This window comes from Rattus rattus, chromosome 14, assembly GCF_011064425.1.
Source record: "Rattus rattus isolate New Zealand chromosome 14, Rrattus_CSIRO_v1, whole genome shotgun sequence".
Lineage (NCBI taxonomy): Eukaryota > Metazoa > Chordata > Mammalia > Rodentia > Muridae > Rattus > Rattus rattus.
The window spans coordinates 46,623,325-46,695,413 of NC_046167.1; the positions used below are offsets into that span (position 1 = coordinate 46,623,325).

At 36.6% G+C, this 72,089-nt stretch overlaps 1 protein-coding gene, 1 non-coding gene and 1 pseudogene across 2 annotated transcripts; 1 reads left to right on the forward strand and 2 right to left on the reverse strand.

Annotated features, from left to right (window-relative positions):
- Positions 1-11,320: 11,320 nt before the first annotated feature.
- LOC116883959 lies at positions 11,321-25,292 on the reverse strand (annotated as a pseudogene).
- A 17,675-nt stretch (positions 25,293-42,967) lies between these two features.
- On the reverse strand, positions 42,968-52,681 carry LOC116884005 (prolactin-7B1). Its single transcript, XM_032885242.1, has 6 exons — positions 52,623-52,681; positions 49,105-49,280; positions 48,372-48,410; positions 44,368-44,475; positions 43,845-44,024; positions 42,968-43,308 (listed from the first exon to the last, which is right to left on the reverse strand). Exons 1-6 carry the CDS (start codon positions 52,651-52,653, stop codon positions 43,087-43,089), a joined length of 756 nt encoding a protein of 251 aa, XP_032741133.1. The 5' UTR covers positions 52,654-52,681; the 3' UTR covers positions 42,968-43,086.
- LOC116884112 lies at positions 45,164-45,271 on the forward strand. Its single transcript, XR_004385843.1, has one exon. It is a non-coding gene; the product is annotated as a U6 spliceosomal RNA (small nuclear RNA).
- Positions 52,682-72,089: the final 19,408 nt, after the last annotated feature.

The window sequence follows — 72,089 nt, forward strand, 5'->3', positions numbered from 1 at the left end:
AAATTTGGAGGAAATGTACACTCTTGTACACTAATGCCATGCACCAATAATTAAATCAGGAACACATAAACCATCTAGAAAACCAAATCGAAGAAATTATTAAAAGAAATCGAAGCATTTATTAAAAGTCTCCAACGAAAAGAGCTCAGGACCAAGGGGTTTAGTACAGAATTTTATCAAAGAATTCTGATAACTTCATAGAAGAACTCATGTCAATACTGTCAAAAATATTCCACAAAATAGAAACTGTCGAAGCACTACCAACTTTCTTCTATGAAGCAATAATTATGCTCATACCTAAACCTCACAAAGACCCAACATAGAAACAGAACTTCAGTCCAAGTTCCCTTATGAGTATTGATGCAAAAATACTCAATAATATTCTTGCAAACCAAATCCAAGAATACACCAAAATGATCATTTATTATGATCAAGTAAACTTCATTCCAGAGATGCCTTTCAATATACAGAAATCCATCAATGTAATCCACTACATAAACAAACTCAAAGAAAAAACCGACATGATCATTTCATTAGATGCTGAGAAATCATTTGACATAATTCAACATCCCTTTATCATAAATGTCCTGGAAAAATCAGGAATTTAAGACTCATAAATAAACATAGTAAAAGAAATATATATTAAACCAGTAGCTAACATTAAACTTAATGGAGAGAAACTTGAAGCAATCCCACTAAAATCAGGGACTACACAAGGATACCCACTCTCTTTCTATTTGAAAAAGATCTTGGTCAATACTACATCTAATAGAGGGCTAATATCCAAAATATGCAAAGAACTCAAGAAGTTCTATTAAAATATGGGGTACAGAGCTAAATGAAGAATTCTCAGCTGAGAATATCAAATGGCTGAGAAGCACCTAAAGAAATGTTCAACATCCTAAGTAATTAGGGAAATGCAAATCAAAACAACCCTGCGATTCTACCTCACACCAGTCAGAATGGCTAAGATCAAATACTCAGAGGACAGCAGATGCTGGCCAGGATGTAGATTAAGAGGAACACTCCTCCATTTTTGGTGGGATTGCGAACTGGTACAACCACTCAGAAAATTGGACATTGCACTCACTCAAGACCAAGCTATAGCTCTCCTGGGCACATACCAAAAACATGCTCAAAAATACAACAATGACAAATACTCCATTATGTTCATAGCAGCCTTGTCCATAATAGCCAGAAACTGGAAAGAACCCAGATGCCCTATGAGAGAGGAATGGATTCAGAAAATGTATACATACATACAGTGGAGTGCTACTTAGCTATCAAAAACAGTGACTGCATGAAATTCATAGACAACTGGATTAAATGTGAAAATATCATTTTGAGTGATTTAACCCAATCACAGAAAAACATACACGGTATGCAACCACCAATAAGTGAATATTAGCACAAATGCTCGAATTACCCAAGAAACAATCCACAGACCACATGAAGCTCAAGAAAAATGATGAACATATTGGGGGTACTTCACTCCTTCTTAAAAGGGGGAACAAATCTATATGATTGATGAAGCTAAAAAGTGCATGCTGAAAGGAACCAGATATAGATTTCTCCTGAGAGACACAGCCAGAGCATGTCAAATACAGAGGTGAATGTTACCAGCAAACCACTGGTCTGAGAACGGGACCCCCGTTGGCGAAATTAAAGAAAGTATTGAAAGGGTTGAAAGGACTTGCAACCCCATAACAACAATGGCAACTAACCAGACCTTCCAGGGACTAAACCACTACCCAAAGACTATACATGAACTGACCCATGGCTCCAACTGCATATGTAGCAGAGGATGGCCTCATTGGGCACAAATAGAAAGAGAAGCCCTTGGTCCTGCCAAGATTGTACCCCCAGTGTAAGAGAATGTGGGATCCATGGTAAGGAGGAGTGGATTTGGAGGGAAGCACCTTATAGAAGAAGGAGAGTGGGGTTACGGGACTCATGGACAGGAAACCAGGAAAGGGAACAACATTTGAAATGTGAATAAAAAGTATCCAATAAAAAAATGTTAAGGGTAAAATAAATGCTAACTCTTCTTTCCATAGCCAATCTGTTAGTCTATGTCTTTTTTGGGGAGTGGGGGGTTGAGTCCATTGATGTTAAGAGATATTAAGGAATATTGGTTGTTGTTTCCTGTTATTTATGTTGTTTGATGAGGAATTATGTTTGTTTGGCTCTCTAATTTTGTGTTTGTTTCTTGCTTATTCTAGAGTTTAGTTTCTCTTACTGTGTTCCAGATTTCCATCTATTATCCTTTGTAGGGTTGGATTTTTGGAAAGATATTGTGTAAGTTTAATTTTGTCTTGGAATATCTTGGCTTCTCCATCTACGTTAATTGAAAGTTTTTCTGGATATAGTAGCCTGGGTTGGCATTTGTGTTTCTTAGAGTCTGTTTGACATCTGCCAGGATCTTCTGGCTTTCATAGTCTCTAGTGAGAAGTCTGGTGTAATTCTAATAAGTCTGCCTTTATATGTTACTTTTTCTTTATCCCTTATGGCTTTTAATATTCTTTTTTGTTTGTTTGTTTGTGGGTTTGGTGTTTTAACTAGTATATGAGGGAAATGTTTTCTTTTCTGGTTCAATCTATTTGGAGTGATGTAGGTTTCTTTTACGTATATGGGCATTTCTTTCTTTAGGTTAGGGAAGTTTTTTTCCTATAATTTTGATGAAGATACTTACTCTCACTTTAAGCTGGGAATCTTTGCTTTCTTATATAACTATTATCCTTAGGTTTGATCCTCATTGTGTCCTGTATTTCCTGAATATTTTTGGTTAGGAGTGTTTTGCATTTTACATTTTCTCTGATGGTTGTGTCAACTTTTTCTATTGTATCTTCTGCACCAGAGGTTCTCTCTTCTATCTTTTGTATTCTCTTGCTTGCATCTATGACTTCCAATCTCTTTTCTAGGCTTTCTGTCTCCCTTTGTGATTTCTTTATTGTTCCTATTTCTACTTTTAGATCCTGGATGGTTTTGTTTGATTTGTTCACCTGTTTGCTTGTATTTTCCTGTAATTCCTTAATGGATATTTGTGTTTCCTCTTTAAAGGCTTCTACCTGTTTACCTGTGTTATGTATTTCTGTAAGGGAGTTGTTTATGTCCTTCATAAAGTCTCTATCATCATCATGAGATGTGATTTTAAATCTAAATCTTTCTTTTCCAGTGTATTGTGATATCCCATGTTTAGTTTCATGGGAGAACTTGGCTCTGAAGTTTTCAAGTAGTCATGGTTTCTGTTGCTTAGTTTTTTGCCCTCGCCACTTGCCATCTGGTTGTCACTGGGTGTGTCAGCACCCCTAGAGATCAGCTTTCTCCCAGTTGGATCTGGGTTCAGACAGCTGTGGGAACAGGTCAGCTCCACGCACTAGTAGAAACTGGAAGTGTCCTTTCCCAGATTGCTCCTGACTTTGTATGTCCTAACTGCTCCTGGCGGGTCCCTCACAGCAGAAGTGTTAGTTTTACCTCTGCTCTCAGGTGTATCAAAATTTCCTTTTTAATGAATATAGAATGACAAATTTGTGTGACTTTTTTATGAGAAGTCACTGATAATCTTAGACAAGACAAAAGGAGTGACACAACTCATAATAAAATATATACATATTTATTGCAAACAGAGACATGTTCTTAAATGCCCATTTTACTAAAGACTCATCCCTTTTTTTCTCTTCTTGACTTCATTTGCCCTTGATCAGATAACATATACCCATCAAGAAGATACTACCTATTTCTACCTTAACTTGATCTTTTATTGAATAAACTGGATCTAGTGACGTTTACACATTTGTCTTTTGAGAAAGTCAGTGCAGGTAAGGCTCCTACAAATTGCTATACATTTTTGAAGCAAGTTTATATTATGTATTCAGAAAATATGGCACTGTGCTCCAATAGTTCATGGAAAGAAACCTCTGAGCATCCATCTTCTGTATAACACTCTGAAGAGAGGCCACTATTCCCACAGCATCATGCTTAACACAATGATCAGCAAATGGCTCCTAGAAGCAGGAGTCACTAAGAAGGGATGATTCATTTAAGTAAGATCTCAAAACTCATCATGTGAGGGGAAGGGGGCAGCAATGTGTCCTTGCCTATATGAATCGCTTCAGTTAAGATAAATTTCATGCTTTCAATATATATTGATTGCATACAATATATATTCATAGATAAATTGCCTTCTTTACAATCTATAGTATTCTACATTCTAAGATAACATAAAGTAATTTTTTCATATTCTTCTTCATTAAATTAATTTAATCAGAAAGGAGTTTTTATTGAAAAATCACCTACAAAGAACAGTTTTCAGAAAACTACCTTTCTGCTTGAAATACTTTTGGCCTATGCTATACTCGCAAAACATACAACACAAATAAACTCTCACTGTATACTTAGACTTCAGAACATAAAGAATTCTGAGGCCTTTTCCAAAAAATCATAATATCTAAAATCCAGGAAATAAAAGCCAACAACTTCTGTTAGTATATGTGTACATAGATACCTTAATTCTTTTTAAGATTTATAAAATAATAAATATTAATTAGTGATTTTCATATATGTATTCCTGTATTAGGTAGAGATTTATATACATTGGAAAGATAGTTATAAAGAGTATGAAATTATATGTGGATGCTGGGGATTGAATCTGGCTCCTTTGGAAGAAAACCCAACGCTCTTAACTGCAAAGCCATCTCTCCAGTCTCAATACCATAATTCTTATATTTTCAGTAATGTATAATTTTGAATCTCAGCACCATTTTCTATCTGAAATTTGATGTGTGCACACATGTGAATGCTTATATAAATATAGTTATGTGTGTATATACTTATATGTATACGTATTACTGATTCTTTCCTTAGAATTGGACTTAAATCATATCAGAAATTTATTCACTGCACCACAAACAATTGTCCTACTCTACCCTGACTGACTATAACTCTGTAACTTGTTTATAAATATTGCTGGAAATAACAACTGGACTATAGGACCATTGCCGAAAATTCTACACAGACCAACCAAACCATGCTTCCAGACACTGAAACTCAATAAACATGAATATGTTTCCACTTCAATCCTAGCCAGATTTTCAATACTGTCTTCAGCACTGGGTTCCACCAGTTACTTCAAGTATACATCTAACAGTAGATGCAGTAGCATTAATAGTGACAGTGGCCTCAGAAATCCATCCTTCAAATAAGACTTAGGGATGTAATTTACTTCAAAAACTGGGATTATATTGAACAAACAAATAGCTTTCACAGGAATATGCTCCTTCATGTATGTACTATCTTACAAACTATTTTGCAATTATCTTTAGTATCCTTCCTGATGTCTCACCACATGAGGAAGCTGTGTAGAAGTTGCCTTTATTTAACAGAAGCTTTCTAGAGTTTCACTAGTTCTGTAGACTTATGGTTTTCAGTTCTATAACCAACACATTCACTTTTTGATTCTGCATCTGCAGGAACATCACTTAAATCTTAGCAATAATATTACATATCATGGGCAAGCCTCACACATGTTACAGTGATTTCATCCAAAGCAGACACATATATTGAGTAGCATGGATGGTATCCTTACTTCATTTTCAAGCCTATAGTCCACAGGCAGCTCTATGAACTGATTAGAATTCTTCATCTGAGCTCCCAATGTATGATTAGCAAGAGTTGGCATGCAGACAAGTAGCAAGAAGGAGCAGGGACCATTCAGATCTTTCAAACTTATTGCTTCTCCTGTTGTTTTCCAATTTTATTCACAATCCTTAGTATGGCACTGTGACCTAGAGTTGTCTATCTGTCAGCAAAGTTTTAGAAAGGGTCCTGGTTTGGTTGAATAATTTCTTCTGCATAGACTCCCCTTTGTCAACCATACAAGGTCAGCATGCAGTTTATCTCCTGGCGCAGGAAATTTGAAATGAATGTGCATCATGCCTCCATGTTACTTCACCTACTTCAAGCATTTCTATCTACTTGGGAGAATTATACACAGAGGACTCTCTGAGGTAACAATAATTGCCTATCCCAAAGGCAAGGAATATCCCTTTTATACTCAGTGATTCATCAACTCATTTGCCACTGTTGGCTTAGTATTCCATAACCCAAGGATTTAAGTATAGTGATGAATTCTAGTCGTGTTCACAAAAATAGATAAGAAACCAACAAACCCATTTTTTAAAATTAGGTCTTCATAGCATTTGTATCATCATTTGCAGGAAGGCAACATCAATAAACTTGTTGTTTCTAGTGGTGTGTATAGATTGATGTATATATGCAGATGAGGGCTGGCAAAAGTTAGGTCATGGCTATGATTGGACAGTAAGAAAGTAAGGCGGGGACAAAGTTTTTGTAAGGTGAGAGGGAAGGGAAAGTGGGAGAATCAAGATAGAGATGGACATGGATGACCTAGATCCAGGTGGATTTAAAGGACCCTAGGTAGTTATGCATATTTCTTAGAGGATGGATTTCTATAAGTCAATTTACTTTATCTAGGTGTGCAGTTTATGTCTTTAACATTTGGTTGTGAGTTTATTGAGTGGATGTACTACGAATTCAGAATTTAACATATAAATCTGAGTGTTGGGTTATAGTTGTTTGAGTCTTAAGTTTACTGGGTAGCTGGTGTAGAGAGTTGCCTTGAGATATCCTAACCAGAGATAAATAATGTTAAGTTTCAAATGGTGCTCCAGTGCTGGTACTACCTCTAGGCACTAGTGTGGCAAGGTGCCTCACTCGGATGGCTCTCAGACTGCCTGGGTCTGAGAATACCTGGAGGCAGCATTTAGCTGCTGGGATAAAGATACCCTGCAGTACCATGTGGTGCTACAGGTATTAGCAGTAGTGCAGGATAAAAGGCAAATTATTTTTTGTATTTACTGCAAGAAGTACCCTGTATTATAGGGAGTGCAGTAGGAACTACTGGCGCATCTTCTACCTAGTAGAGAACTGTTAGCAAATCTTTATAGCCTTTCAGAGGTTCATATCACCACACTTGCCATATTTTCAGCATTTTCATTGAAAAGTCTTAGTTGACAATGCATATATCTTACTACTTTTGCTTTCTAATGAGCCCTGGGCTTAACTCTTTCATTATCTAGGCTTGACTGCATTAGCACTTTGCAAATGATATTACAATCATGCATCAATCATCTAGATTCTAAATAGTCTTTTCGAATTTAAGCATTATCTTATGCAAATCCATAGCTAAAGAAGAGATTATGCAGGTAAAATATTGGCCATAATCTTTGCCAGTGAGACTCTCATATCTCCTGACATTTTTGATGTGATCTTTATGAATGCAAGAATTTAGAAGTAAATCTAACCTATAAGTGCAAAGGGATCTAATCTTGTCATGTTGAAACATGTATCTCTAGGAGTCTATTTATTCAGGCAGAACTTAATATTTTCTATCACATTCACATGACTATGACTCACTATGAACAGATTTCTTTCTAATTTTTTTATTTATTTTTACACTCTAGATTTTACTCCCATCATTGTCCATCCTCTGACAGTCCCACATCCTATACCTCCTCCCTGTTTCCTCCATGAGGATGTTCCCACTCCCACACCCCACCAGACCTCTAAACTTCCTGCTGCCTCCAGACTCTTAAGGTTTAGGTACATCTTCTCTGACTGAAAAAGACCTGAGAGTCCTCTGCTGTTATATGTGTTGGGAGCCTCACATCAGCTGGTGTATGCTGTCTGGTTGGTGATCCAGTGACTGAGAGATCTCAGAGATCCAGGTTAATTGAGACTGCTGGTCCTCCTACAGGATTTTCTTCCTCAGTTTCCTCCTGCTTTTCCCTAATTTAACAGAGGGGTCTGCAGCTTCTGTCCATTGGTTGGGTGTACATATCCGCATCTGATTCTTTCAGCTGCTTGTTGGCTCTTTTGGAGAGCAGCCATAATAGGCCACTTTTTGTGAGTGTCCTATATCCTCAGTAATCATATTAGATCATGGGGTCTCCCCTTGACGTGGATTCCACTTGGAGTCTGTTGTTGGACCTTATGTTCTCAGGCTCTTCTCTATTTCAATCCCTGCATTTCTTTCAGACAGGATGGATTATGAGTCACAGTTTTAATAACAACCCCATGCCTGACTTGAAGCCTTGTCTTTCTGCTTGAGGTTGGTTCAACAAGTTCCCTCTCCCCAGTATAAAGTATTTTACATGAAGTCCCCATTTTGAGGTCTGAGAGTATCTCATTTCCCCCGTCTCTGGTACATTTTGGAGGGTCCTCCCAACCTCCTCCACTCAGAGGTCTGTTGTTTCCATTCTTTCTGCTGGCTTTCAGGACTTCATTCCTTTTCCCCCACCAAATACCATATATTGTTTGGCTCTTCACCACTTTCCCTCCCCTCTTCCTTCCTCCCTTCCCATTGTGGTTGCTTTCTCCTCCCTCCCAAGTGGAACTGAGGAATCCTCACTTGGGCTTTTCAGCTTGTTCACCTTTATGAGTTCTGTGGATTGTACCTTGGTTATTCTGTACATTTTTGCCAATATATCCAGTTCTTAGTGAGAACATATCATGCATGTCTTTTTGGGTCTGAGTTACCCAACTCAGGATATTTTCTATTTCCATCCATTGGCCTGTAAAACTCAGGATATCTTCATTCTTAATAGCTGAGTAGTATTCCAATGTGTAAATGGACTATATTTTCTGCATCTGTTTTTTTTTTTTTTTGTGTGTGTGGTAGACATCTGTGTTATTTCTGGTTATCACAGATAAGGCTTCTATGATAACTATGAAGAGTGCTCCTGTGGCATTGTGGGTCATCTTTCGAGTATTTTCCCAAGAGTGGTATTTCTGGATCTTTAGCTAAGTCTATTTCCAATTTTCAGAGGAAACTCTAAATTGATTTCTAGAGTGGTTGTAGCAGTTTGCAATCCCACCATCAATGAAGCAGTGTTCCTCTTTCTGCACACCCTTGCCAATATGTGTTATCACCTGAGGTTTTGATCTTAAGCGTTTTGACTGGTGTAAAGTGGAATTTCATGGTCATTTTGATTTGCTCACTAAGGACTTTGAGCATTTCTTTAGGTACTTTTCAACCATTTCAAATTCTTTTGTTTTGAATTATTTTCTATACCCCAATTTTTGATTGGGTTGTTTAGTTTTCTGGTGGTTATCTTCTTGTGTTCTTTATACATTTGCATATTAGTCCTCTATTAGATGTGGGATTAATGAAGATGTTTTCCCAATCTGTAGAATGCCCATTTGTCTTATTGACTATGTCCTTTGCTTAACAGAAGCATCCCAGTTTCATGAGGTCACATTTATCAATTCCAGATCTTAGAATGTGGGGAATTGGAGTTCTGTTTAGGAAATTTACCCTGTGCTAATGAGTTCAAGGTACTTTCCCACTTTCTTTTCTATTAGAGTCAGTATATCTGATTTTATGTTGAGGTCCTTGATCTACTTGGAATTAAGCTTTGTGCATGATTACAAATATGGTTCTATTTTCATATTTCTACATACAGACAACCAGTTAGACCAGCACCATTGATTGAAGATGCTTTCTTTTTTCCATTGTTATTTTTTGGCTTCTTTGTCAAAGATCAAGTGTGCAAACTGGTTGGTTTTATTTCTGTGTCTTAAATTCTATTTCATTGATTAACCTGCCTATCTCTGTACCAACACCATGCAGTTTTATCACTATTGCTCTGTAGTAGAGCTTGAGGTCAGGGATGGTGATTCCCTCAGCCACTCTTTTATTGTTAAGAATTGTATTCGATATTCTGGGTTTTTTGTCTTTCCAGATGAATTTGAGAATTGTTCTTTCCATGTCTTTGAAGAATCGTGTTGGGATTTTGATAGGGATTTTTTTGAATCTGTTGATTGCCTTTGGCCTGGAGGCCATTTTTACTATGTTAATTCTGCCAATCCATGAGCATTGGAGATATCTCCATTTTTTGAGATCTTTGATTTCTTTCTTGAGAGACTTGAAGTTTTTATCATACAGCTCTATCACTTGTTTGGTTAGAGTTACCCCAAGATATTTTGTATTATCTATGGCTATTGTGAATGAAGTTGTTTCCCTACTTTCTTTGTTATTCTGATTATTATTAGTATAAACAAAGTTTCCTGATTTATTTGAGTTAATTTTATATCTGGCCACTTTGTTGAAGTTGTTTATCAGCTGATGATGATCTCTTGTAGAATTTTTGGGGTTGCCCATATATCATATCATATAGCAATCATATCATCTGCAAATAGTGATATATTTAATTATTCTTTGCTAATTAGTTTCCCCTTGGTATCTTTTTGTTGTCTTATTCTTCTAGCTAGCACTTTGAGTAATGCATTTAATAGATATAGGGAAGAGTGGGCATCCTTGTCTTGTTCCCAATTTTAGTGGGATTGTTTCAAGTATCTCTCCATTTAATTTGATATTGGCTGTTGGTTTGAGGTAAATTGATTTTATTATGTTTAGGTATCATCCTTGAATTTCTGATCTCTGCAATACTTTTACTATTAAGGTGTGTTGTAATTTGTCCAATGTATTTTTTTCTGCATAAAGCCTACTTGATCATGGTGACTCATGATTTTGACGTGTTCTTTGATTCAGTTTGCAAGATCTTTATTATTTTTTGCATCGATATTCATAAGCAAGATTTGTCTGTGGTTCTGCTTTTTGATAGGGTCCTTGTGTGGTTTAGGTATCAGAGTAATTTATGGCTTTTCATTCTTTTACTTATTTTTCTTCTCAAAGCCTCTTAGGTTTTTAGACTCTTATTTTGCCCTCTAGCTTTGTGATTTTTTTTTGTGGTACATTTTTCTCTCTGGATTTGTATGTTTAAAAACGAAGTCTAACTATTACAAACACTTGTGCATGTGCCCATCATCACAGAGAGATATTAAATACATGATGATGAAAATAAATACCTATCTTTGATAGGTAATAGGTAGAGATAAATGACATAAATAGATGCCAGTTGATAGATAGATGTTAAATAGATAGATGATACACAGACATATAGACAGATAGGTGATTGATAAACATAATACAGATATATGATAGATTGATAGACAGACAAACAGAAAGACAGATATGAAAAGAAGTGTCTTAATTGTCATTAAATGAATTTTATGTAAAACTTATTAAGAAACCTAACTTGACAGATATTTTATTCAATGAACAAAAATTAAATAGGTTTCTTAGACGTCAACATTTCTAAAGAGAATGTTTTTAGTTTTTTTTTTTTTTTAAAAATTCCATTATACACACACATGCTTTCAAAAGATACACAATTTAATAAAAGTTCTCAGGAATGGACTGCCAAGCACCATCTCCAAAGCAGACAGGATAGATGTACACTTAGCAATCTTTCTCAGTTATGCGACACTTCAATGTTCTGAGATGAAATTCAGTGTAGAATATATCCACACATAGGCCATGGGAGAGGTTAAACATTGCCAAATTTTGATTATCTTTGTCATTTGATTTTTTAGATGGAAGATGGTTTCATCTGGGAAAGTTTTCTTTCATCTTTGCTGTGGGATACACCTAAAAATCAAAATGATAGTCAGTTATTTGGTGATTATTGTTAGTGTTCCTTTCTCCTTTCATTTCTGTGTTGAGTCAGGAAATACATTGAGAAATATGCTGCTTCAGTCAAAGTCGTGGGTTTTCATTTATCATTTATCTAGGCCAAGAGAATCTCAAGCAGTTAGTCCAGTTAGTCTTTTAACATCTATGATCAAGTTTCATGTGCATTTCTTCTAATGTAGTTAATCATACAGAATCCCCTTTACATAGGTTAAGAAACACAGTCTAAGTGGAGGATTGTCCACAAAATCCAGTATCTATGTTTCACTATGGAAAGATGGTACATTTTAAAATGTTTCTTTTATGAAATTTACACAGCCCACATCTTCTATGAATGAGAATATGAGGAAAATTCTTACCTTCGTGAGTATCCCCCTAATGTCAGCCAGGAGTTCTCTGTTGTTCTCTTCAAACTCATTGGCATTTGAGAGTATAGTTTTAGACACATCATGCATGGTACTCCGTTCAATCATTAGGTGGTATAGTGGGCTGATCCAGGCACCCACAAAATAGATCAACATTTTTGAATACTTTTGGTATTCAAAATAGACCACAATAGAACAACTGAAATAAAATTATCTCAGCACAGCAAGTTTGTTGCATGTAATGTTCATATGAAAAAGCTGAACTGAAATATTTTTGATATGTACATGTGGTACATGTTACACAGATGTTTTATAGCACAGAAATGTAAAATTTTAAAAATTAGTCTATTTCCTACAGAATAAAACAATTTATCTTGCATATAAATTAACATTATCCCGTTAAGGTAAAGTTATCATGTTTTGTTCTCCTTCACATTTCTAACAACTTCCTTCTCAGTGAGATCTTTGTTATTTGGTTATTTGTTTATCAATTGGTAAAACAGGTCTTGCTGGGACTCAATAGGGGTCAATAATATACGATGCAGGAAAGATAGATCCTACCTGCTGGGGACAATTGGTTCAAATCATTTTCACTCATAGATTCATACACACCAATAAATTATGTTGTTCATTAAAATATAGATTTATGATTTCTAGGTGAATTTAAGAAATTACAACAAGGATACAATGAAAACAGCATGGTACTCATTAATGTGTTTTCTCCTTGCTTCTTACAGAGCAGAATATTGGTTGATATGTATGTTTGAATAATGGCATCACATCATAAAATAGATCTCCTATGATATGTAGATCTTTTCAGCATGAATTGAAGCATTGATGCATCCTAAGGAACATAGACTAGTACTATATAGTACTATTCTCTTCATCTGGCTCTTAGTTCAGGCATAAAGAATTATAAAGCCATGAAGAGAAGAAATAAAAATAGAACCACTATATATATAGATATATGTGTGTGTGTGTGTGTGTGTGTGTGTGTGTGTGTGTGAAGAATTGGGTGGTAAGGGGGTATAGTGTTCAGTAATATAGAATGCTACCATACAGAACCCATTAGCAACATAAAATAATGTAGCCACTTTGTCATCATTTATGTAGGAGTAAGCATATAACCATAGCCAATATACTTCAAAGCATCTTAAAAAATAGTATGTAAGCTGGAATCTCAGAGTCAGGTAACTCAGACTCAAAAATACATGCATGGTATGTTCTCACTAATAAGTGGATATTAGCAAAAGAAAGGTACAGAATACCAAAGATACAGTCTACAGAACTCAAAAGTTCAACAAGCTGAAGGGCCCAAGTAGGATGCCTCAGTCTCACTTGGGAGAAAGAAGAAAGCAACCACAAGTGCAGAGAGAGGGAGAAACCTGGAAGGAAAAGAGGACTGGAAGGAGAGGAGAACATGATCTGGCATGGTAGCAGGAAAAACTGAAGCCCTGAGGGGCCAGCAGAAAGAATGGAAACAGGTGACATCAGGAGATAGGAAGTTGGGAGGACCCTCCAGAATGTACCAGAGACCTTGGAAATAAGAGACTCTCAGGACTTAAAGGGAGGAGACATAGATAAAATGCTCTATGTTGAGGAGAGAGAACTTGTTGTACCCACTTCCAGAAGAAAGACAAGACATCAAGTCAGGGATGGGGTTGCTATCCTACTGTCAAATCTCTGACCCATAATCCCCCATGTCTGGGTGAAATGCTGGGATTAAAATGGAGAAGAGTTTGGGAAAATAAGGTCCAGCAACAGGCCCAAAGTTAGATTCGGGTCAAGGGGAGGCCCCTACAATTTAACATTGTTATTGAGGATATGGGGTGCTCACTAAAAGGAACCTATCATGGCTGCCTTCAAAAAAGGCAGCAAGGAGCTGAAAGAGTTAGATGCAGATATGTGCACCCAACCAATGAACAGATACCTCTGTCGAATTAAAGATAAACTGAAGAAAAATGAGGAGAAGGGCAATCCTGTAGAGGACTAGCAGTCTCAAATAATCTGGATCTCTGTGATCTCTGACACTGGGCCAAAAACCTGGAAGCTTACGTCACCTGATATGAGGCCCCCAGCACATATACAACAGAGAATTGCTGGGTTCGTGTTCATTCAGAGAAGATACAACTAACCCTCAGGAAACTTGAGGCCCCAAGAAGTTCAGAGTTCTGGTGGGTTGGGGAGGTGCAGGTTGAAGACAATCTTGTGGAAACAGGGGAGGGGGTGAGGGGAGGCATGGGATTTGGAAAATTTGGAGGGCAGATCCCCAGGAAAAAAAAAAAAAAAAAAAAAAAAAAAAAAAAAAAAAAAAAAAAAAAAAAAAAAAAGTCTGAGGTGGTGGGAAAAATAAATAAAATAAATAAAAATAAATAAATAAATAAATAAATAAATAAATAAATAGTAAAATTTCAGTGGAAAGTCATTCCAAAAACAAAAGTCTCTAAATAGTATTCCTAAGCATATGCTACAATTATTAGGTATTTAGTTATATTTACCACCAATATAATTTGATAGTTTTTTTATACTTTACCACCATTTTTTCTGTATCCATGATTATTGCATCATAATGCCTACCATAAATGACAGCACCACAAACACAATAGATTGCTTCTGGTGTTTTGTAAGAAACCCATGAAAGACACTCACTCTGATATTTATGTCTTCAGGTCCAATATCTGGGGGTTTGTGATACTAGAGTGACAGTATGTTCTGACTCTGAGAACAAGCTTATTCTCCCAAATCAATTGTAAATTCTGCACATAACAACAAAAATTCAGTTTGATATCAGAAATTGGATCAATAACATCATGACAAGAATATTAATGCATTTTGATGGTTTTGCAGTTTTTCAAAATAAATATTTTAAAAAACAGATATTGAGGTTCTATGAAAGTGCCCATCACCTAATTCAGTGTTCTTCTGTCTTCTCATCTTCCTAAAGTTAATATATGTAAGGCATATACTGAAAGGAGAGTTAATTAAGTACTAAGTGTTTCAGTTATCAACTTTCTTTAGTATATCAGCACAAAACCATAGCACTCATGAATTAGTCTTCCTATTTTTGTCAATAAATAGTACTTACCCAGTACTTACAATAAATAGTATTTATTGTCAATAAATATTTACTTACCCAGACAACAGAGTTATGAATTTAATATTTATAACACCAAATGCATATAGCCATGAACATTTATAATATTTTACAATAGAATTGTATATGTTGTGATAAAATAATTACAACATAGATTATTTTATAATAATCTCTACATAAACTGTACTTTAACAAAATAAAAAGTATAATTAATAATATGTATATTAGTAATTCTCTGTTTAATAAAAGATTCAATTTGCTAAAATATTTACTTTAGAATATCTTACTTATTTCAAATAACCAGCTAATTCTTGAAAAATAATGGGTTATTTTGAAGGTTAAGAAGTTGAAAAACTGTCAATTAAGAACTGGAAATAAAAATATTGTTCTCTTATCTAAATTGCAATCATTAACATGAGACTCCTTTTGAGAAGCAGCTGGAAAAAGGAAGGTACTTACAACATCTGCAAAACGTCTGGAAGAAAATTCATTGTGGAACTGAGTCATGTTAAGGGAAGAAAAGTAACATCTAGTGAATAAAAAAACCCAGCATGAAGACATATTTATTGCAAACAAAGACACATTCTCTTGATGCCCATCATACTGAAGGTTTGCCTATTTCTACAACTTCCTTTGTAACTCATGATTTTGAGAAATGATATGCAGCAATCTATAAGAAAGGATCAGATACACTTCTAATCCTTCCCTGATATTGGACAAACTCTATCAATGAAATCTTTAAACCACAATTCCTGGTATTTAGGGGTATCTTAGTTTAGCCCCCCTCCTCTCTTATTTCATGCTCCCTTCCTCCTTCCCTTCTTCTGTTTGCCTTTCTTCTGTCCTTCTTTCTTCTTTATTTTTTATTTCACCTTTTTCTTTCTTGCTTCCTCACATGGTTCAGTTTATCTCTGTTACAAATGTATAGTTTACTGTAATGCACATCTTCTACAGAGTGTACCTGCAGTGTGCTAAATGACCATGGCCAGTGGAAATTTGTGGTCTTGAATACAATAACAGGAAATGAGAACTCTTGGCCCGGGAAAATTTTAAAGGTCTATGTCATAATTTAAATAAAATAGAGAAAATATACAAATATAATTAGACACTATAAAATTCATGACACTGTCCAATTGGACTTGGCACTGTTTCAGAAGTTGGGGTAACCTTTACCTATGAAGGTATGTTTTCTGTTATCTGTGTCATGATGCCTAGTGTCTCAAGTTCTAGTGAAGTTTAAGCATTATTATGAAGGTTGAAATACTTACAAACTCTTGATGTATTTGCTCAGCAAGATTACAGATGGTTTCAGCTTGCTGGATGACATTGTTAAATGTTTCTAAAAGGGGTTCCATGCAGCGTCCCTCTTCTGTCTGACATACAGGAATTGATGCAGCTTTCTCCCACAGAAGCAGATTAGAAACCAACAGCAATAGGAATGTGCCTGCTACATAGAAACATGAGCCACTTAAAGACCATGACTAATCTAAGTTTTCCAAGACCCAACTGATTCAAGAGAATTTTATCTGTCCATTCTCTCTCTCTCTCTCTCTCTCTCCCTCTCTCCCTCCCTCCCTCCCCTTCCCTCCCTCCCTTCCTTCCTCCCTTCCTCCCTTCCTTCCCTTCCTTCCCTTCCTCCCTTCCTTCCCTTCCTACCTTCCTTCCTTCCTTCTTTCCTTCCTTCCTTCCTTTCTTTTCTGAAAGACTCCATTGAATATCTAATGGCAATTAAAAACTGTGATGACCTAGGTAATTGTATTTTTCTTTTTTTTTTTTATTAACTTGAGATTTCTTATATACATTTCAATGTTATTCCCTTTCCCAGTTTCCGGCAAACATCCCCTCCCCCCTCCCCTTCCTTATGGGTGTTCCTCCCAACCTCCCCCTTGCTGCCCTCTCCCCAACAGTCTAGTTCACTAGGGGTTCAGTCTTAGCAGGACCCAGGGCTTCCCTTCCACTGGTGCTCTTACATTAGGATATTCATTTTCCACGAGGTCAGAGTCCAGGGTCAGTCCATGTATAGTCTTTTGGGTAGTGGCTTAGTCCCTGGAAGCTCTGGTTGGTTGGCATTGTTGTACATATGGGGTCTCGAGCTCCTTCAAGCTCTTCCAGTTCTTTCTCTGATTCCTTCAACAGGGGTCGCGTTCTCAGTTCAGTGGTTTCCTGCTGGCATACGCTTCTGTATTTGCTGTATTCTGGCTGTGTCTCTCATGAGCGATCTGCACTCACATTTTGATCATCCGTCTTGAGTTTCATTTGTTCTAGGCATCTAGGGTAACTCAAGCATTTGGGCTAATAGCCACTTATCAATGAGTACATACCATGTATGTCTTTCTGTGATTGGGTTAGCTCACTCAGGATGATATTTTCCAGTTCCAACCATTTGCCTACGAATTTCATAAAGTCATTGTTTTTGATAGCTGAGTAATATTCCATTGTGTAGATGTACCACATTTTCTGTATCCATTCCTCTGTTGAAGGGCATCTGGGTTCTTTCCAGCTTCTGGCTATTATAAATAAGGCTGCGATGAACATAGTGGAGCACGTGTCTTTTTTATATGTTGGGGCATCTTTTGGGTATATGCCCAGGAGAGGTATAGCTGGATCCTCAGGCAGTTCAATGTCCAATTTTCTGAGGAACCTCCAGACTGATTTCCAGAATGGTTGTAGCAGTCTGCAACCCCACCAACAATGGAGGAGTGTTCCCTTTCTCCACATCCTCGCCAGCATTTGCTGTCACCTGAGTTTTTGATCTTAGCCATTCTCACTGGTGTGAGGTGAAATCTCAGGGTTGTTTTGATTTGCATTTCCTTTATGACTAACGTTGTTGATCATTTCTTTAGGTGTTTCTCAGCCATTCGGCATTCCTCAGCTGTGAATTCTCTGTTTAGCTCTGAACCCCATTTTTTAATAGGGTTATTTGTCTCCTTGCTGTCTAACTTCTTCAGTTCTTTGTATATTTTGGATATAAGCCTCTATCTGTTGTAGGATTGGTAAAGATCTTTTTCCCAATCTGTTGGTTGCCGTTTTGTCAACCACAGTGTCCTTTTGCCTTACAGAAGCTTTGCAGTTTTATGAGATCCCATTTGTCCATTCTTGATCTTAGAGCATAAGCCATTAGTGTTTTGTTCAGGAAATTTTTTCCAGTGCCCATGTGTTCCAGATGCTTCCCTAGTTTTTCTTCTATTAGTTTGAGTGTGTCTGGTTTGATATGGAGGTCCTTGATCCACTTGGACTTAAGCTTTGTACAGGGTGATAAGCATGGATCGATCTGCATTCTTCTACATGTTGACCTCCAGTTGAACCAGCACCATTTGCTGAAAATGCTATCTTTTTTTCCATTGGATGGATTTGGCCTTTGTCAAAAAAATCAAGTGACCATAGGTGTGGATTCATTTCTGGGTCTTCAATTCTGTTCCATTGGTCTATCTGTCTGTCTCTGTACCAATACCATGCAGTTTTTATCACTATTGCTCTGTAATACTGCTTGAGTTCAGGGATAGTGATTCCCTGAAGTCCTTTTTTATTGTTGAGGATAGTTTTAGCTATCCTGGGTTTTTTGTTATTCCAGATGAATTTGCAAATTGTTCTGTCTAACTCTTTGAAGAATTGGATTGGTATTTTGATGGGGATTGCATTGAATCTGTAGATCGCTTTTGGTAAAATGGCCATTTTTACTATATTAATCCTGCCAATCCATGAGCATGGGAGATCTTTCCACCTTCTGAGGTCTTCTTCAATTTCTTTCTTCAGTGTCTTGAAGTTCTTATTGTACAGATCTTTTTTACTTGCTTGGTTAAAGTCACAACCGAGGTATTTTATATTATTTGGGTCTATTATGAAGGGTGTCGTTTCCCTAATTTCTTTCTCGGCTTGTTTCTCTTTTGTGTAGAGGAAGGCTACTGATTTATTTGAGTTAATTTTATACCCAGCCACTTTGCTGAAGTTGTTTATCAGCTTTAGTAGTTCTCTGGTGGAACTTTTGGCATCACTTAAATATACTATCATATCATCTGCAAATAGTGATATTTTGACTTCTTCTTTTCCGATCTGTATCCCCTTGATCTCCTTTTGTTGTCTGATTGCTCTGGCTAGAACTTCAAGAACTATATTGAATAAGTAGGGAGAGAGAGGGCAGCCTTGTCTAGTCCCTGATTTTAGTGGGATTGCTTCAAGTTTCTCTCCATTTAGTTTAATGTTAGCAACTGGTTTGTTGTATATGGCTTTTACTATGTTTAGGTATGGGCCTTGTATTCCTATTCTTTCCAGGACTTTTATCATGAAGGGGTGTTGAATTTTGTCAAATGCTTTTCAGCATCTAATGAAATGATCATGTGGTTTTGTTCTTTCAGTTTGTTTATATAATGGATCACGTTGATGGTTTTCTCAGATATTAAACCATCCCTGCATGCCTGGGATGAAGCCTACTTGATCATGGTGGATGATTGTTTTGATGTGCTCTTGGATTCGGGTTTGCCAGAATTTTGTTGAGTATTTTTAAGGCCAATGTTCATAAGGGAAATTGGTCTGAAGTTCTTTTCTTTGTTGGGTCTTTGTGTGGTTTAGGTATAAGAGTAATTGTGGCTTCATAGAAGGAATTCGGGTAGTGCTCCATCTGTTTCAATTTTGTGGAATAGTTTGGATAATATTGGTATGAGGTCTTCTATGAAGGTCTGATAGAATTCTGCACTAAACCCTGCCTGGACCTGGGCTCTTTTTGGTTGGGAGACCTTTAATGACTGCTTCTATTTCCTTAGGAGTTATGGGGTTGTTTAACTGGTTTATCTGTTCCTGATTTAACTTCGGTACCTGGTATCTGTCTAGGAAATTGTCCATTTCTGTAGATTTTCAAGTTTTGTTGAATATAGGCTTTTATAGTAAGATCTAATGATTTTTTTTGAATTTCTCTGAATCTGTAGTTATGTCTCCCTTTTCATTTCTGATTTTGTTAATTTGGACACACTCTCTGTGTCCTCTCGTTAGTCTGGCTAGGGTTTATCTATCTTGTTGATTTTCTCAAAGAACCAACTTTTGGTTCTGTTGATTCTTTCTATGGTCCTTTTTGTTTCTACTTGGTTGATTTCAGCCCTGAGTTTGATTATTTCCTGCCTTCTACTCCTCCTGGGTGTATTTGCTTCTTTTTGTTCTAGAGCTTTTAGGTGTGCTGTCAAGCTGCTGACATATGCTCTTTCCTGTTTCTTTCTGCAGGCACTCAGCGCTATGAGTTTTCCTCTTAGCACAGCTTTCATTGTGTCCCATAAGTTTGGGTATGTTGTACCTTCATTTTCATTAAATTCTAAAAGTTTTTAATTTTCTTTATTTCTTCCTTGACCAGGTTATCATTGAGTAGAGCATTGTTCAGTTTCCACGATATGTGGGCATTCTTCCCTTATTGTTATTGAAGACCAGCTTTAGGCCGTGGTGGTCCGATAGCACGATGGGATTATTTCTATCTTTCTGTATCTGTTGAGGCCTGTTTTTTGACCAATTATATGGTCAATTTTGGAGAAAGTACCATGAGGAGCTGAGAAGAAGGTATATCCTTTTGCTTTTAGGGTAGAACGCTCTATAAATATCCGTTAAGTCCATTTGGCTCATGACTTTCTTAGTCTGTCTACGCCTCTGTTTAATTTTCTGTTTCCATGATCTGTCCATTGATGAGAGGGGTGTTGAAATCTCCTACTATTATTGTGTGAGGTGCAATGTGTGTTTTGAGCTTTTTAGTAAGGTTTCTTTTACGTATGTAGGTGCCCTTGTATTTGGGGCATAGATATTTAGGATTGAGAGTTCATCTTGGTGGATTTTTCCTTTGATGAATATAAAGTGTCCTTCCTTATCTTTTTTTGATGACTTTTAGTTGGAAATTGATTTTATTTGATATTAGAATGGCTACTCCAGCTTGCTTCTTCCGTCCATTTGCTTGGAAAGTTGTTTCCCAGCCTTTCACTCTGAGGTAGTGTCTGTCTTTGTCTCTGAGGTGTGTTTCCTGTAGGCAGCAGAATGCAGGGTCCTCGTTGCGTATCCAGTTTGTTAATCTATGTCTTTTTATTGGGGAGTTGAGGCCATTGATGTTGAGAGATATTAAGGAATAGTGATTATTGCTTCCTGTTATATTCATATTTGGATGTGAGGTTGTGTTTGTGTGCTTTTTCTTCTCTTTGTTTTGTTGCCAAGACGATTAGTTTCTTGCCTCTTCTTGGGTATAGCTTGCCTCCTTATGTTGGGCTTTACCATTTATTATCCTTTGTAGTGCTGGATTTGTAGAAAGATATTGTGTAAATTTGGTTTTGTCATGGAATATCTTGGTTTCTCCATCTATGTTAATTGAGAGTTTTGCAGGATACAGTAGCCTGGGCTGGCATTTGTGTTCTCTTAGGGTCTGTATGACATCAGTCCAGGATCTTCTGGCCTTCATAGTTTCTAAGTAGAAGTCTGGTGTGATTCTGATAGGTCTGCCTTTATATGTTACTTGACCTTTTTCCCTTACTGCTTTTAATATTTTTTCTTTATTTTGAGCGTTTAGTGTTTTGACTATTATGTGACGGAGGTGTTTTTTTCTGGTCCAATCTATTTGGAGTTCTGTAGGCTTTTGTATGCCTATGGGTATCTCTTTTTTTTTAGGTTAGGAAGTTTTTTCTATGATTTTGTTGAAGATATTTACTGGTCCTTTGAGCTGGGAGTCTTCACTCTCTTCTATACCTATTATCCTTAGGTTTGATCTTCTCATTGAGTCCTGGATTTCCTGTATGTTTTGGACCAGTAGCTTTTTTTCCGCTTTTACATTATCTTTGACAGTTGAGTCAATGATTTCTATGGAATCTTCTGCTCCTGAGATTCTCTTCCATCTCTTGTATTCTGTTGGTGAAGCTTGTATCTACAGCTCCTTGTCTCTTCTTTTGGTTTTCTATATCCAGGGTTATTTCCATGTGTTCTTTCTTGATTGCTTCTATTTCCCTTTTTAATTCCTTCAACTGTTTGATTGTGTTTTCCTGGAATTCTTTCAGGGATTTTTGTGATTCCTCTCTGTAAGCTTCTACTTGTTCTCTAAGGGAGTTCTTCACGTCTTTCTTGAAGTCCTCCAGCATCATGATCAAATCTGATTTTGAAACTAGATCTTGCTTTTCTGGTGTGTTTGGATATTCCATGTTTGTTTTGGTGGGAGAATTGGGCTCCGATGATGCCATGTAGTCTTGGTTTCTGTTGCTTGTGTTCCTGCGCTTGCCTCTCGCCATCAGATTATCTCTAGTGTTACTTTGTTCTGCTAATTCTGACAGTGGCTAGACTGTCCTATAAGCCTGTGTGTCAGGAGTGCTGTAGACCTGTTTTACTGTTTTTTTTCAGCCAGTTATGGGGACAGAGTGTTCTGCTTTTGTGTGTGTAGTTTTGTCCCTCTACAGGTCTTCAGCTGTTCCTGTGGGCCTGTGTCTTGAGTTCACCAGGCAGGTCACTTGCAGCAGAAAAGTTGGTCTTACCTGTGGTCCCGAGGCTCAAGTTCGCTCGCGGGGTGCTGCCCACGGGCTCTCTGCAGTGGCAGCAACCGGGAAGATCTGCGCTGCCTCTTCCGGGAGCCTCCAGGCACCAGGGTTCCAGATGGCCTCCGTGTTTTCCTCTGAATCAGCAATGTGTGTAGAGAGCAGTCTCTTCTGGTTTCAGGGGTGGTCTGCCCTCTCTGAAGGTTTAGCCTCCTTCCCACGGGATTTGGGGTGCAGAGAACTGTTTATCCGGGTCTGTTTCCTTCAGGTTCGGCGGTGTCTCAGGCAGGGCTCCTGTCTCACCTGGGCCCTCTCCCACGGGAGCCCAGAGGCCTTATACAGTTTCCTCTTGGGCCAGGGATGTGGGCAGGGGTGGGCAGTGTTGGTGGTCTCTTCTGCTCTGCAGCCTCAGGAGTGCCCACCTGACCAGGCGGTAAGGTATCTCTCCCACGGGTTCTGGGAGCAGAGAGCTGCTGGCCGGGATCCGAGGGGTGGGACTTCCGTAAACACAGGACGTGCCTGGTCCTAGAGGGATTCTGCCTCTGTTGTCCCGATTCCACCCGCAAGTCACTTGCAGCAGATAAGTTAGTCTTACCTTTGGTCCCGAGGCTCAAGTTCGCCAGTGGGTTCTGCCCACGGGTTTCCTCATGTGGCAGCGACCAGGAAGATCTGCGCCTTTCTTCCGGGAGCCTCCAGGCACCAGGGTTCCAGATGGCCTCCGTGTTTTCCTCTGAATCAGCAATGTGTGTAGAGAGCAGTCTCTTCTGGTTTCGCAGGCGTGTCTGCCTCTCTGAAGGTTTAGCTCTCCTTCCCACGGGATTTGGGTGCAGAGAACTGTTTATCCGGTCTGTTTCCTTCAGGTTCCGGCGGTGTCTCCTGTATTTTTCTTTTTAATAGTTTGAGAAGTAGCTGATTTACCATTGTATTGTTTCAGACTTAGTTCTGAATTTTTCAAATATCAGGAACTGAAATTAATTCTAAGCTTTTATGTTATATTATTTTTAGATGACTTAGTTTCCTTGGCATTTGAGCTCATTTTCAGTTTCCAAATTTATGAAGATTTGTAATTTTTAAGCTTCATGACTGAAATCAATGGTTTGGACACTGATGGGAAAGGATAGCAGAGTTTACCGATTTGCTTCTTCTACATGTTTTTCAATAAGCGAACAAATGATAATCACTAACACAGAAGGGGACAAGAATATTCTCCTGAAAAGGATATCATTTTATTTTTGCTAACTTATGCTCTACCAAATTTCATTTCATCAAAAACTTCAGATCATTTCCTTTAAAGTTGATCTGCATAGTAACTCTGTGAGGAGATTAGGTTTATATAATTTTAATCTAAATATATTCATAAGGAAAGGTCTTCCATTAAAAAAAATTCTTAATGGCTACTTACTGTTTAATGTAGAATTCAGAACCCCAACATAACTGCTTTGTCCCTCACACTGTCATAGAGATAATATTCCACACCTTTCTGGCAGATAACACAGTCACAATTCTGAGTCTTAGTTCTATCAGAGGTTATGGTCATTATTGGTAAAGCATAAACTTTGTCACTATAACATTATATCAGCCTTTGGTAGATTGAGTTGATCTACTGTTTTCTCTCTGAAGTACTCACTTTTAAAGTTGTGACAATGATTAGTTTCAACCTACAAATAGTAACACATTAGGCACCACAAGAGTAGCTTTACACTTAAGGCAGAGTAAAAAGTCATAGATTAAGGAGTGGAGGTCAAGAATGTTTACTGCAAGAATGTTTACTGCAAGAAAGTGGACTTTATGCGATTATTCAAAACCAAGTGGTCAGCACAGCACTAGAATCATACCAATATAATCAACATTAAATGAATTAAACAAGTTGTTTATATTTATCTATAAATGTAACAGTATTGATACTTTTTTAAAATCCCTGAGCTTGAAAGGGACCATGGAAATGGGTTGGTGAAGAACTGGATATGTGATATAATACAGTATTCACGCATAAAATTCTGAAAAAATATAGAAACATAAAAATGGCTTCCTATTTCATTTAAAATATTTTTAGTATCATATCCTTTCAAACAGCAAATATTACCTGTAAAGTATGGAACTTTTATAGCACCCCATTTTTCTTCCATTTTCTGAGGTCATTTGGTTTGTTCTAAACTAGAGAACATTGTAAGACATAATTTGACATCTTTGTCTACTTCAGGCTTCAGAACATAAAAACTCTTCGGATTTATTCCAGTGGGAAAACTCATATACAATACTCACAATCACAACTCTGGTTCTTCTGCCTTGAGATGACAGGAATTGGACACATGGACTTTATATCCTCCATTGTTCCACCTTCCCAAGCTCTAAAACATTGTCATTTTGAGCTGCATTATCGGTTCTGAGAGGTGCCCTATACATTGGAAGCTGCTTAATGATTCCCATCAATTCTACTCATTGGACAGCAGTAACACTTTCCTTCTACTCTCACTTCAATAGAAAAGACAACACAGACTTTCTTTGAACATTGCCACATGTCTCAAGTTAAAGGATCATGAGAACTTCTAGTCCAATTGTCTCCATTCCTTGTTTAGTTTATTTCATAAAAAGAAATTTCAGAAAAGTATTAAAAGATCTATGCTGAGTTTTTCTCCTGCTAATCTATGAACAAATATCTTTTCACACCAGATAGAACATCAAAGATTCCAAAGAAAGACTTACATTCAAACAAACTCAAAGAACCACTTAACTGGATACTTTAATTTAAAGACGCAGAGGGGTAGAGGGATTTACTTAAAGAAGTGAGGTTGACTCAATGGCAGCTCCATCTTTGAGGACTTCCTAAGTAGGATGAGTTTGACTGTGAAACTACATTCCATTAGTTTCCTGTTCGTATGTATTCTTATCTTGCAAATAAGCCAAAGGGCATGCACAACCATGAAACAAGAAGTCACGTACAGAATCACGTATTCATGCTCCATATCTTTCTATCTTCAGGCAATGATAATCATTTTATTACAACAGCCTTATGTGTGTCTGGATGATTCCTTCCTTCTATATGTTGATTATTGTCAAACTTATTTTTAAAATCTCTGAAGCCTTCTTAGCTGCCTCAAGAGAGAATGTCATATTAGGCCAGAAGGAATTTTTTTTTTATTTTTGTAATTGCTTCAACTTCTTTCACTCTAGAATTTTTCCATTATCTGTCTCATAATATTTATGAACAGATAGGGATTCCTTTTTGAGTATTTGAACACCATGGAATACAATTAGAAAAGACTACTTTTCTATGTACTAAGCTGACAGTTATAATTATCTTCATGCTTAATTTAGATATGTAGAAGATGTTTTGAAGATGTCAAATGTATTTAACAGAGAAACTTATTTAACTCTACTCTAGAACCTGAAACCTTTCAAAAATGACTGAGTTTGACTTAAAATGCCAAGAATTGATTAATTCCTTGCTAATGGTCTTAATCATATCAGAAGTTTGTTAATTGCACAAAAACAAATTATGCCACTATTGCACTAGTGAGTGTAGTTTTGTATACTTACTGTTAATGGTAGCCCTTGGACAATAATACCACCGTTGAAAAGTCTCTAAAAGCAAACTCCTGTAGATTTTTGTTTTGTTCATTTATTTGATATTTTATATTTACATTTCAAATGTTGTTCCCATTCCCACTTTTCTATCCCATCCCCTCCCCTTCTTCTATAAGGATGTTCCCCTCTCCCACCACCCCCACTTTCTTCATTTCTGCCATGACATCCCCAGTGTGGGCAGGAACAATGGCTACTTTTCCCATTAGTGCCCAACAAGGCCAACCTCTGCTACATATGCAGCAGGAGCCATGGGTCTGTCAATGTGTAACCTTTGGGTAGTGGTTTAGTCCTTGGGAGCTAAGTTAGGTTGGTATTGTTGGTTTTATGTGGATGCAAGCCCTTTCAACTCCTTCAATCCTTTCTATACTTCTTTCAACAGGGACCCTGTTCTCATTTGAATGGCTTGCTGCTAGCATTCAACTCTGTATTTGGCATGCTCTAGCTAAGCCTCTCAGGAAACAGCTTTGTCAGGACCCTGTCAACATGCACTTCTTGGCATCATCAATATTGTCTAATCATTGTATACATATATACAGGCTGGATCCTCAGGTGGTACAGGCACTGAATGGCTATTCCTTCAGTCTCTGCTCCAAACTTTGTCTCTATATCCTCTCCTATGTATATTTTTGTTTTTACTTTTAAGAAGGACTGAGGCATCAGCACTTTCATCATACTTCTTCAGGTGCATGTGGTGTGTGGTTTGTATCTTGGGTAATGCAAGCGTTTGGGCTACTATTCACTTATCAGTGAGAGCATACAATGTGTGTGTGTGTGTGTGTGTGTGTGTGTGTGTATGTATGTGTTTTGTGTGTGTCATTGGGTTACTTCATCCAGGATGATATTTTTTAGTTCTATTCACTTGCCTATGATTTTCATGATGTCATTGATTTTGATAGCTAAGTAGTACTCCATTGTGTAGATGTAACACATGTTCTGTATCCATTCCATTGTTGAAGGGCATGTGGGTACATTATAAATAAAACTGCTATGAACATAGTGGAGCAAGTGTCTTTGATGTATGTTGGAGCATAATTTGAATCCATACCTAGGAATGGCAGAGATGGGTCCTAAGGTTAATGTCCAATTTTCTGAGGAAACTCCAGACTGATTTCTAGAGTGGTTGTACCAGCTCACAATACCACCAACAGTGGAGGAGTGTTCCTCTTACTCTCCTACTTCACCAGCATCTCTTGTCACCTGAGTTTTTCATCTTAGCCATTCTGACTAGTGTGAAGTGGAATATCAGGATTGTTTTGATTTGTATTTCCCTGACGACTAAGGATGTTGAACATTAATTTTGGTACTTCTCAGCCATTTGCTATTGCTTAGCTGAGAATTCTTTGTTTATCTCTGTACCCCATTTATTGATAGGGTTATTTGGCTCTCTGGAGTCTAACTTCTAGAGTTCTTTGTATATATTGGATATTAGCCCTTTATGGGATGCAGGATTAGTAAAGATCCTAGACTGTTTTGTCCTGACAGTGTCTTTTACCTATTGTTTTGCAATTTTATAAAGTCCTATTTGCTGATTCTTTATTTTAAAGCATAAGCCATTGATGTTTTGTTTTGGAAAATTTCCCCAATGTCCATGTATTCAGGTATTTTCCCCACTTTTTCTTCTATTAGTCTGAGTGTATCTGGTTTTATTTGGAGTTCCTTGATCCACTTGGACTTGAACATTGTACAGTATAAAAATGGATTGATTTGTACTCTTCTACATGCAGATCTCCTGTTAAACCATCACCATTTGTTGAAAATACCACTTTTTCCACACTGGATGGTTTTAGCTCTTTTGTCAAAGATCAAGTAACCACAGGTATGTGGGTTCATTTCTGCATCTTCAATTCGATTCCATTGATCTACTTGTGTGCTTCTGTACCAATGCCATACAATTTTTACCACTGTTCCTCTCCATGAGGTCAGGGATGGTGATGTCCCCAGAAGTTCAGCTGTAGGAGTTCTCTGGTGAAATTTTGGAATCACTTAAATATATTGTCATCTGCAAATAGTGAAGATTTGACTTCTTTCCAGTTTGTATCCCTTTGACCTCCTTTTTTGTCTAATTTCTTAGGCAAGGAATTCAAGTACTGTACAGAAAAGGTAGGGAGAAAGTTGGCACCATTATCTAGACCTTGATTTTGGTGAAATTGCTTCAAGTCTCTCTCCATTTAGTTTGATGTTGTTTCTTGGTTTGCTGTCCATTGTTTTTACTATGTTTAGGTATGGGCCTTGAATCCCTGTTCTTTTCAAGACTTTTACCATGAAGGGATTTTGAATTCTGTCAAATGTTTTCTCGGTATCTAATGAGATGATTAGTTTGTTGTTTTATTTGAGTTTGTTTATATAGTGGATTACCTTGATGGATTTCCATATAGTGAACCAGGCCTACCAACCTAGAATGAAGCCTTTTTGATGAATGACCATTATGATGTGGTCTTGATTTTTGTTTGCAAGAAGTTTAATAAGTATCTTTGTATTGGTATTCATGAGCAAAATTAATTTAAATTTCTCTTTCTTTGTTGAGGCTTGGTATGGTTTAGCTATATGTACAATTGTGGCTTCAGAAAATAAATTAGGTAGAGTTAGTTCTGTTTCTATTTTGTGGAATAGTTTGAAAATTACTGATATTAAGTCTTCTTTGAAAGTTTGATAAAATTCTGCACTAAACCCATCTGCTCCTGGCCTTTATGGTTAGGAGACGTTTAAGGATTGCTTCTATAACTTTAGGGGTTATGGGATGTAGTAGGTAATTTATCTGATCTTGGATTAACTGTGGTACCTGGTGTCTGTCTAGAAAATTGTATGTTTCATCCAGATATTCCAGTTTTATTGAGTATAGGCTTTTGTAGTAGGATCTGATTTTTTTAAATTTCCTCAACTTCTGTTGTTTTATCTTCCTTTTTGTTTCTGATTTTGTTAATTTGGATACTATCTCTGTGCTCTTGTGTTAGGCTAGCTAAGGGTTTATCTGTCTTGTTGATTTTCTCAAAGAACCAGTTCCTGGCCTTGTTGATTCTTTGTATAGTTCATTTTTTTTGTTTTTGTTTTCCTCCTACTTGATTTCAGCCCTGAGTTGATTATTTACTGTTGTCTACTCTTCTTGGGTATATTTGCTTTTTTTTGTTGTAGAACTTTTAATTGTGCTGTCAGGCTGTAATGCTCTTTCCAGTTTCATTTTGGAGGCATTCAGAGCTATGTGTTTTCTTCTTTGTAGTGCTTTCATTGTATCCCATGAGTTTTGAGTATGTTGTGTCTGAATTTTCATTAAATTTTAAAGTTTTAATTTCTTTGTTGACCAAGTTACCATTGAGTAGAGCATTATTCAGCTTCTATGTGTATGTGGGCTTTCTGTCATTTTGGTTGTTATTGAAGACCAATCTTAGTCCATAGTGATCTTATAGGATACATGGGATGATTTCAATCAACTTATACCTATTGAAGCTGGTTTTGTGACTGATTATATGGTTAAATTTATAGCAGGTACCATGAGGTGTTGAGAAGAAAGTATATTCTTTTGTTTTGGGATGAAATGTTCTATAGGTATCTGTTAGGTTCATTTTGTTTATAATTCTGTTAGCTTCACTGTGTCTCTGTTTAGTTTCTGTTTCTATGATCTGTCCATTGTTGAAAGTGTGGTGTTGAAGTCTCCAACTATTTTTTAATGATGTGTAATGTGTTATTTGAGCTTTAGTAAAGTTTCTTTTATGAATGTCAGTGCCCTTGAATTTGGAACGTAGGTGTTCATTATTGAGAATTCCTCTTGAAATTTTTTTATTATCTTTTAGATGAAAGTCTATTTTATTGGCTATTAGAAAGGCTATTCTAACTTGTTTCCTCACACTATTTGCTTGGATTTTTTTCCAGTCTTTTTCTCTGAAGTAGTCTCTGTCTTTGCTAATCAGGTGAATTTCCTATATGCAGCAAAATCCTGTGTCCTGTTTACATATCCAATCTTTTAGTCTATGTTGTTTTATTGGGGAGTTGAGTCCATTGATGTTGAAAGATATTAAATCATAATAATTGGTGTTTCCTGAAATTTTCATTGTTAGAGGTCAAATTATGTTTTTGTGACTATCTTCATTTGGGTTTTTTGAAGCAAGATTACTTTCTTGCTTTTTCTACAACATAGTTTCCCTCCTTGTGTTGGAGTTTTCCATCTATTATCCTTTGTATGGGTGGATTTTTGGAAAAATATTGTGCATATTTTATTTTACCATAGAATATCTTGGTTTTTTTCATCTAATGTAATTGAAAGTTTTTCTGGATATAGCAGCCTGAACTGGCATTTGTGTTTCCTTAGGTTCTGTATGACATCTTCCCAGGATCATCTAACTTTCACAGTCTCTGTTTAGATGTCTGGAATAATTCTGATAATTCTGCCTTTATATGTTACTTGACTGCTGCTTACTGCTTTAATATTCTTTTCTGTTTTGTATATTTGGTGTTTTTACTATTATGTACCAAAGAAAATTCTTTTCTGATCTAATCTATTTGGAGTTCTATAGGCATATTGTGTGTTCATGGGCATCACTTTCTTTAGGTTAGGGAATTTTTCTTCTATAATTTTGTTGAAGATATTTACTGACCCTTTCAGTTGGGAATTTGTTCTCTTCTATACCTATTACCCTTAGGTTATGTCTTCTCATTCCTGGACGTTTAGGGTTAGGACCTTTTTTACAATTTACATTTTCTTTGAGTATTATGTTAATGTTTTCTATGGTATCATCTGTCTCTGAGATTCTTTTCCCCCCATCTTTATTAAATTTGTTTGTTTCTTATTTACATTTCAAATGTTATTCCCTTTTCCGTTTTCCAGGCCAACATCCCTGAAAGCCCTACCCCTCCCCTTCTACATGTGTGTCGAGATTCTTTCTTCAATCTCTTGTATTTTGTTGCTGATGCTTGCATCTGTGCCTCCTGATCTCTTTCCTAGATTTCCTGACTTCTTGGTTATTTCCCTTTCTGTTTTATTTATTGTTTCTATTTCCATTTTTAGATCCTTGCTGGTTTTGTTCAATTCCTTCTCCCTGTTATGCTGTGTTTTTCTGTAATTCTTTAAGGGATTTTTTGTGTGTGTGTGTTATCTTTAAGGGCTTCTACTTGTTTATCTGTGTTGTCCTGTATTTCTTTAAGGTAGTTATTTATGTCTTTCTTAAATTCCTCTATAATCGTCACAATTGAATTTTAAATCCAATTCTTGCTTTTCAGTGGGTTGGTGTATCCACAACTTGCTGTCATGGGAAAACTGGGTTCTTATGGTGCCAAGTTGTTTTGGTTTCTGTTGCTTTTGTTTTTGTACTTGCCTCTCGACATCTGTTTATCTCTGATGTTAGTTTGTCTTGCTCTCTCTGACTGGAGCTTTTCCCTCCTGTGAGGCTGTGACTCTGTGGTCTTAGGAATAAGAGCACTCCTGGGTGACCAGCTCTCTCCTAGCATGTATTGAGTCCACATGGCTGTGAAAGCCTTAGCTCTGGACTCAGATCTATACTGAAAGAATCCTGTCCCAGGCTGCTTTGCCATTCCTATTCCCTATGTGCTCCTGGCATGTCCCTCTTTGAACAGTTAAATGGATTGAAAGTGGGATCTCACCTATGGGCTTAGGAGTGGGACCGTTTCTAGGAGACCAGTTCTTTCTGGGAATGTTTTAGGTCTGGATGACTGTGGGACAGCCTTAGCTCTGGACACAGAGCGGAAGTCAAGAAGGATCTAGCCCCAGGCTTCTCAGTAGTTCCTGTGGCCTATGTGCTCCTGGCAGATCCCCCTTTGGATAGTTAGTGGAGTGATACTGAGGTCTCACCTGTGAGCTTAGGAGTTAGGGCACTCCTGGGAGACCAGCTCTCTCAGAGAGCTGTTCTGGGCAGAGAATGTTCTGGGCAGTTTTAGGTCTGGAGGTCTGCGGGATCGTCTTAGCTCTGGGTCCAGATGCAAAGGGCTCATTCTCGATGTGTCTATAAAGGTATTTTCTACTTGATTATTAATTTAGTCAAAATGAAGAATCTTTTCATAAGAGTTACGTGATCATGATGCTCAGAGGGACATTGGGCTCTCTTTTTCGCTATTTTCTCTTCTTAAAGTCTCTTAGGTGTTCAGATTCTTATTTTTCCTGTAGCTTTAGAAATTGCTTTTCCACTATGTATTTATATTCTTGATTTTTTTAATGATTACAATCTATCGACCACAGATACCTATGTATGCACCATGTCTCTGTCTCTCTCTCACACACAGGTATGTAGACATACACACACACACGTGTGTGCACACATATACACATACAAACTTGTACACACAGAAAGAGTAATAACTTATCTCTAAGTGTAGCCCATGTTCACACTGACAACAGGCAATTATCCTAAGGTAAAATTTAAAGAAGAAAACATTACAATCAAAAATAGCTTTCATAGCTCCCATTTAAAGATCAGCACAGGATGCTATTCATGCCACTGAACTGGTGTAAATTTTCTTGTCTCTACACTTGGGCACTTTTTCAGTAGTTTAATATAGATTAATAAAGAAAGAAGTTGAAGATACATATTCAAGGATCTTAGGTTTTTTTGTTTTTGTTTTTTGTTTGTTTTAGGAAAGAAAAGAGAACAAATGCAGGAAAATAAAAGTACTCTGAGGCATGCACACAGGCTACTTGTGCTCTACAAAGAATAAATAGCAGAGCAGTTTGAATGACTCAATCCTACACAATGATTAATAGGCTCTAGGGAATTTTGAGAGAGGAGAAATAATATTCTCCATAAAGAGTATATGCATTGGTGATCCAACACCAAGTGAAACATATATATGAGTGGCATTATGACATTATGCCTACTGGGTAAGTAGGTTGCATTTTTTACACACACACACACACACACACACACACACACACACACACATATGCATTTTCTGTCTTTATTATACAAACAAATAAACAAATTGTGGTTGTGACAGGTAATTGTTATACAGAAGAGGCTATCTTGCTGCTCAACAGGGAGAAAAATTACATTATTGAACTTTCCTTTTCAGAAGACTAGAATGTTCTGTATCCTGCATGTCTGCTCTGGAAGGAGCAGCATGATACACTTCCCCGACCCTGGAACAAATCCAGCAGGGTATGGGTCTTCATGTGTGTTGCCAGTTGTCAGGAGTAGAGTTGTTTTTATAATAATGAACATAATTTATATTCCTTCTTTGGGTGATGTTCTTCCTGCCAAGGTTAATTACTCAATGATTATTAAAATTACTATGAGTCTAGGAGGCAAGAGTGTGTCTAATCATTTTTGTAAAATTAGTCACACTGTGACCTTCTGGACAGAACTTAAGGCTGTAGGGAAGAATTCTGAACACATGAGTTCTAAGAATGTATAATTTTTCAACTATGTAAATTATATGGATACAATATGAATTCTATGTGGGGCTTCACAGAACTAAAATAATAAAGGGAGCTACACTGTGAGCCAACTTATCAGAAAGATATTGAGGAAGGAGATAATGAGATTTATAGAGTGATGATTTCAAGGCAAGATAGTTACAAACCAGGCAGATATCTTAATTCAAGATCAGCCTGGGATAGAGCTAGTTTAGGCCTAAGTGAGGTGAGAATGGTGATCTCAGTGCTGGATCTCACCCAGCTGTTTTATTGTCTGGGCTTGCAAAGGGAGGCAGATCTCTGAATCTGTTACTATGCTAAAATGCTGTCTTTGTAAGAATTTAGGGGATAAGGTCAAAAAGTGCTGGTTTGTGGAATAATCAAAAGGGAACTTGGGCAAACAATTGAATTTATATGTAAATAAAAGTCAGGGTGGGCTGTGGTCTGCATGAGTTAAGCTACCTAGATAAGTTGTCTGGAGATCTCTGGAGAGCTGTCTTGAGCAGAACACAATGCTGTCAGCTTGGACCCCACAATTGCCTTTAAGTCACACTTTCACAGCTGACAAACAACCCTTCTTCAGAAGCCCTCTCTGAGCCAAAGATTATTCTTGGCAAGAATTTGAATGTATACGGCCAGAAAAATCAAATATAAATACTATTTTAGTGATATATAAATATATGTGTATGTATATATATATTTTATGCTTATTTATCATTTGATAATAGCACATTAGAGGACTCCAATTAGTGAAGACTTCTGAAAATACTGGGTTGTTAGGTTTCCATTACTGAGAATCCATCTCAAATGGAGAAAAGGTTTATTTTGGCTCATAATTTTCAAGGGTTGTTTCAACTGCTACTTAGTCTAGTGGAAGTTCAGTATATTATGGTGAGATCAAAGGATCATGGCTTAGATGTGGTATACGCACATAACCATCGTCAATCTAGGGAGAGAGTGTAGAGGGGTAGGAGAGAGAATACCATATAGAAGGTATACATTCAGTAAGACATTCTTCTTCTAACAGATTTTATTTCCTAAATGTTTACAACACCTCACTGCAGGGCCAGAGGCTGAAGACTACAACTTCAAAACAAAGCCTAGGTACAAAGTGTTACAGAGCGAATTACAAACTTTTAGAAAGGTTGACACAAGTTCATAGAAAAGAGTCACTTGTGTCTTATGCAAAACGGATGAGAAATGGGGAAGACAGTGACTTCTGCCTTGAAATTGCTTAATACTGATACCTTTTCTCCTTTAGCGCAGTACATACTACAAATCACCATTTGGTTCAGATCTGCTTAATAATAATTTATGTTGTAATATTTTTGGTAATTTGGTAATTTTTGCCCAGTCACTGGTATATGAGAAAAATAAAGTTCATGAGTAGTTAGTCATAAAGGTAATTGGCTTAATCACATCTCTCAAATTTCCTGCTTATTACTTTTCCTACTATTCTTATTATTTCAAGATTCTTGTTGTTTCTATATGCAAGCTTCCTCTCTTGAGGCATAGACTGCTGATGGCTGCTCTGATTTCTTGCTCATTAAAAACTCTGATGAGTTTCTTTTAGAGTATCTAAATTTGGATTTGCTGTCCCTCTTGTTTTTCTATCAGTATTGAGTTCTCACAGTATTAGCTAGATATATCCCAATTCTTGTTGTACATTGTGTTTCTTCCCTATTACTCATACAATGGTTGCAAACTTAAACCTGATAGAAATCATTGTCTGAGATACAAAGCATTTATAATTGGAGGTTTCCATTTCTTACTCTGTAGATATAACTGTAGGGCAAAACAATGCCTAAAAAATTGATTGTCTAGTAATTCCTTATAATAAGACTCATATCATTGTATTGAAAGTAAGTACATGCCTATGTCATAGGAAGATAGGAAATAAATTAGAGAAATTGGAAAATTTGATCAATCACTATTCCAACAAACTATCAAAACCATGAACTTTGAAAGAAAATATTTAATCAGAGAGCTATTTCTCTGCTGGGTTTTTCTGTCATTTTTTTTCATTTCATGGTATTCGTTATCCTGATATTAGTATAGTAATTTGAATATTAGCCTAACACTCTCCTGTGATTTGTTAAAACCTATGGCAGCCATATTTTTTAATATTTCTTTGGTGTTTGTGATGCACATGATATAAGGTTGACATATTTGAAATATCAAACTAATTAATTTCTGGCATTTGTGAATTTCTGTTTTGATTTCATAGTTACAGTAAGAAGTCCATTTCTGGCTTCTGTGCAGACTCTGTCTGGATCTGAAGGGACCTAATCAAACAGCTCCCTGCACCCAAATCCTGTGGGAGAGAGACCTACACTTTCAGAGGGGCAGAAACACCTGGGAAGCCAGAGGAGACTACTCTCTGCCTACATTTCTGACCCTAGAGCAAAACGCCTAGCGCCATCTGGGCCCCCTGTGCACAGGGTCCCGAGAGAAAGAGGGGAAGGCCCTTCTGGTTGCTGCCCCTACGGAGAGCTGAAACCTAGCCCTGAGGAGTGACATTAGGCACGAGACCAGTGGTAAGACCAATATTTCTGCTCCAAGTGACCTGCATGGTATATTCAGGACACACACCCACAGGAACACCTGAAGACCAATAGACAGGAACAACTAGAAACCTGAAACCAGAACATTCTCTTCCCATAACTGGCTGAAAGTAAACAGGAAATCAGGTCTACAGTGCTCCTGACACGCAGGCCTATAGGACGGTCTAGCCACTGTCAGAAATAGCAAAACAAGGTAATACCAGAGACAACGTGATGGCAAGAGACAAGCACAGGAACCCAAGCAACAGAAACCAAGAGTACATGGCATCACTGGAGCCCAATTCTACTACCAAAGCAAACACTGAATATCCAAACACACCAGAAAAGCAAGATATAGATTTAAAATCACATTTGATCAAAATGATTAAGGACTTTAAGAAAGACATAAAGAACTCGCTTAGAGGAATGCAGGAAAACAAAAATAAATAAGCAGAAGCCTTTAGATAGGAAACAAAAAAATCCCTGAAAGAATTACAGGAAAACACAATCAAACAGGTGAAGGAATTAAAAATGCAAATAGAAGCAATAAAAAAAAACCACAAAGGGAGACAACCCTGGATATAGAAAACCAAAGGAAGAGACAAGGAGCTGTAGGTACAAGCATCACCAACAGAATACAAAAGATAGAAGAAAGAATCTCAGGAGCAGAAGATTCCATAGAAATCATCAACACAACTGTCAAAGATAATGTAAAACAATAAAAGCTACTGGCCAAAAACATACAGGAAATCCAGGACTCAATGAGAAGATCAAACCTAAGGATAATAGGTGTAAAAGAGAGTGAAGACTCCCAACTCAAAGGACCAGTAAATATCTTCAACAGAATCATAGAACACTTCCCTAACCTAAAGAAAGAGATGCCCATAAACATACAAAGCTTAAGTCCAAGTGGATCAAGGACCTCCACATCAAACCAGATACACTCAAACTAATAGAATAAAAAGTGGGGAAGAATCTCGAACACATGGACACTGGAGAAAACTTCCTGATCACAGCACCAATGGTTTATACTCTAAGATCAAGAATTAACAAATGGGATCTCATAAAATTACAAAACGTCTGCAAAAGTGTCTGCAAAGGACACTGTGGTTAGGACAAAATGGCAACCAACAGATCGGAGAGGGCTCATATCAAAATATACAAAGAACTCATGAAGTTAGACTGCACCGTGACAAATAACCCTTTTAAAAAATGAGGTTCAGAGCTAAATAAATAATTCACAGCTGAGGAATGTTGAATGACTGAGAAGCACCTAAAGAAATGTTCAACATCTTTAGTCATAAGGTAAATGCAAATCAAAACAACCCTGATATTCCACCTCACACCAGTCAGAATGGCTAAGATCAAAAACTTTGGCAACAGCAGATGCTTGTGAGGATGTGGAGAAAGAGGAACACTCCCATTGTTGGTGGGATTGCAGACTGGTACAACCACTCTGGAAATCAGTCTGGAGGTTCCCCAGAAAATTGAACATTGAACTACCTGAGGACCCAGCTATACCTCTCTTGCACATATACTCAAAAAATCCCCAACATATAACAAAGACTCATGCTCCACTATGTTCATAGCAGCCTTATTTATAATAGCCAGAAGCTGGAAAGAACCCAGATGCCCTTCAACAGAGGGATGGTTACAGAAAAGGTTGTACATCTACGCAATGGAATACTACTCAGCTATCAAAAACAATGACTTAATGAAATTCATAGGCAAGTGGATGGAACTGGAAAATATCATCCTGAATGAGGTAACCCAATCACAGAAAAACACACATGGTATGCACTCATTGATAAGTGGGTACTAGCCCAAATCCTCCAATTACCCTAAATGTACAGAACACATGAAACTCAAGAAGGATGACCAAAATGCGAATGCTTCACTCCTCCTTCGAAGGGGAACAAGAATACCCTTGGGAGGGGATATGGAGGCAAAGTTTAGAATAGAGACTGAAGGAAAGCCCATTCAGAGCCTGCTCCACATGTGACCCATACATATAGAGCCACCAAACTAAATAAAATGGATGAAGCAAAGAAGTACAGGCTGACAGGAACATGATGTAGATCTCTCCTCAGAGACACAGCCAGAATAAGGAAACTGCATAGGCTAAATCCAGCAGCAAACCACTGAACTGAGAACTGGACCTCGGTTGAAGGAATCAGAGAAAGGACTGAAAGAGCTTGAAGGGGCTTGAGACCCCATATGAACACAATGCCAACCAAGCAGAGCTTCCAGGGACGAAGCCACTACCCAAAGACGATACATAGACTGATCCTGTGGTCCAACTGCATGGGTAGCAATGAATAGCCTTGTAAGGGCACCAGTGGAAAGGGAAGCCCCTTAGTACTGACAAGTCTGAAGCCCCAGTGAACAGTATTTTTGGGGGGATGGGGGTAATTGGGGGAAGATGGGTAGGGGAACACCCATTTAGAAGGGAGGGGGAGGGATTAGGAGAATCTTGAACTGGAAACCAGAAAAGGGAATAGCAATTCAAATGTAAATAAGAAATACCTAATTTAATAAAGATGGAGGAAAAAAGATAAAAATATGTAGAGATGAAAACTTTCTTTGTGCATGAAGACTTCAAAGTTTTGGTCACGTGCAAATAATGAAAAGAACATTACAGGAAATAGTAATGTTCCTTTAATGATACTTTCCATTGCAACTTACAGAAATAAGCACACATATACTCATTAAAAAGGACTTTTGCCATTTTCTTTGATAATATCCTCTTAAAACCTTCTTTGTTGATTTTGTGTTACACTTATTGGTAAAATAACACGTCTCTGAAATGTTTGAGTTATATGCCACTTTTGAACACATACCTTTTTCCATTACATAAAACTGATTAATTGGAAGTCTAAAGTCCATGCTTTATATGATACTGTGAAATGTTTATTCCTTAAAGTTGACAGTCATAGCCGTATTTGTTTCTTCATTAGTTACCATGTTTTGTTTAGGAATATGCATAAGTTGGTGAGTGAAAAACTAAAATTGAGTTAAATATAAAGTATCCCTGTATCTCATCATACACACTTACATATTGAAGGGGCAAGTTGAAAAACGTCAGAGAAATTATTATCTGGGTTGTACTCAAAAAGAAATAGAGGACGGAATAGAAACATATTATTTTGTTATATTCTAAACTATAGAAATCACCACTGGCAGATTAAAGTAAAAGTGAGCCCGGATATGGAAAAACTGTTTCCCTGAATTTCCATCTTAAAAGCATCAGAATGTTTGTTATGCAGAAATAATTTTTTCTTGAATTCTGATCTGGAGATTGGTCTAGTTTTGATTTTCTTTAGATCTTTAACAATTCAATGGATGGAGCAAGGGGTAGTTTTGATACAATAAAATTTTCAAGAAAGCAAATGAGATTAGAAAACACACAGGGAAGAAGAAGGTTTGATAAAAATATTGTATGGATATATATATATATATATATATGGTTTTTCATGATTATATAACCTAATATACTAACAGTCCAATATTACAGATATCATTTTAAAGTTTTTATTTTATTAAGTCTTTCTTTTTGTTCCTTCCCACAGCATTTTATTTTCTTCATTTCATCTTCTCTGTTTATATTCTGTCTATCCTATCCTGAGTCAGTCAGGATGATCTCTCAGTATCTGGAAATCACTGTAAATCTCTGATACTTGTTGGATATAGATCCTTGAAATCACCTTTCTTTATAAAAATCTGAGAGGTGAATGAACCCATACCTTAGATTTCTTAGACACGTTTGGCAAGTCGTGAAATGAATAACTATTGATAAATATGAAGACTGAAAAAATCAGATGTCAAATCTTTTGACAAATCATGCCCTACTCAGGAATGCCTAAGCAAAAGACTCTAAGGCAGTTGTTCTTGAACAAAAATACACACAATATTCAAAAGGAAGGAAGAATGACATCTTATTTCTCAGGTAGTGAATGCTATGAATTTGGGTGAGCCTGTCTGTATCCATAGGAACAGCAGGAAATTAAATTCATTGATAACCAAGTAAGGACTCACTGGTCATCCTATACATCAACAATAAAATCCATAAATAGAGTAAGACTGAGCCAACTTGCCCCAACAAAATAAATGCTATATTTGGGAAAACAACAACCACCATTATTCTAAATGAAAAACAAAACCCCAAAGCAATCTCATTAAAATCAGGGGTGAGACAGTTCTCACTGTATATTGTGGTCATTACTTTCACATATAGTACTTTAATAGTCCCATACTATTCCATGATCATTCACCAGTAATATTAATATTAAAAACATGACCATTAAAACAAAAGGAATTTACAGACTCAATACAATCTCAATCAAAATCCATAATAGTCTTCAAAGGATGAAGAAAAAATAGAAAATTCATATGGAACCACAAAAATCCTTAGATAGCCAAGGTAACACTGACCAAAAACACAATGCTTTCGGAGCCCAAGATATATTATAGAATTATAGTTATAAAACACAACGAAACTGGTACAGGACAGATGAGTCAGAATAGAAAATTGCTCAATATGAGGACCATGACTACAAAGGTCTGATGTATGACATTGAAAAAACTGAAACTTCACCAATAATGTTGGGATATTTGGACATCCATACATAGTGAAATATAATTACACACTTTCCTGTCATCATACATAAAATAAATTTGAGATAGATTAAAGGTCGCAATATTTGAACTGGAATGATGAAACTACTAAAACAAAGTGTAAGGAGTATTTTTTAAAATAAAGGAAAGAAATTTCTGAATGGAACTCAATTTGCCCAGCAATTAAAGCCAACAATTGACCAGAGGGACCTCATAAAATTTAAATGCTTCACTATTACAGAAGTAACATTTCAGTGAGGAGGAAAAACCCAGTGAGAATTTCTGACAGGCATATATATGACAGAGAGTTAATATTCAAAATAAATGAAGAAGTCAAAACCTAAGACAAAAGAAAAATCAAGAGCCGGACAGTAGTGAAGCATTCCTTTAATTGTAGCATATAAGAGACATGCACAGAGGGGAATTTCTGTGAGATCAAGGCCAGCATGGTCTACAGAGTGAGTCCCAGTTAAATTAGGTATAGACAAAGAAATCTTGTTATGAAAAACTGAAAAATATGGATTACTAGGACAATTTTCTAGACAGATACCAGGTACCAAAGATAAATCATGATCAGATAAACCATCTAAATAGTTCCATAACCCCTAAAGAAATAGAAGCAGTTATTAAAAGTTTGTCAAACATACAAACAAACAAACAAACAAACAATAAAAGCCTAGGACCAGATGAGTTTAGTGCAGAATTCTATTAGATGTTCAAAGACGACATATTACAATACACTTTAAACTATTCCACAAAATAGAAACAGAAGGAACATTACCCAATTTGTTCTGTTAAGCCAAAATTATGTCTATACCACACAAAGACCCAACAAGGAAACAGAAATTAAGACCAATTTTCCTTATGAATATAAATGCAAATACACTAAATAAAATTCTCGCAAACTGAATCCAAGAGAACATCAAAATGATCATCCATCATGATCAAGTAGACTTCATCCTGAGGATGAAGAGTTGGTTGATTTATAAGGAAATCCATAAATTTAATGCACTATATAAATAAACTCAAAGGGAAAAATACCTATATGATCACTCATTGGAGAAAGCATTTGACAAAATTCAACCCCACTTCATGGTAAAAGTCTTGGAAAGATAAGGAAATCAAGTCCCATACCTAAACATAGTAAAATCAATATACAGAAACCAGTAGCCAATATGAAAATGAAGCTCAAGAAGAAGGAAGACTAAAGTGTGCATGCTTCGGTCCTTAGAATGGGACATAAAATACTCACAAGAGTAAGCACAAGAAAAAAGTGTGGAGTATAGCCTGAATGGAAGGCCATCCAGAGACTGCACCACATGGGAATTCATCCCATAAATAGTTACCAAACCCAAATACTATTGTGAATGCCAAGAAATGCATGCTGACAGGAACCAGATATAGTTGCTGAGAGGCTCTGACAAAACCTGACAAATACAAAGATGCTTGCTTCAGCCATCTATGTACTTAGCATGGAAATTCCAATGCAGGAATTAGCGTAAGGACTGAAGGGACTGGAAAGGTTTGTAACCCCATAGTAAAAACTACAATATCAATCAACCAGACCCCCTGAGAGTTTTCAGGGACTAAACCACCAAACAAAGAGCACACATTGAGCAACCCATGGCTAAAGCCACATATGTAGCAGAGGATGGCCTTGTTGGACATCTGTGGGAGGAGAAGCCCTTGGTCCTGTGACTGCTTGATGCTTCAGTATAGGGGACTGCCAGGGCAGGGAGATGGGAGACAGTAAATTGGAGGTGTGAGCACCCTCCTAGAATCAGGGAGAGTGGGTTTCTGGAAGGGAAAACTGGAAAGGGTATAATGTCTGAAATGTAAATAAAGAAAATATTCAATAAAAGAAAAAAAAGCAAGAAAAACAAAGAAACAAAAATCTAATTATAGGCTAAAAGGGTCTAAACAAATAATTCCCAAAAGAAGAAATAAAGAAGTCAAAGAAATATCTCAAAAAGTGTTTAACACCTTTGTCAATCAGGATCATTCAAATAAAATATTTAATAATTTATCTTACTGCTTTCAATTGGTGAGATCAAGAAAATATTTACAATAAGCACTGCCAAGGATACAGAATCTTCATAATGTTAACAAAATTGAAAGCAAATTCACCACTCTGGACTCAATGTGAAAATATTCTTTTTTTTTTAGTTGGAGAATAAATACTAATATCATTTAAAGAAAATTCCCAGGACAGGCAAGATAAAAGTTCTCAGCAGCTGCCTTGAATGTGCCAGTTAATAAATGACATTAACTTACTATGATTCTTATATCAATTGCCTCTCTTGCCAATAAAGCATCTCTTCTTTGTGTTAGAAAATTGTCCATGATATTAAGGTAATTAATACTAAATGAACCAACATAGTACTGACAATTGCATTGTTATATTTGGATATATCTAAAGCATTTATTTTTATTTTTTTATTAAGGGGTGTGTTACATAAACGGATAGCTTCAAAAGGGAGAAAATTTAAAGAAGCTTTGAAGAATTAATTACTGAAGACTAATTTGGTTTTCTGGGTCTTGGCACATGTACCCATCAAAATACCGACACTTCAAGTGCTTAAGATAATGTTCAACCTTATCTGTGTCAACAAATAGGCAATAGGACATTTTATAAAGAGCAAAAAATCTTGATTCTTCATTGGTTGACTGTAACGATGCAAGCTCTGACCAAACAGGGTACTCTTCATTTTCTTCAATTCCATGTTTAACCTAATGACAAATGATAGTTATATGATTACTGTTTGTATTTGACTGTTCCTTTACTTGATAATGTTGATTACTATAATGTCAACAATGTAAACGTTAGCCAGAGACAATAGATTTTATGTGCCCAAATTCAGATAAAATACCCTTTAATCACCTACAAACTACAGGTAAGTTAAAGTTAAGCCTTTACTAACTTGAAGTTCAATCAGGGTGAAATATATTGTTTTGGGACAAGTCATGTAGAAAATCATAGATTTTGTTTGAAAAAGGGAGGATGGACTACTTGTTAACAGTTTTCTCACTTAAGATATACAGAATTCAGAAAGAGTAGTAATAACATAGTTAGAGATAGTTCACGCCCTCAGGAAAGGTACTGACCCAGTGATTGTGAGGAAGAGTTCTATCCCTTAGTGGCCAGATTTCACAGAAGACTGAATAATGTAATTTGCTCTTTCACAGTGAGTTGTTTCAAAATTTATGATTCACCATATACAACACATCATTGATGAAAAAATGTAGAAAGTAAGAATGAGTCTCACCTTCTTGGCAATCTTCATGATGCGCTTCAGAAGGATTTTATTTTTTACTTCAATCTCTTTGACTCTTGCAAGGATAGAAAAGGGGGCTCCTGTCATACTCTTGAGTTCTGTCTCCATGTGATATAGAGGGCTGTCCCAGGCACGAAGAATACTTAGTATCATTTTTACAAAGTCTGGCAACTACACAAAAGTAAGAAATTACATTAGGTTAAAATCAGCATGAAATATAATTAGTTTTAGTCAGTGAAGCACAATTAAAATATTATGTTTTTACTCATGTAGTAGATAATATTTCTGAGGATGAAACTATGGAGAGTCACAGAATTTCAACCATTTTCCTTTACTTCATTAAATGATACACTATGTTGAATAGTAACTACCTTTTCTCCTGAACCACCACATTTATTTCTGTGTTTATCATAATCTACAGAATGGCAAAACCAGTGTACCACTTTAGATGTCTAGTATCAAACCAGTGCATATCTTTAGATGTTTAGGATCAAACCGTAGGTGGGAGACTCACTGAAATCCTTTTGGCTTCCTTTTCTGTTTTTGGTGTTTTGAGTGACGAAGTGTGGCAGCTGTTGAGACCATTGACAACAAATTCATCATGTCTGTTAAACTGTAATGTCTGTAGAGGATAAAAATAGAAATTGAATTAGTTGTAATTAATAATGTTACAAAAACATCCCATTAACAGACTAGGATTTCAGGTAGTAAATGTGTAGTTTTTGAAGTGATTGTTGTAGGAACTCAAAATTAATAAGGAACATAATGGAAATATTCTCTTTGTCCCGTGAAATTTTTAATCTCATTTTGTTTCTGTCTAAGTTTTCACTTATGAACAACATTGTCTTTGACTATTTACTATCATGCCTTCTTACTTATCCAAAATTCACTGGTTTGAAGTGAAATATTAAAAATAAAAATATAACAAAACAGCAAGATTTTTCTTTTACAAAATTGCTGTGTTAGATTTGAGCCAACATTATAGCATATATCCATCTATCCTTAAATTCTTCTGTTTCCTGAGGCGAATAAGTGATGTGTTTTCTTTAATATGGCATTGCACAAGTAGAGGCTACTACATAGTAACTCTCAAAGTTAATCACAGATCCTCAGTTACCAAATATTGGAACCTTTATTAAAAAGGCAAAAATAATGAAGAAATGTTTAAATACAACACATTAATTCATAAATATATAACTCTTTAAACATACTATTTGTGTAACTATATTATATAAATATCAGTTATTTCAAATTAAAAGATAATTGTGAAACTTTAGTCATTAGGAAGATTAGATATTTAGAAGATTGTCGTGCTCACTTCGGCAGCACATATACTAAAATTGAAACGATACAGAGAAGATTAGCATGGCCCCTGCGCGAAGGATGACACACAAATTCGTGAAGTGTTCCATATTTTTACAACTTAAGCAAAGTGGCTGGGTATAAAATTAACTCAAATAAATCAGTAGCCTTCATCTACACAAAAGAGAAACAAGCTGAGAAAGAAATTAGGGAAACGACACCCTTCATAATAGTCCCAAATAATATAAAATACCTTGGTGTGATTTTAACCAAGCAAGTAAAAATCTGTACAATAAGAACTTCAAGCCTCTGAAGAAAGACCTGAGAAGATGGAAAGATCTCCCTTGCTCATGGATTGGCAGGATTAATATAGTAAAAATGGCCATTTTGCCAAAAGCGATCTACAGATTCAATGCAATCCCCATCAAAATACCAATCCATTTCCTCAGAGAGATAGACAGAACAATTTGCAAATTCATCTGGAATAACAAAAAACCCAGGATAGTTAAAACTATCAACAATAAAAGAACTTCTGGGGGAATCACTATCCCTGAACTCAAGCAGTATTACAGAACAATAGTGATAAAAACTGCATGGTATTGGTACAGAGACAGGCAGATAGACCAGTGGAATAGAATTGAAGACCCAGAAATGAACCCACACACCTATGGTCACTTGATTTTTAACAAAGGAGCCAAAACCATCCAATGGAAAAAAAGATAGCATTTTCAGCAAATGGTGCTGGTTCAACTGGAGGTCAACATGTAGAAGAGTGCAGATCGATCCATGCTTATCAGCCTGTACAAGGCTTATGTCCAAGTGGATCAAGGACCTCCACATCAAACCAGATACATTCAAACTAATAGAAGAAAAAGTGGGGAAGCATCTCGAACACATGGGCACTGGAGAAAATTTCCTGAACCAGTGGCTTATGCTGTAAGATCAAGAATCGACAAATGGGATCCCATTAAAGTGCAAAGCTTCTGTAACGCAAAGGACACTGTTGTTAGGACAAAACTGCAACCAACAGATTGGGAAAAAATCTTTACCAATCCTACAACAGATAGAGGGCTTATATCCAAAATATACAAAGAACTCAAGAAGTTAGACCGCAGGGAGACAAATAACCCTATTAAAAAATGGGGTTCAGAGCTAAGCAAAGAATTCACAGCTGAGGAATGCCAAATGGCTGAGAAACACCTAAAGAAATGTTCAACATATTTAGTCATAAGGGAAATGTAAATCAAAACAACCCTGAGATTTCACCTCACACCAGTCAGAATGGCTAAGATCAAAAACTCATGTGACAGCAAATGCTGGAGAGGATGTGGAGAAAGAGGAACACTCCTCCATTGTTGGTGGGATTGCAGACTGGTACAACCATTCTGGAAATCAGTCTAGATGTTCCTCAGAAAATTGGACATTGAACTACCTGAGGACCAAGCTATACCTCTCTTAGGCATATACCCAGAAGATGCCCCAACATTTAACAAAGACACATGCTCCACTATGTTCATAATTGCCTTATTTATAATAGCCCGAAGCTGGAAAGAACCCAGATGCCCTTCAACAGTGGAATGGATACAAAAAATGTGGTACATCTACCCAATTGAATATTACTCAGCTATCAAAACAATGACTTTATGAAATTAATAGGCAAATGGATGGAACTGGAAAATATCATCCTGAGTGAGGTAACCCAATCACAGAAAAACACACATGCCCTCATTGATAAGTGGCTATTAGCCCAAATGCTTGAATTACCCTAGATGCACAGAACACAGGAAACTCAAGAAGGATGACCCAAATGTGAATGCCTCACTCCTTCTTTAAAAGGGGAACAAGAATACCCTTAGCAGGGAATAGGGAGGCAAAATTTAGAACAGAGGCAGAAGGAACACCCATTCAGAGCCTGCCCCACATGTGGCCCATACTTATACAGCCACCCAATTAGATAAGATGGATGAAGCAAAGAAGTGCAGGCAGACAGGAACTGGATGTAGATCTCTCCTGAGAGACACAGCCAGAATACAGCAAATACATAGGCGAATGCCAGCAGCAATCCACTGAACTAAGAACGGGACCCCCGTTGAAGGTATCAGAGAAAGGACTCGAAGAGCTTGAAGGGGCTCGAGACCCCATATGAACAACAGTGCCAAACAACCAGAGCTTCCAGGGACTAAGCCACTACCCACAGACTATACATGGACTGACCCTGGGCTCTAACCTCATGGATAGCAATGAATAGCCTAGTAAGAGCACTAGTGGAAGGGGAAGCCCTGGGTCCTGCCAAGACTGAACACATAGTCACGTGATTGTTGGGGGGAGGCTTGTAATGGGGGGAGGTTGGGGAGGGAATACCGATATAGAAGGGGAGGGGGAGGTCTAGGGGGATGTTGGCCCGGAAACCGGGAAGGGGAATAACAATCGAAATGTAAATAAGAAATACTCAAGTTAATAAAGATAAAAAAAGATTGTCAATTTAAAATAGAGAATGAAAAGAAACATGAGCTAAAAGGATAGCATGAGGATAAATTTATTTAATCTTCAGGGACACATTGCAGTTGCACTGCATTAGATTGAGGCTTTATTTACTTTCTCCTCTTTGACACTGGCTCACTTAGAATTAGAAGCATACAGCCTTCAAGTAGAGAGACCTTTCTACCTCTTCCAAATGTGTTCCATTATTGAGTAGGATCAAGTCAAAGAAGACTTATTTAACAATTCCTAGCATTTGTGGGCTGCTGAAAGCTATAATTTGTAACCCCCAATACCTGACAAAGATCCAGTTTAGGTTATTTTTATTCAACCTGTGGACTTCATTACAATAAAATGCATATATCCTTCATATATACAGTGAGATCAATGAAGATTGCCTGAGGAACAGGTTCCCTACCAGCATGGTTAGGACAGCAGGGTTTTTCCTGATGACAACTTTTAGAATGTTATATCACAGTATATTTATATTCGTAGATATGTTTTTGTTAAAAGAAATTTAGAGAGAACTTTGAGATGTCTCTGCATCCATTTTAAATCAGAGCTTCCCTGAACTGACTAACTCTATTGAATAATTTTTGGTTCATATTTCCTTTACTTGTGGAGAAATTCATGTGGGAAGTTAGCTTCACAGTGTTCTCTTATCTAAGCTGCAGTGTAGTACAATCATTAGCACTATGGTTTCTTTTGGGAGAAGTTGGAAGGAAAGGGAGTACTTACAAACTTAACGAACATGTCTGATGAGAAATTATTGGATAGCTGAAATAAGACAAAGGGAAGAAAAGAAAACTCATGAGTGCAAATCAATATGCATGCACACTTAATGCAAATGTGGAGATATATATCTAATGGGATGCTCATTGTGACATTCCAACCTAATCTCTTTTCCCCTCCTTGATCTTGATTGATCTTGACAACAGATGGTTGTTATCAGGAAAAAAGAACTTATGGGTGCACCCCATGTATTACCTAAACATTATATATAAGTCTATAGTAGGAATGATTAAGTAAAGTTTCTAAACACTTAGGGATTTCTGAATATCTATCACTCTTTTTCTTATATGGAATCTACTGCAGTTTAATTTATGTTTATTCCATTCACTGTGAACTTCTTTACTAAATAACTTAAATACTTTACTGAAGATGTCAGCTAACAATGCATTCTGCGTACAAGATCAGACCATAGTTCTTTTACTATTGCCACGCCTTTCTGAAAAATATGAAACAACTTTTGAGAAAAGTTTTTTTTTTATTTTAGGAACGTCATTTGTTGTAAATCTGTAAGAAATCATGACTGTCTCATCCTTCTCATGCTGCTTTACAGGGGTCAATGTTTATTTGATATGTGAAGGTGAATTATCTTAAATTTGATTTATGGTGATTTCTACTAACTATAATGCCTTTTAATACTCACACAGACATTCACTGGTTGAACAATGCCTGAGGTACTTACAAATATCCTGCGTGTTTCTATAGCAAGGCCATTGATGTGCTGAGACAGTATGACGGCATCATCAAAAAGGTCTTCGGTGAACAATTCGCGAATGCCCAGTCCACTGTCACTCATGGGTACAGAGGCCACATTCTCCCACAGGAGAAGATTTGACACCAACAGTATCTGCAGTGGCCCTGATATAGAGAAACAGCTATGCTGAGATCCATTCATCTGAGGTTATCAACATTATCTCTGCCCAGCATCTTCTACTGTTTTGTCTGAGTCCCTTTTGTACTTTAAGATAATAAAGGAATTATTTTTGCATTGTTGCCCATATGTATAGTTTTAGATTTTGGTAATTTTCTATATTTTATGCTGATATTAGAAAAGACTTAAAAGTTTTAATCAGTTACACTTTAAGATAACTTGAGTGTTTTTTTCTTAAAACACTAAATATAGAAAGTTAGTATTGTGATTTTTGTTTTTGTTTTGTTTTTGTTTGTTTTTGTTGGTCAAAGTCTCTAAGACACTAATTCTAAGTGAATATACAATGTATACATTTTGACAAGGACAGCACACTTTATCTGTTACTTGTATATTCATGCCTCATAGGATTAAACTCATGATTACTTTGTGTCTAATAGTGAAAATGAGAATAATGTCATGAGAAATATAGCCTATGCTGGCTTCAATAGCTCACTATAATAACAACATGCATTGCTGTTTCATATAAAGGTTTACAGTTTATTTTTCTATAAATTTTAGTTTTGTAATGATACTGTGAGTAAACTGTGCTACTGTAACGTTGTCAAACTAAATTAGTGAAAGAGAACCCTAGGGTTAAATGATTTTCCCTGAGCCTAGTTCATATTTAATGAGATAGACTCTCTAGATGGCATCACTATGAACATTTTATCCCACATTTACATGCCCTACACAATTGGAGGCCATCCTGAGCATATAGATGCCAGAGACCACATCTGAGATGCTGAGACACAGTGTCCACAGCAGTTCCTTCTTGTAAAGCACAAACTTTACCTTAGATCACATGAGCATAGTAGTCCTCCCTAGTAATCATTTTATCTACATTTCTTGCTCTGTTTAACGACCATCTTTTAAATTTCTGGGCATGATTCCTGTTGGATTCTTCATAGATTCGCTAATTTGACATAAAGACAGCAATAACTTGTAAGTTATTGACAGTTTACACGCTCAAAATTGAAACAAGTTACAGAAAAATAGTTAAAAGCATGTTTTAATTTCTCGATGCTGTCTCTAAAGGAGCTTCTAAAATAAAAAATGGTTTGCAAAAATCTAAATCCCCTGCAAACTTTCACAACACAAAACATGTATCCAGCCTAACAGGCAAGGCAAAGTCTAGTAATCTATACCTGAAGAAACTAAATGAATGCCATGCACTGTTCTGTTTACTTGTTTTGTTTTGTTTTGTTTTGTTTTGTTTTGTAGAAGTGGTCATTTCTGTTTGGGGATTTGTTGTATTATGGCTCTTGTTTGTTTGTTTATAATTTCTTTTTAGGAGAGAGAAAATCTGAAATTGGGTGGCTAGGGAGTTAATATCAGGTAAAGAAACAAAAACTATATTCAATTTTATAACTAAATATTTTTAGTTCACAAGGGAGAAAAATAAGGTTAATATAAGAAAAATGAAACATGAATATATTTTGTAATATATAATGGAGCTAAGAACATTTTGACTACATAGCTAAATCATTATATAATTCTTTGTGTACATGCTTAGTTTTTTAATAAATATTTCCAGAGTTTATTTATGTGATATAAAATTTTATATGAATATATATGTGCACACATACATATATACATATGTATGATTGTTACGTTTGCTTTTTGATTTTCTTCTGAGAAGTTTTCATAATCTATAAGAGTAAGTAAAATGGACAAATATATTTATTCTTCATTTCATAATATCTTTGGTTGTCATTAATGATGTTTCTTGCCAGTGTTAACTACAGAAATCTGGAATGAGCAACTACCCTAAATTGCACCTTTATTGGAGGGTCATTCGCTTTACTCCAGATTAGCTAGAGGTGACAGACATGCATCTAGTATCATTGCCTACCTTATGTTTTAAAACTGATGATTTTCAATAATCATTGTTTTATTGTTTATAAATAAATATACCAAATTCTTAGTAACTCCAAAATTCTGTAGTTGTTGAAAGTATACTAGAACAAATTATGGCCTTCTAAACTTACTTACATTTTCAACCACATCACATTTAAATAAACATGAAAATCATTGATTTGGAACAGCTGTGGGAGGAAATTATATGAAAGACTTATAATAAATATATGAGTTAAATCTCTCAAGTACTCACTCCATATCTCTTACAGCACTAGTTCATAAACAGTTATACAAGACATACCAAAAGGCTAATTAATTTAGTTTTAAAGTCATCTATAAATATTGGACCTTTTGGGAATGGAAGGCAATGTAAAGGTGTTGAAAGTAAAAAAAAAAAAAACAAGATAAGGATCTTTACAAAGCAGTAAATTTTCATGGCCACTTATTGAAACTTGTGTCATCAAATAGTACAGATAGTTTAGAAAGATAGGGAAGATACTCAGGCAGAATTATTCCTTGTTGCTTCATATTGATAAATACATCAGTGGGAGACAAATGAGAAGCAGTGATAATACAATGTAAAACCTAACAGTAATACCAGTGAAATGTAGCATAGCATCCTCTATTTACAAACCATTGTCCAGAGGAATCTTTCAAAATAAGACTAATGTTTTGAAGTCAAATAATCAAGTAGAATAACTCATGTTCAAATCTAAGGAAAGAACAACAACAATAAATTAATAATTTCTTTTTTCTAAATTTGACAGTTTGAAGTTATTGATATTTGGGTTCCCAGCAAAGTACCACTTTGTAATTTCTGCAGTAACAATCTCTGAGCTTTATTTTTCCATCTAAAAACTGATCCGACAGCTGAGTACTTTTAAACATGCATTGTTTCTAAACAATTAGATAATATTATTCTATCACTTTTCCCTTTAGTTTGAGAGTATAGGTGTTTATGTATGTTTTCATATGTGCACAGGTGTGTACATAAGATAGAAAACAACCTCAAGTATTATTTAATGCCAACCACATCTATATTTAATATGTGGGGATGAAAACTCTTACTGCCTTGAAGCTTGCTAAATAAATTAGACTGGCTAGCCAGTCAGGCTCAAGGTCCCATCTGCCTCTACCATCCAGAAAGAAGATTGTGATCCTAAACTGCTAGGTCAGGCTCACATTGCCCATTTCTTCCTTTACTACAAATAAGATAAGGAATATTAATTAGTTACTGTCACTTGGCATAATGAAAGAGGTTCCCTTTTTTGTGAACCAATGTAAACTATCTACACTATTTGAACAGATAAAAACATCTGTTAACACATGAGACATGAGGCAAGTTTCTTTCTAAAGGATCCCATTTAATAGCCTTGGAGAACCAAAATGTTATTCAGATACAACCAGTAAAGCATTTCTAAGAGGTTACTTACAGAGGCATTGTTGAGTCAATGATAGATGCATCTCTGAATAGTTCCACCACAGTATGTGGAACACTAGAGAAGGCTGCTGAACCTGATGTCTACCTACTTTGTACCTCCTATATACACTAACAGATTGCCCCAAGGCCACTTACTTCTGTAACAGGAAGGAAATAAGTTATAAAACATTAGGTATTTTCTCAATGACTGTCCTGCATCAGATAATGTCAACAGCATCACCACTGTTACCACAGTAATATTTACAAGCCAAGTTGACTTCATGGTCTATGATGAGGATGTCAGACCAGACGTAAATTGTTTTTTTATCACATCATTGCTTCACCTGATGCTCGCATTTGTTCTCTAACTTTTGTATACTCACTGCCTTCTGAAGCAGTTAAAATGTATATAATAAGATAACAGTTTTCCTCAATATTGCACAGCCGTGTCAGGTGATTTGATTAATCACACAAAGTTAGATGAATGAGGTACACTTTTTCCTCATCTTAGAATGCAAAGCATTGGTTCTTTCCTTTATGTTCTCTGTAATCAAATCAAAAAGTTAATGCTTTCTTCCAGAACTACTGTACCATATTATGTTGATTGACACGTTTTGCCATGCTTGCTTCTCGCATTAGCATGTAGTGAGTCTTCCAAAAGCTGAGAGTTGTCCACACAAAGATTCCCTAGTTTCTTTGGAGACATGAAACTCGGCAACATAGTCTAAGTTTCTACTTCATGGCACTCCGATTTATCCATGTAGTGAAAGAAAAGAATGAAATGGCTTTAGCATGTAGCATTTGAGTTCCTTTAGTTTACTACTGGCATGTATCTAGCAGTAACCTCAAGAGCCTGAATGGTGTTGGGTACCTTAGAGATCTTCCTTCCTATTTACTCCAAGCACCGACATTATGTTAAATAGCCCAATATCTGTTGGGAATGCCTTTTCTCTTATAATTATGAAACATTGTCAATTATTCAACTGTTGTCCTCTTCTGTTAACTCATCAGTTTTCATGTTATTCACGACCAAATGAGAAAGACATTTAGAGGTTATATTAACATGTAGATTTGTAGAGCTTCAGCTTAATCCCTGAAGGACCAGTGCTTCCTAATTCGGGAAAGTGTAAAATGTCACCTGGATTTTGGATTTCTGTGTGTACTAAATACAATTTTTTCAAATGTTTAATAGACTATGAGCTGGTTTTCTGTCTGTCGGTCTATCATAACTTATTTACAGTTAACAATTATTCTTCATTGCTGGCATGTATGAGTTAGCTTATGATTTGCCATAGTCTCACCAACCATGCTAGGGATTGTTCACATATCCCATAGATAGTTCTCTACTTCTGACTCTTTGGGGTCCCTCTGTACACAAACAGTTTATCTGATGTATACTCTGGGAGGGTGGGGACTGGGTAAGTAACCTTTTCTCCACAGACAAAATTCTGGAACACCAAAGATTGTCTAACACTTCTCATCCTCAGGCAAAATCTCCAGTAGGATATATAGCAGAGGTCCAAACAAATACCCTTGTACACTATTCCTATGCTCAGGACAGAACTGAACTCAATACACTCCTTGTGGACAGAATACTTATCTACATTTAGGACAAGCTTATCTTTGTACATATTCCTTTCTCTGTACTTGTCCTTACATGGTTTCCTGAAGTCCAGAGGATTTTGATTTGAGAATGTACCTCTGGTTAGATTATACTTAAGACAGCTTTAGGTATCCCAAATACCTTCCCTTTTAAAGATATCACTAGCATATATGCTGTATATTAAGTCAGTTTTAGAGAACGCTAATTGTAGACTTTCATTTACCATAAATGACATTCTTTCAGACTTCATTTTGCATACTATAAAAATGTGTATCTGTATGTGTGTATTGATACATATGTTTGTATGTATGTATGTAGATATGTTTGTATTTATGTATGTATGCATATATGTGTGTGTGTTTATCCATTTTCATCTAAAGAATTTTCACATTCAAAAATTAAATAAAATAGAAGGAATATCTTTGCTATACATTATATAAATCCGTGGCTGTTACTAATTCTTTTTCCTTGCAAGTGTCACTTGTAGAAAAATGGGACCAGAACAAACTTAATATATTGCAGTTTCATTCAATTTACCCAAGACTGAAAAAGACTATAATATACACATTGTTAACTGTAGGTTAGGGCTGGCTGAATGGTTTGAAATTCTAGTAGGCAAACTCACAAGGACAAGGAACCAAACAATTAACAACAATAGCAACAACAACAAAAAATGATAATGATAATAGTAATATAATAATAATAATTTCCCCCCTCTATAGTCATAGTTCAAAAACATTGACTTTTGTGTTCCTAATAAGTCACTGCTTTTTAATCTCAGCAACATCAACTTTGAACTGTATTTTTCTTCAGGGTTTCTCTAGCATTTGAAGACTTTTTATTAATTATTTTCTTTATTAATTACTTTTATTTCAAATGTTTCCCCCTTCCTGGTCCATCCTCCATCAACCTCCCATCCCATATGCCCTCCATTTTTCCTCTAAGACGGTGCTTCCCAACCACCTGCCCACCTCCACCTCACCCCTTCAACATCATCTTTCTCAGCGTATCAAATCTCCACAGGATGAATCACAGTCTATCCCAGTAACGCCAGATGTCGATGTATGTTGCTACTGTAAACCTCATGTGCATTCAAGTCAATGGGACTTTACAGGTGTGACATTTTTAGCAGACACAACTTCCAGAAAACTCTCTTACCCTCCAGTTCTTACAACCTTTCCTACCAACTTTCTAAAAGGTTCTTTGAACAACGAGTATGGAGGAAGTCATTTTTGTAGTTTTATATCCATTGGTACTGAAAACCACAATGCTGCCTTTTGATTGGTTGTAGTATTTTGTAATAGTCTCCATCTATTGCATAAAGTTGTTTACTTGATGTGAGTAAAAATGACGGTTGCCGTCGACAGTCGTGAGTAAACACAAATATTTAGAATGTTGTTAAGGATTATGATGGATTTACAAAGAAGTTGTAGATTCTAGTCCAAGATATATGATTTTACTAGCCCTGAGAAATTGACCTGGTCACCAGTACCAGCCATGTTTTCCCCCTTGTTGAGCATATCTTAAATTCAATTGGATGGCTGTGGACAAACACAAAGATATAATACCTGACACAACTGCAACCTTGGAGTTATCATCTCATGATAGTTTTGTGTGTAGTTTATATATATAATAGCTGGATTAAGACTGTTAGTCATTTGACTTTTTTTTTTTTTTTGGATGCTTGTATGGCTCAAGGCAGACTTCAGTTATTAAGCTTAGAAGCCCAAGCCTTATTTTACCATATTTTGAATTGCTCTTTCCTCCTTAAATAAACATCATTGGAAATATCTCCCTAGACATATAAGTGATTCTAAATCTACTTCAGTTAACCACGAGGCTTAGCAATCACACTTTTTTATACGGAAAAATTGCCTGTTATAACAGCCTAAACTATTTTTCTATAGTGGTAATATCTACATTGGAACTTACTCTGGCAGAACCTCTTAAATGAACATATTTTAGTTATGTACATATTACTAGAGCAAATACATAATTGAAATTGTCATATGAAGGGAGGGTTGCTTTGGCTTATCGTTTTAGAAGTAATGTCTATGGAAGATAGTCCAATGCCTTTTATAATACGGGCAAGATTTAGAATTAAGCACCAAGAGATTGGTCACACAAATCTAGACATATGGTACTTTCATTTTCCAAGACTCTAAACTGAGGGTCATAGACTCCCGTTATTGCTCAACAAAATACTAACACCTAGAAACAGATATCTACCTCATAGCTTTGGATAGACATTATCCCAACTATAGCAAAAGTTCATCATTGTCTTTACTTTTTTTTGATCTTATAAAATTTAGCTGACATTTCCCCCTTCCATTTAAAATGGAATCTTTTCTTATAAATGAAATCCTGATTAAAATTGATCTTCCTCCAAGTTCATTTTAGATATAAAAATATCAAACAATGCATTTTTAAAAATGGTATATTGTCCTAAATAGAGAATTATCAATAAAAGAAACTTAAATGGCTGAAAAAAAATTAAAGAAATGTTCAGTATCTTTAGCCACTGGAGAAATGTAATAAAATTAGTTTAGATTCCAGTTAATACCTGTTAGAAATTTAATATCACATTTGATAGTATATGTTGATTAGGAAGCAAAATAAGATAAAACTCATCCATTGCTGGTGAGAATAAAATTTGTACAGCCACTTTAGAAATCAGCTTGGCATTTCCTCAGAAAAGTTATACTCAACTGTGGTGGTTTGAATACACTTGCCAGAGGAAGTAACACTATTAATGGGTGTGGCCTTGTTGGAGTAGGTATCGTCTTGTTGGAAGAAGTATGTCACTGTGGTGATGGGATTTATGACACGACCCCCTTCTAGGTGACTCGAGTCTCTTCCTGGCTAACTTTGAATGATATAGAAATATTGACTCATGATGATAATGGACTAAACCTCTGAAACTTTAACCAAGTCCAAATGAAATGTTGTCCTTTATAAGACTGCCTTGGTCATGGGTCTCTTGAAAACAACAACAAAAAAAAATAAAATAAAATAAAAATAAAAAAATCTGCAACCTATGACAGAAGACATTGAGTGGTAGAATGCTTAACATATGACTTAATAGATCATCCTAGTGGAATCTGAAAGATGTTGGTTCTTAGGGAGATTGTAACTGTTTACCTCTTGCTCTGGAGATGTCAGAGGAGAGGAATTTTTGTATATTGCCTGATGGTCATTCTTAAGATGCTAAGTTGATGAAAGGCTGAATTTTACCCTTGTCTGAAGAATCTTCCTGGGGCTAACCTGAAAAGACTCTCATCAGTTGGAAAACTGACAAAGGAAGTATGAAAAAGTTTACCATAGCCGTTTCCTCTGGTTTACTTTCATGAAGAGCATTTTAATCAAGAATAACAAGCTTGGAAAGGAAAAAAATACAAAATATATGGTTCACGAATTAAAGGGAGACACTGCCCTGACATGAAGGGACACAGTCAACAGTTCTCTGCACCCAAATCCCGTGGGAGGGAGAGCTAAACCTTCAGAGGGGCAGACACACCTGGGAAGCCAGAAGAGACTACACTCTACCCACATTTCTGAATCCAGAGGAAAACACCTAACGACATTTGAGACCCAAGTGCACGGGGGCTCCCGGAAAAGGTGGCGCAGGCCCTCCTGGTTGCTGCCCTCACCAAGAGCTCAAAAGCAGCACCCCATGAGCAAACTTGAGCCACGGGACCACAGGTAGGACAAACTTTTCTGCTCCAAGAAACCTGCCTAGTGAACTCAGGACACAGGCCCACAGGAAGAGCTGAAGACCAGTATACAGGAAAGACTACATGCCCGAAAGCAGAACACTCTGTTCCCATAACTGGCTGAAATAAAACAGGAAAACAGGTATACGGCACTCCTGACAAAAAGGCCTATAGTAGGGTCTAGCCACTGTCAGAAATAGCAGAATAAGGTAACACCAGAGACAAACTGATGGCAAGAGGTTAAGTGCACGAATGCAAGCAACAGAAACCAAGATTACATGGCATCATCGGAGCCCAATTCTCCCACCAAAGCAAACACTGAATATCCAAACACACCAGAAAAACAAGATCTAGATTTAAAATCATATTTGATCATGATGCTAGAGAACATCAAGAAAGACATGAAGAACTCCCTTACAAAAACGCAGGAAAACATAAATAAATGAGTAGAACCCCACAGAGAGGAATCACAAAAATCCCTGAAAGAATTGCAGGAAAACAAAATCAAAGAGTTGAACGAATTAAAAATGGAAATAGAAGCAATAAAGAAGGACACAGGGAAAAAAACCTGGATATAGAAACTAAAGGAAGAGACAAGGAGCCATAGATACAAGCATCATGAACAAAATACAAGAGATAGAAGAGAGAATCTCACGAGCAGAAGATTCCATAGAAATCATCGACACAACTGTCAAAGATAATGTAAAACGGAAAAAGCTACTGGTCCAAAACATACAGGAAATCCAGGACTCAATGAGAAAATCAAATCTAAGGATAATAGGTATAGAAGAGAGTGAAGACTCTCAGCTCAACGAACAAGTAAATATCTTCACTAAAATCATAGAAGAAAACTTCCCTATCCTAAAGAAAAAGATGCCTATAAACATACAAGAAGCCTACAGAACTCCAAATAGATTGGACCAGAAAAGAAACTCCTCCCGTCACATAATAGTCAAAACTGCAAATGCACAAAGTAAAGAAAGAATATTAAAAGCAGTAAGGGAAAAAGGTAAAGTAACATATAAAGGCCAACCTCTCAGAATCACACCAGACTTCTCATCAGAGACAATGAAAGCCAGAAGATCCTGGACAGATGTCATACAGACCCTAAGAGAACAAAAATGTAATCCCAGGTTACTGTATCCTGCAAAACTCTCAATTAGCATAGATGGATAAACCAAGATATTCCATGACAAAACCAAATTTACACAATATCTTTCTAGAAATCCAGAGCTACAAGGGATAATAAATGGTAAAGCCCAACATAAGGAGGCAAGCTACACCCTAGAAAAAGGAAGAAAATAATCGTCTTGGCAACAAAACAAAGAGAAGAAAAGCACAAAAACATAATCTCACATGCAAATATGAATATAACAGGAAGCAATAATCACTATTCCGTAATATCTCTCAACAACAATGGTCTTAATTACCCAATAAAAAGACATAGATTAACAAACTGGATATGCAATGAGGACACTGCTTCCTGCTGCCTACAAGACACACACCTCCAAGACAAAGACAGACACTACCTCAGAATGACAGGCTGGAAAACAACTTTCCAAGCAAATGGTCGGAAGAAGCAAGCTGGAGTAGTCATTCCAATATCGAATAAAATCGATTTTGAACTAAAAGTCATCAAAAAAGATAAGGAAGGACACTTCACATTCATCAAAGGAAAAATCCACCAAGATGAACTCTCAATCCTAAATATCTACACTCCAAATACAAGGGCACCTACATACATAAAAGAAACCTTCCTAAAGCACAAAGCACACATTGCACCTCACACAATAATAGAAGGAGATTTCAACACCCCACTTTCATCAATGGACAGATCTTGGAAGCAGAAATTAAACAGAGACATAGACAGACCAAGAGAAGTCATGAACCAAATGGACTTCACAGATATTGATAGACTATTCTATCCTAAAGCAAAAGGATATACATTCTTCTCACCACCTCATGGTACTTTCTCCAAAATTGACCATATAACTGGTCATAAAACAGGCCGCAACATATACAGAAAGATAGAAATAATATCATGTGTCCTATCAGACCACCGCGGGAAAAAGGTGGACTTCAAAAACAATAAAGGAAGAAGGCCCACATACACATTGAAGTTGATCAATGCCCTACTCAGTGATAACCTGGTCAAGGAAAAAATAAAGAAAGAAATTAAAGACTTCTTAGAATTTAATGAAAATGAAGGTACAACATATGCAAACTTATGGAACACAATGAAAGCTGTGCTAAGAGGAAAACTCATAGCTCTGAGTGCCTGAAGAAAGAAACAGGAGAGAGCATATATCAGCAGCTTGACAGCACACCTAAAAGCTCTAGAACAAAAGGAAGCAAATACACCCAGGAGGAGTAGAAGGCAAGAAATAATCAAACTCAGAGCTGAAATCAACCAGGTAGAAACAAAAAGGACCATAGAAAGAAGCAACAGAACCAAAAGTTGGTTCTTTGAGAAAGTCAACAAGATAGTTAAACCTTTGGCCAGACTAATGAGAGGACACAGAGAGTGTGTACAAATTAACAATATCAGAAATGAAAAGGGAGACATAACTACAGAATCAGAGGAAATTCAAAAAATCATCAGATCCTACAACAAAAGCCTATATTCAGCAAAACTTGAAAATCCGCAGGAAATGAACAATTTCCTAGACAGATACCGAGTACCAAAATTAAATCAAGAATAGATAAACCATTTAAACAACCCCGTAACTCCTAACGAAAGAGAAGCAGTCATTAAAGGTCTTCCAACCAAAAGAGCCCAGGTCTAGAAGGATTTAGTGCAGAATTCTATCAGACCTTCAAAGAAGATGTCATACCAATACTATCAAAAGTATTTCACAAAATTGAAACAGATGGACCTCTACCGAATCCCTTCTATGAAGCCACAATTACTCTTATACCTAAACCACACAAAGACCCAACAAAGAAAGAGAACTTCAGACCAATTTCCATTATGAATATTGATGCAAAAATACTCAATAAAATTCTGGGAAAATGAATCCAAGAGCACATCAATGAAATCATCCCCCATGATCAAGGCTTCCTCCCAGGCATGCAGGGATGGTTTAATATGTGGAAAACCATCAACGTAATCCACTATATAAATAAACCAAAAGAACAAACCACATGATCATTTTATTAGATGCTGAGAAAGCATTTAACAAAATTCAACACCCCTTCACAATAAAAGTCCTGGAAAGAATAGGAATTCAAGGCCCATACCTAAACATAGTAAAAGCCATATACAGCAAACCAGTTGCTAACATTAAACTAAATGGAGAGAAACTTGAAGCATTCCCACTGAAATCAGGCAAGGCTGCCTACTCTCTCCCTACTTATTCAATATAGTTCTTGAAGTTCTAGCCAGAGAAATCAGACAACAAAAGGAGATCAAGGGGATACAGATTGGAAAAGAAGTCAAAACATCACTATTTGCAGTTGATATGATTGTATATTTAAGTGATCCCAAAAGTTCCACCAGAGAACTCCTAAACATGATAAACAACTTCAGCAAAGTGGCTGGGTATAAAATTAACTCAAAAAAATCAGTAGCCTTCCTCCACACAAAAGAGAAACAAGCCGAGAAAGAAATTAGGGAAACAATACCCTTCATAAGAGTCCCGAATAATATAAAGTACCTCAGTGTGACTTTAACCAAGCACGTAAAAGATCTGTACAACAATAACTTCAAGTCTCTGAAGAAAGAAGTTGAAGAAGACTTCAGAATATGGAAAGATCTCCCATGCTCACGGATTGGTAGGATTCATATAGTAAAAATGGCCATTTTACCAAAAGTGATCTACAGATTCAATGCAATCCCCATCAAAATACCAATACAATTCTTAGAGCTAGAAAGAAATATTTGCAAATTCATCTGGAATAACAAAAAACCCAGGACAGCTAAAACTATCCTCACCAAAAAAAGGACTTCTGGGGGAATCACTATCCCTGAACTCAAGCAGTATTACAGAGCAATAGTGATAAAAACTGCATGGTATTGATACAGAGACAGACAGATAGACCAGTGGAATAGAATTGAAGACCCAGAAATGAACCCAAATACTTACGGTCACTTGACTTTTGACAAAGGAGCCAAAATCATCCAATGGAAAAAAGAGCATTTTCAGCAAATGGTGCTGGTTCAACTGGAGGTCAACATGTAGAAGAATGCAGATCGATCCATTCTTATCACCCTGTACAAAGCTTAAGTCCAAGTGGATCAAGGACCTCCACATCAAACCAGATACACTCAAACTAATAGAAGAAACAGTGGGGAAGGAACTCGAACACATGGGCACTGGAGAAAATTTCCTGAACAAAACACCAATGGCTTATGCTCTAAGATCAAGAATCGACAAATGGGATCTCATAAAACTGCAAAGCTTCTGTAAGGCAAAGGACACTGTTGTTAGGACAAAACTGCAACCAACATATTTGGAAAATATCTCTACAACAGATAGAGTATACAGATGAGATTATCTCCAAAATATACAAAGATCTCAAGAAGTTAGACCGCAGGGAGACAAATAACACTATTAAAAAAAATGGAATTCAGAGCTAAACAAAAAATTCACAGCTGAGGAATGCCAAATGGCTGAGAAACACCTAAAGAAATGTTCAAGATCTTTAGTCATAAGGGATATGCAAATCAAAACAACCCTGAGATTTCACCTCACACCAGTCAGATCAAAAACTCAGGTGACAGCAAATGCTGTCGAGGATGTGGAGAAAGAGTAACAGTCCTTCATTGTTGGTGGGATTGCAGACTGGTACAACCATTCTGGAAATCAGTCTGGAGGTTCCTCAGAAAATTGGACATTGAACTACCTGAGGACCCAGCTATACCTCTCTTGGGCATATACCCAAAAGATGCCCCAACTTATAAAAAAGACACATGTTCCACTATGTTCATAGCAGCCTTATTTATAATAGCCAGAAGCTGGAAAGAACCCAGATGCCCTTCAACAGAGGAATGAATAAAGAAAATGTGGTACATCTACACAATGGAATATTACTCAGCTATCAATAACAATGAGTTTATGAAATTCATAGGCAAATGGATGGATCTGAAAAATATCATCCTGAGTGAGGTAACCCAATCATGGAAAACCACACATGGTCTGCCCTCATTGATAAGTGGCTATTAGCCGAATTACCCTATATGCACAGAACACATGAAACTCAAGAAGGATGACCAAAATGCAAATGCTTCACTCCTTCTTTAAAAGGGGAACAAGAATACCCTTGGCAGGGAATAGGTAGGCAAAGTTTAGAACAGAGGCAGAAGGAACACCCATTCAGAGCCTTCCCCACATATGGCCCATACATATACAGCCACCCAATTAGATAAGATGGATGAAGCAAAGAAGTGCAGGCCGACAGGAACCAGATGTAGGTCTCTCCTGAGAGACACGGCCAGAATACAGCAAATACATAGGCGAATGCTAGCAGCAAACCACTGAACTGAGAACAGGACCCCCGTTGAAGGAATCAGAGAAAGCACTGGAAGAGCTTGAAGGGGCTCAAGACCCCATATGAACAACAATGTCAACCAACCAGAGCTTCCAGGGACTAAGCCACTACCCAAAGACTATACATGGACTGACCTCATAGGACATGCAACCTCATAGGTAGCAATGAATAGCCTAGTAAGAGCACCAGTGGAAGGGGAAGCCCTCGGTCCCTCCAAGACTGAACACATAGTAACGTGATTGTTGCGGGGTGGGTTTTAATGGTGGTTGGATGGGGAGGGGAACACCTATATAGAAGGGGAGGGGGAGGGGTCAGGGGGATGTTGGCCTGGAAACCAGGAAGGGGAATAACAATCAAAAAGTAAATAAGAAATACTTAAGTTAATAAAGATTAAAAAAAAGAATTAAAGGCACACCAGATAGTGCAATGGACCTAAATTCTTTATTCAAGAACATAAACAGATTAAGATACTGTGTCTTCATGGCAAGATCCAACCCAACTAACATTAGTGATTTTGTTTTTGCAGTTGAACAAGTGATATTTTTATATTATTGCTTGGTGTTTCCCTTAATTTAGGCATAAACAGATTATCATTGTATGCTTAATTGGTATGGTATGACACAAAATTTTGATCTGGATCTTAAGGCATAGTCACCATGAAGATCCAGGCATAAGTGTATAGGCCTTTAATCCTAGGAGACAGGCAATCATATCTTAGAGTTCCAGACCAGCCTGGTAGAGAAAAGTTTCTTGGTAAGGAAAAGCTTAGGTCCAGACATGGTTGTACTCACCTTCAATTCCTGCATTCAAAAGACAAAGCTATTAAGATCTCTGAATTCAAGTTTTATCTACAGAGCAAGTTCTAGAACAGCAAAGCTTAGGCAATGAAGGAGTTGGAAAACAGACAACTGACAGTAACAGAGCTAGTCAGAAATGCTCCAGCCCAAGACAGTAGCAGAACTTGGAAGATTCAGCCATGTGGTACTCTTCTTCAGAGTCAAGACAGAAGGGTTATTAGGACAATTGATGCTGGTTAGCTGGAACTAAGAGATTAACAGTGATTAAAAAGAGACCAGCATCACTAATTTGAAATCTTCTAGGCAGCATTTTCTGAGATACAAAGATGCAATGTTCCAGAGACAGAAGTCTGATTTGGTAATATGAAAGAATCACCAGGTGGTGATTGGTTTTGAAAGTATGAAGGGGTCATGGGGAGTAGCTGAGTTTTGGCACTGTGACAGGCCAGTGAAGGTCACTGATGAAGGTTCAACCTCAATTGAAGTTGATTGCCCAGTACTGAAGGGATCATGCAAAGAATTTGAATGAAAATTGAAGAGACCCTATGAGTGGTTATTGGTGAAGCCTAGTTGAAGTGTACGAATGCTAGTACATTGGAATGACCATCAAGAACAGCAGCCGTGGAGTGGAATCAACAATAGCCTAGAGTACTATAGAGGGCAGAGCTGGAGAAGTGACCTAAGTCTTTGGGGGATTCCAGAAGATCACTGGAACAAGAAGTTGTAAACTTGAAGTAGCCTTGTATAGCCTAAAGATACCAGAGAAATGGGATATCTTTTGAGGAAAGCAGCTAACGACAAGTAAAACCAGCCCAAGAGGAAAAAAAAATTGTTACAATCAACAAAGATGAAGAGAGATGCAGATCTAAAGAGTGCTTTGTCATCAGACATGGAGGTGCACAGTTTGAATTTGTCCAGCTGATTTCCTGTCTTGCATTGGTCCAGTATTTCCTCATTTTGGAATAGTAATATATATCCTGTAATGTTGGAATTAGGTGATCTGCGTTTTTATTCTGATTTTATAGGAGGTTATTGTTAAGAGATTCCATGAATCTTAGAGACTGTGAACTTTAGACTTTTAACATTGTTGATACTGATATAGACTATCAGGATTTTTGAAGGTCAACTAAATGCATTTTTCATTATGCTATGGCTAGGTATGGTCCCCATAGATAGATATGTTTGAACAATTCTATAGGTTCCAGGGAATACAATGTCGTGGTTTGAATATTCTTGGCCTAGGGATTGGCATTATTTAGTTTGTGGTCTTATTGCAATAAATCTTGCCTTGTTGGAGGAAGGGTGTTACTGTGTGGGTATGTATTGTGACACCCCTTTCTAAGTGCATAGAAAAGATTCTTCCTGAATGCCTTTGGACCAGAATATAGATATAGAATATAGTACCCAAACTAAGATATCAATCTACCACAACCAGCTATACGTCTCCTGGTTATATATTGTTCATTTTACCACAAGGACACTTGCTCAATAATATTCACTGATGCTTTGTCATAGAAACCAGAAACTGGAAAAAGCTTAGGGGTCCCTATAATGGCATAAAGAAAATGTAGTACATTTTCAAAGACATTCTCTTGTAAAATTAATTATTTAGTTAATCAATTAACGCTGTCATCATTGAATATACAGTTAATTAGATGAAACTAGAAAAATGGAGTGAGTTATCCCAGACCAGATAGATAAATATGCTATGAATTAACTTATGTGTGTATATTAACCATTAAGTAAATTACTGCCAACCTACAATTTGTACACCTAGAGAGGTTATGTATAGAAGAAGGGTAGAGAAGAGACACATGGACCTCTCTTGGAGAAAGAAATAAAAGAGATTTTGTGGGTGGAATGGGAGGTAGAAAAATAAATTGGGTTGACAAAGGGAATATGGAAGGAGACAGCTAAAATGGAGCATAGTATGAAATTTTGTGGGAATCTGTTTTAGTGGAAACCTCCAAAATATATAGAGGATGATCCTAATAAAGCCTTCAAATAATTGGGGGGAGGGTGCCACCTGGCCATCTTTTGCCCAAACAAAAGGTCCAGTATCAGCTCTTGGTTAAATTATATTATGTCGTTGGCCAAAGGGTTATCATTGAAAACTCTAAACAATGGAAGCTGTTCCCAAAATAATAGGTTACTTTCCAAAAAAGTGGCAGCTAGGTCCCATTACTTAAGAGAGCACCACATAATTCATTAAACAGGTAGCAACCAACCTAGTACCTAAAAATAACCTCCTCATGTATGTTCTAATGTCTTTAGTAAGGGAAGGCACTCTTCAAGCTAACAAAAGAGAAATATAAACACCAACATAGGCAATAATGCTTTGATCTGTAATGCTTTCTTACCTTCAAAGTAGCCTATATATTATCATTTTAATCAGAACAAACATTGAAATAAGTCAAAAGAATATCACGGATGTGATTATTCAGCTACCATGTGGTAGATATATTTGCTTGTTTGAAAAAATTTGGTATCAGATAATCTCATACTCTTGAACAATAAAACAAATAATACAAAATAGAGGACGTTACTATGTTTGGAAGAGACATTTTAATTTCTCCCCAGTGTGACAATTTCTACAATGCCTTTCAAATATGATTAGTTGATTTTCTTCATTCTTTAGAGTTATTTTTGAAACATAGGGCTATATAATACATAAACTATTTAGAAGTAGCACAGTGATTAATAGAATCTGATAGGAAATACAGGGTTCTGATCAGATGCATTTAGTTTTGAATTATTTATTAAAACTTTTAATTGTACATTATAATGTAATTTATCATGATATATCATGCACGTACATACTATTCTTTGATCATCTTCAATCCTGTAGATCATGTCCAACTCTCTTCACTCATTATTCCAATTTCTCAGCATCCAGTGTTGCCTTCTACTTTCCTACGTATAATCTTTCTTCCTTCCTTCCTTTCTTTCTTTCTTTCTTTTTTTCTTTCTTTCTTTCTTTCTCTTTCCTTTTTTCTGTATTATGTTTTATTTAGTAATAAGTACATATATATCATGATATGTATATATATATATTATAACATGTAAATATTATCCTATAACCTGCTGTTTCCATATTTTGTGTGTGTGTGTGTGTGTGTGTGTGTGTGTGTGTGTGTGTGTGTGTGTGTGTGTGTGTTGATTTCATGTTCCCAATACTGGAACAAGTTTCGGAAATTTCAGTTTAGGTCAATTTTGTTCCATGTGGGACCTCAGCACAACTCATTGCTTGTCCCTTGGATATAACCAGTGTGCCAATGAAAAATGCATAGTAAGTAGTTCCCTACAAATGATTAGGACACAAGATGTTTTCCCTTGTGCCAACTTCTCAAGCATTATGTCACAGTATAATAATATTTGCATATGTATTTTCAGGAGGAGAAATTTTGAGAAAACTTTGAGAAATCTCAAGATCGAAAGTTGACAAATGGGACCTCACGAAACTGATAAGGTTCTGTATGGGAAACAATACTGTCAATAGGACAAAATAGCAACCTATAGATTGGGGAAAGAGCTTTAGTAATCTACATCTGATATAAGGCTACAATCCAAAAATATACAGAGAACTCAGGAAGTTTGACTCCAGAAAAAAAATTAAACCAATAAAATGAATTACAGAACTAATTTTCCACTGAGGAATCTCAAATGGCCAAGAAGTATCTAAAGAAATGTCAATGTCCTTAGTTATCAGGGAAATGTAAATCAAAATGACCCAGACAGTTCACCTTCCACCAATCAGAATGCTTAAGAACAAAAACTCACGTGACAGAAGATACTGACCAGGATGTGGAGAAAGAGGAACAGTCTTCCATTGCTGATAGATTGCAAGCTGGTACAACCACTCTGGAAATAAATTCAGTGGTTCCTCAAAAAATTGGACATAATACTACCTAAGGACACAGCTATACCACTTCTGTGCATATACTCAAAAGATAGCCCAAAATATAACAAGGATACATGCTATGTTCATAGCAGCCTTATTTATAATTACCAGAAACCAGAAATAACACAGATGTTGTTCAGCAGAGGAATGGATACAGAAAATGTGGTACATCTACACAATGGAGTACTACTCAGCTAGCAAAAACAATGACTTCATGAAATTCATAAGCAAATGGATGGAACTATAAAATATCAACTTGAGAGAGGTAATCCAATCAGAGAAAAACACATGGTATACTCACTGATAAGTGGATATTAGCACAAAAGCTCAAATTATCCAATATGCAATACACAGACCACATGAAGCTCAAGAATAGGATGACTGATGCTTCACTCCTTAAAAGGGGGAGCAAAAATATTCATAGGAGGAGATATGGAGACAAAGTTTGGGGTAGAGACTAAAGGAATGGTCATTCAGAGCCTGCCACACATGGGTATACAGCCAATATAAGTACAGCTAATAAAACTAGATAAGATTAATGAAGCTAAGAAGTGCATGCTGACAGGAGCCTGATATATCTGTCTCCTGAGAGGCATAGCCAGAGCGTGTCAAATATAGAGGTGAATGCTAGAAGCAAACCATTGAATCAAGAACAGGATCCCCATTGGAGGAATTAGATAAAGTATTGAATGATCTGAAGGGGCTTGCAACCCCATAAGAACAACAACGTGAAACAACCAGAGCTCCCTGTGACTAAACCACTACCCAGAGACTAAACATGGACTGAATCATGTCTCCAGCTGAGACAGTGAGATACTATTCATAAAAATATAAAACCTGAAACTTGCTAAAAGAAAGTACTCTGGATGTTCAACCAGGTTCTAGGGCACACCTTCCTCCCCAGCTAGGGGATTACAAACCTAAGCTAACATATTGACACTTTCATTTCCTTTATGAAAATAAGATAGTAACATAGTGGGAGCAGGGGTTGTTTCTGACTCTTTTACCAGCTTTTGGTACCCTTTTCCTCCTACTGTGTTGCCTCATCCAGTCTTAATATGAGGGGAGGTGCCTAGTCTTGTTGCAACATGTAATATTCTAAATGTTTGATATACCGTAGAAACCTGACTTTTTCTGAAGGAAAACAATAGAGGAATGAATATGCAGAAGAAGGAAATAGTGGGGATGAATCTTGGAGGAGAGGAATTGGAAAAATAATGTATGAGAGAATAATTTAAAAGGATACTTTACACTATTAGCTCTTGCAAGTAGTCTCCAAGAATTCCAATGATTAATGCCCACAGTTTAAAAATATCTGATGTGTGTTGTGTTGTACAGATCTGTTTTAGATGCAAACTTATTCCCAAGATCAGTTTTGGGTTACTTGACAAAGTAAAAATATCTAATAATACCCAACTAGAATGAAAACATTTTAGCAGTTAGATTGAATAAACTAATTGTTGTCTCGAACTTACTAAGAAGAACATGATTGAGAGGTTACTTGCAAACATCATGGCTGACCCAATGACAAATGAATCTCAGAGTTCCACTATGGGCCATTGGAAAATGCTGCTGACCTGCAGTCCTGACTTTTTACCTTTTATATACTCTAGCAGATTGCAGTAAGGCCATTCATTGCTGTAGCAGGAAGGAAATAAGCAATAAAACCCTAGGTATTTTTCGAATGACTTTTCTGCTTAGGGTAATATTAACAACATCATCACTATTACAACATACCTTGGTATCTGCATGTTTCTACTGTTTACGAAGTCAAGTTGTCTCCATGGTCCCTGATTGCCATGTCAGATAGGGTATAAATTGCTGTTCTTTTTCACATCCCCGCTTCCACTGACTCTTGATTTTTTTTTCTATAAACTTTTATATGTTTCCTGTTTCTTGGAGGGGTAAAGATCTGTATGTTACATTTTTCTGAATATTAATGAACCATTTTATTGCTTTAGTGAATTATTCTCATAAGCTTAACTGATCATTCCTTTGTATGCAGCCTATACCTACTATAAAGTGTGTTTATTCAGAAACTAGGCATGAACAAAACTCTGCAAGGCAGCTTGACAAATACACCTCATCCATTCAATAAGTAAAAAGTAAACAATATCCTTGCATTTTTCTGTACTCAAAAATATATGCTTTGCTTTTGAATGGCTTATGAGATCAAATATATATCTTCTCCTGTGGAGTTGGCCTTAAATTGAACATTATATTGTTGATTTCAAGAAGTATTATCCCAGAATTACATTGTAGACATGCCTTGCTGTACTTGCTCCTGGAGTTAATATATATCTGAATAGTTGTAAGACCAGGGAGTTCTAGAACTTGTAGGAGTAGTCCTAGAGGAACAATGGAGTCAAGGAGTGTTCTAACCTGAGAAATCCCTTTCTGAGATCTGAAGAAGTAGCATTATTCCCCACTGCCCTGAATTTGCATGTCCTAATGTATGTAACACTTTGCTTCCCACCTTTGCTTCACTAGAAGAGCTCAGTTAGCTGAAAGCCATGTAATACATGAAGTGCATGTTATATAACAGCACATGGAATTTCTCATGATGAAAATTAGGCATCCACAGAACACTGGCCACTTCCAGTGATGTACACTCACCCTGATAGCCGCCACCTAAGTCCAATATGTTTATATAGCTTTGGTTACCCCAATAAATTTAATCATTTCTCCAAAGCTTTTCCTAAGTATGTGCTACATACCTACAAACTCATTGCTGACAAAGATCCTGCCTGTATCCACCCTCACCCAGTCCAGCCCTGAACACAAGGTTCATGGCTTCCTCAAGGAAGAAGTGGCCCCAGATGTCATATACTCCCACTGATGTCAGTTCATTTCAAGCAGATTCCTTAGTATTTTTAGAACTGTGGAAGCCAGTCAGCATGGATTAAAATTCCAGTTCACTCTCTAGTTCCATAAAAAGTTTTATACATTCCATGGAAAAGATAATGAAGTATCTTATGCAACTAAGTCCAATCAGTTTGTTCTAGCATGTATGCAAAAAGAAGCCTCAACAGTTTGATTTCTATTAAGGTTCTTAAAGACTATTTTAAAGACTATTGCTATCCACTAAGTGATAGTGAAGTAACATACTCCAAGATGTACTATGTCATTCTATAATGCTATGGCTGATAAGAATGTTTTTTTAACCATACATTTATGTACCATTTCACAAATAACTTTTTCCTACTGTCTTACACTATTAATCTATCAGTTCAGTTTTCTCCTATGCTTTATTAAAGAATACCAAATGTAGATTTTTGGTTCTTTTTTTTTTTTTTTTTTTTTTGGAGCTGGGGACCGAACCCAGGGCCTTGTGCTTCCTAGGCAAACACTCTACCACTGAGCTAAATCACCAACCCGTAGATTTTTATTTTACATGATAACTGGAGAGAATCTACATGCTCCCTGAAGCTCTAGTATATTCCATTTTATAAAATGTTAAAATGGCTTCTGAATTTTTTTCAGTTATAGTAATGGTAAACAAAAACTTTATGAGGTTTGAGCTCTACATGAATATGTGTTATTTTTGCATATTTTGCTTTTCTAGAGTTAGGTACAGAAAGATGGTTGTCAGGCCCTACTTGTTTCATTCATTTAAAACTCACAATAATTCTTTATGAGCTATTGAATTTGCTATTACTGATGCTCAGTGATGGTTTCACCAACTGTGCTTGGTGGAATTATGCAGGTACATGGTCTAACCAGGAAGTAAAATGCAGCGGACACATTAATAAGCAGAGCAAACCAGTCTCTAGAACTGGCTCTTGGTATAGTCTATATGCAGGAGTAATTTTCTGCAAAGAGTACTTTCTGATCATGCCTAGGACTAGGGATGTCATTTCCTACCTACAAACTGAATTATAGGGTAACAAAAGATTGCCTAACTGTTCTTATGTTCAAAAAAACTTTCAAAATATTGTGTTTTTTGTGGTTGGGGATTTAGCTCAGTGGTAGACCA

Bases quoted from the DNA above. Each gene is read 5' to 3' on its own strand.
- LOC116884005 (XM_032885242.1), bottom strand. From the start codon at position 52,653: ATGCATCTATCATTGACTCAACAATGCCTCT. The intron at 49,281-52,622 runs GTAAGTAACCTC...TCTCTATATCAG, and splicing joins ATTGACTCAACAATGCCTCT to GGCCACTGCAGATACTGTTG. The intron at 48,411-49,104 runs GTAAGTACCTCA...GTCTTATTTCAG, and splicing joins TAGAAACACGCAGGATATTT to CTATCCAATAATTTCTCATC.